The sequence below is a fragment of the Onychomys torridus genome, chromosome 10 (assembly GCF_903995425.1).
Source record: "Onychomys torridus chromosome 10, mOncTor1.1, whole genome shotgun sequence".
NCBI classification, from domain to species: Eukaryota; Metazoa; Chordata; class Mammalia; order Rodentia; family Cricetidae; genus Onychomys; species Onychomys torridus.
Window position 1 is genome coordinate 61,755,642 of NC_050452.1, and position 72,089 is coordinate 61,827,730.

Consider the following 72,089-nt stretch of genomic DNA (forward strand, 5'->3'; position numbering starts at 1 on the left):
TGATAGAAGATGGCCCAGCCCATTTTTGGTAGTACTGTCCCTCGGCTGGTGTTTCTGGGTTCTATAAAAAAGAAGATTGAGCAAACCATGAGAAGCAATCCAATAAGCAGCATCCCTCCATGACCTCTGCATCAGCTCCTTCCCCTGGGTTACATCCCTGCATGAGTTCCTGTCCTGACTTTCTTTAATGATGGACTGCAATGTTGAATTGTAAAACAAATAAACCATTTCCTCCTGGCTTGCTTTTGGTCATGGTATTTCATCACAGCAATAGAAACCCTAACTAGGACAGGAGCCAACACGAAAAGACTACCCATCTTGCTGAACAGAGGACTGCTGATAGCTCTGAATAACTATTTTAGTTAGGGTTTTATTGCTGTGAGGGGACACCATGATCATGGCAACTCTTACCAAGAAAAAGATTTAATTGGGAATAGCTTACATTTTCAGAGGTTTAGTCCATAAATTTCATGGCAAGAAGCATGACAACATGCAGACAGACATGGTGATGGATAAGGAGCTGAATTATACACCCTGATGCAGGCAGCATAAGAAACTCTGATTCACAGTGGGTGTAGATTGAGCATATAAGACTCAAAGCCCAGCTCCACAGTGGCATACTTTCTCCAACAAGGCCACACCTCCTAATAGTACAACTCTCTGTGGACCTAACATTTAAAGACATGACTCTATGGGGAGAATCTCTACACCACTCACCACACTAAGTCATTGTCTGAAATGCCCAATAAAAGATGGATTGTCATTCAGGGATTATAGAGTAGATGTATCCTTTGAGAAAAACTTTTCCAACACTGTAGATCAGTGGTTTTCAACTTGTGTATCATAGTCCCTTTGGCAAACCACTGTCTCCAAAACATTTACATTATACATCATAACAGTAGCAAAATTACAGTTATGAATTAGTCTTAAAAAATTATGATTAGGTGTCACCACAACATGAGGAACTGTTTTAAAAGGTCACAACATTAAGAAGGTTGGGAACCACTGTTCTAGATTATAATATAGCACCATTCATTCATCATGTGCCTTTTAAGAGATAAGAATTGAAGACTACTGTTTAATATAGTAAAGTGAGAATATGTATTCACATATGTCAATCCCATATACCCTAAGTAGCAGTGAAAAGAAGGACCTTGTTGAATAAAGGTATCCCTTGCCAGTTTCTTACTTCATTATATTTTTTACATAGTGAAACATACCAGGTCTCTTTTTTTGCTATGTGGTTGATAGTACAGTATTATATAATTTATTAACTAGTAGTTATTTTTATTTTTAGAGGCAATAATTGGCATTTGTCAAATTATATATGTACACATGTACATTAGGTATTTGATTGTAATCTTTCCTATTACTCCAATTGTTCTTTCAGTATTTACACCTTTGTTTTTTATATAAAAGGCTTTACTTTTTCTTATTTACTATTGACTATTTAATCCTCTCTTTTTCATATTTCCATTGGTTAGTAGCATGAATAGAGTATTCTACATTAATTCAAATTATTTTTGTCCAACTTCAGGAAAAAATAAGTAGCTGAAAATTCTCACTGAATTATAGCATGTAAATTTAATCCAGAATGAACTTTTAGTATTTTGTATTCTTTTACTTTTCATTAATATATTTCTTGTTAGTTTATTAAATATCACTATCTTACTTGTTTCTGATACTTTTTAAAATTTATTTTTAATTATGCATATGCATGCATGGCTGTGCACAGGTATGTGCATGCCAGTGCAGGTATCTGGGGAAGCCAGTGAAGACCATAGGATCGATCCACTGAAGCTACTCTCTGCAGCCAAGAACCAACTTTTCTTTTTCTTTCTTTCCTTTTTTGCTTTTTATTTAAATTTTTCTTATGCAATACACCCCAATTATAGTCTTTCTCCTCCAGCAACTCTACAAAGATTGCACTCACCTCTTTAACCATCCAACTTCAAGCTCACCCTCTATCTTTCCCTTATAAGAGCCCCACCCAAAAAATTCCAAACCAGAAGGATCTAATCTTTTAAACACAACCTGAAATTGAAATGGCAAAAGTCTATTCATGCAGGAGTATAGACACACTGCCTTCCGTGGCCTGGTATGTTGTCTTCATGCATGATTGTCCCTTCCTTCTGATTGTATCTGTCAGACATATGGAAAACTTCCTTCAGTTCCATGCACTTTATAAAAGTCTATCATGGCATATCTCCTTGAACAGTAAGAGGCAATGGAATGATAGTTTCTTCAGGGTGATGAGACATTCTGAAGAAAATCCCTTTCACTGTTCATTGTGTTAAGATTTCTATTACATTTCAGCTGTGCTCAAACTAGGTAACTGGACCCACTTATTCTGCTTTGCAGGATCACTGCATGGAATTTTACCTTAACATTATGAGATAATCATACTGTTTAGTTTTTGTTTATATTGTAGGGCTTTATATTAAGAACAAATGATGCTCAGATATACATTGTTCTATTTGTAATGACAGCGATGAATGCCATGTTCAGATGTTGCTCTCTGGCCCTAATACCCACAATATCTAAATCCTCACGTATTGTTAGCTGAGTTATTGTATAGTAGGTTATTGAATTTATTACTTATCATTTATTGTTGTCATTGTGTAGTTCAATTTTCCTTGACAAAACTAGTGATCTTTCTTCTAGCATTTGGAAAGAAAATTATGCACATAAATCAGAAACTTTGTTATTTTGTTTTATTTGTCTAAATCATCTTTTCCTGAATGCTTGGGTTTTCTTATTCCCTTTTTATCTTCATTATCCAAAAAAGGAGAATGTTTTTAGCTATCTGTGTCAATGCTTAAACATAAAAGTTTATCAATAAATCCTTCTTTTACATGCTGTTCAACTTTAAAGGATATTGTTCCCCTTATCTTTCACTACCCTCTGTACATATATTAAACTAATAATTCCCATAAACTCACTGAGACAGTAAGTATTGAGCTTTAACTGAAGATTTCTTATTCCAGAACATAACATTTAAATATGAATGGCTTACTTGGATGTGACTTCAATCCTTTTCTCATGCCTTATATCACCCCAAGTAGCTTCATGATTTCATGAAAATTTTAATAGATTAAAATGTAAACAGCACCACTTAAAGAAATCAAAACCAGGTTCTAAAACTGCAAGGTTCCTTTTCAAAGGAAAACAAATGTAGTTGGGATAAATATAACTTCTGAATGTCTTAAAGATTGTCTGATAAGCCACATATAAGGCATGAGCTAATCTTCTCTGAAAGCTCTTTGAGCAAAATGTTGTTAACACTCAGGTCTGACAGTTTAATGTTATTACACCACCAAATGTATATCCTTTTCCAAAATAAGCGTGTTTTAGAATAGCAATACAGATGTCATCAAGGGGCAAGATTATCAAGAGATAATTATACCCCAGAGAGCATAAAGGCTCTTGGCTCACGAGAGCAGTTTTGCAAGCTTGTCTTATTAAATAACTGCTAAGAAAGTCAAAGTCCACTATAAACACTCACATTTCTCTGTAATTACTTTTAAAAGTATAAACTAGAGGTGGATACCAATGTTCTGAAATAATAGAGTCTCTCTATTACCCCAAAATGTCTAAATATATCTTAAAAATCAACTTTCAAAGTGAATCTCAAATAAGAATGTAGAAAGAAAGCCGCTTTGTACAGTTTACCGCCTGCTCTGGGTCTGGAGCCATGTGTAGCATCAACTATCAGAAGCAGTTTTATTAAAGCAGCGTATAGTCCAGAAACTTTTCTTTTTAAACTAGCAAAGGCTAAATCCACCATGTAGCAGAGTAAAGTGTCGCTTTTAGATTTTTCATTCCCGTCACACTGTAGGTTAGATGCACATGCCAGGAACCTGCCATAGTAGTTCAAACCAGCAGGCTGCTGTTAATTTGAGAGAGACAAGTAGAAAGCTGTTTTTAGCTCCGTTTTAGAATATTTTTTTTTTTTTTTTTTAGGTTTTAGGTGGAAACTCTTAGCCCCACGTTGGGCACCATTTGTAGTTGGAGAGCTTCTCTCCAGGTTCCACCAAGCCCCCGCGGTCCCACAACCCACATATAAAATAATCATACAGACACTTATATTATTTAAACTGCTTGGCCATTAGCTCAGGCCTACCATTGTCTAGCTCTTACTCTTATATTTAGCCCATTTCTGTTAGTCTATACTTTGCCACATGGCTTGTGGCTTACCAGTATCTTTACATGTTGCTTCTCATGGCAGCAGCTGGCAGTGTCCCTCTCAGCCTTCCTGTTTCCAGCCTTTTTCTCTTCCTTGTCCTGCCTACCCTATCCTTTCTGCCTGGCTACTAGCCAATCAGCACTTTATTTATACAGAGTGATATCCACAACACTGCCTGTTTTCCTTCTTCGCTAACATTTTTAGGTTAGATGCTTTTAAGTTGGCTAAATGAATTCCCGAGTTCCAATTAAGAATTAGTTGACCAATTTTCATGAAAATATAAAAGTCTAACTGTGGCCGGGTAGTGGTTGCCCACACCTTTAATCCCAGCACTTGGAAGGCACAGCCAGGTGGATCTCTGTGAGTTCAAGGCCACCCTGGTCAACCAAGTGAGTTCCAGGAAAGACACAAAGCTACACAGAGAGACCCTGTCTCGAAAAAACCAACAACAACAACAAAAAAAGTCTAACTGCATGAAGTTTCCAGTGTATGGCATGTTTGTATATCCACTCACCCTAAAAGGTCTTCTCATTTTTTTTTTTTTTTAGCTATTTGCTACCTAACTATGACACCACCTCTAGACATGTTTACAGTAATCTCCAACAAAAGCTGTATCATACCTGCTGTGAAGTCTTCTACAGTCATCCTTAACCTCCTTATCTCCTCAATCCAGACATAGAAATATTTCTCCTTAGGCATTCTAATAGAATCTTATGATTGCATGTTAGCCCTATACATGTTTTTTTTCCCATCAGACTCCAAACAAACCATGTGAATCTCCATGTTCTACTACTTTTCTCAGCACAGTATATTTTCTCAATGAACATCTATGGAATAAATGAATGAAGAGAGTAGGTAGACAGTATTGACTAGAGAAATGAACAGAATTCATCTCATCTTCTGACCAACCTTTGCTCACTGCTTCCCTCCTTAGCAGAATGAAACTATGCTTTTTGCCCAGAAGAAGTTATAAATGCAAATGGAAGCTTTGTTGGATTATTACAAGATGCTAGTTATGTTTAGAGAACTGTAAGACTTTCTTTCCCTTCTTTTATTGTGAAGAGGGGTCACTATGCATTTCTTGTGATGTTTTTATACATCTAGCCCTATTAGATTTTTAATACTTTTAAGTACTTATTATGGGACCAGGAAGAATCAAGCAATTTAATGAATTAGAAGTACCACTTTTGCTTGTGTGACCAACCCCTTACAAAGCAACCCTCTAGTCTTGTTTCATAGAGTTGATGGAGTTATGTGATCCTCTGTCTAGACTATGGCTCAACCTGCCTTGTTTTGACAAAGGTAGCATGATTATAAGATTCTAGACAAATGACTACGTTTCTTAAGGTATAGGACATCTTTGTGGAGTTTCTCCTCTATTTCTTCCCATATCCCTTTCCCTGTTTCTCCTTGAGTGTATCATCCCCACTCCCACACCCCCATACACTCTTTTTTTTTCTTTTTTGAGGAGGAATATGAACCTCATTCTAACAGATTTCCTTTGGCATAGAACTGTATGTAGGTGGCTCCCAGGAGAGTAGCGTTGTCCCTGAAATGCTCAATTTTACAGCAGACAGAAGCTAAATTTTGTAAAGCACCTCATGCAACAGAAAAGAAAATCTTTCATTCTTCAGAAAAGAGGACTGATCAGCCTCTTGCTTGGCAGCCTTGTTTGTCTCTCTGCAGAAGATCCAGCTAAAGCCTGTCCAGACTCTCAATGTGTGGTGGTTGTATGCAGGAACTGAAAAAGCTAGTAAGGTGGAAAATTCAAATGCACAGAATTAACTGAACAAAACTTCAGCTATTGGTGGATCAGAATTTGATCTGAGAATATAACTAGAGCAAAGTCTCACCTCCAATCAATGAGTCAGCCCTATCTTCTTTACATGAGATTAGAAGCTCCCAGATGTATCTGAGCTTCACATTTAAGAGAAACAACAAAGCAAAAAAGCTACAGAGTTCTAGTAAAGACAGGTATTCCCATGTTTGTCTTGCCAATCACTGTAATTTAAAGGCAAATTGCTAAACTCAATCACACTTGTTTTATTCTCTGAAAAGTAAACATTCCAAGATCAATTTTAGAATTCTTTTGAAAATAAAATGATAAACCATATTTCCACAATCTATTACCATATAGACAGGAAATAATTATATGCTCCCATCTACTAAATTTTCCTATCAGAAAAAATTCTCTAAATGAGAAATTCTAAATTCTCTATATGATTAATAGAGCAATATTTAAATAATTTTTCAGAATTTATTATTTTCCTGGGAAAGCCAGCAATTCCTTTTTTAATGTGATACTAGCTTATCATTTTATAAATTATAGGTGGAAGTGCTATTTTTGTTCCTACAAACTTTTCATTGCCAGGCATGGTGGTGGCCCATGCATATAATCCTAGTACTTGGGCAGTAGAAGCAAGAAGATAAGGAGTTCAAGGTCATCCTTAGCTACACAGCAAGTTCCAAGCAAGTTGAACTACATGAGGCCAGGTGTTGAAAGATACATTGAATCTTTAGGACCAAGGAAGACTTGTGGCTTGGCTTGCTGTGGAACGACTCAGAAAACTGGCAAGAATGAAAGACTTCAAGACTACTGCTGGTGAACTCCCTTAAGTGCCTGTTAGCAGCCATGCAGAAGTAGCAGTGGGGTGGCTGAGAGGTAGAGGCTAAGGTTAAACAAGGAGCCTGTCCCTAGCCCAGATCTTTTCTAAAGACAAGAAAGGAGGGTGAAGACCATTGTGAAGAGTCTTTTATGCAGAGTCCATCACAGAGCTATGAGGAAAACACATACCACCACCACTCAACGTATTACCCCACAAGCTAAGCCTAGACAAATAAGAGCATTTCCAATTTGTTTTGAAAAGTCTCCAAGGAGTGAGGACTTCTTGTAATTGTAAAATAAGACAGTGTCTGAATGCAGCATGAAGAAAATACTCTTGCCTTTTATTGAATCATGTTGAACAGAGGCTACTGGTGGCAAGCAAATCCCTGATGATGGATGGCATATAAGCAAAAGGATTTGGTGTTTGGCTGCAGAATATTTTAAAACCTGGGATGAAAAACAGGAAACACTACTCTATTAAGAGAAGAGAATGAATACAAGTGGATCTCAAGGAAGAAGTTAACTATTTCCAGCAGGCACAAATATACACTAGACTGGGTAATGTGCCCAATACAATGTCTAAATCCTGCTGCTGAAACACAGAATAGTCTGATTTTTATCCATCCACAGAATTCTCAGCAACACTGGAAAGGCCAAGTTGGAGGAAGACAAACACTGTGCAGCAAAACAAAAACAAAAACAAAACAAAACAAAAAAATAACACATGGGTAGGACCACAAAAATAAATAAATAAACTAAATTAATTTTATTGACAAAGCCTCACAGCAAAGTTCTAAATTTTTCAGTTTTGAATTATCTCTTTCAGTTAGATATTGAATTGGTGATATTAAAGTCAAAATGTGTATTGAGTAGCCTCTTTAAATATTCAAGTGGATCATTACAATAGGACAGTCAAAGAGAAATGGATAAGATCTACATGAACAACCTGGAGGACAGTGGGAGTAATGAAGGGCAAGGTTTGAGGGAAAGAAAGCTTAGGGGAGCAGGAGATCCGAGCTGGATCAAGAACAGAAAGGGAGAATGAGGAATAATAGACCATGATAAATGAAGACCACATGAGAACAGGAATAGGCAGAGTGCTAGAGAGGTCCCTAGAAATCCACAATGATACATCCTCTGTAGACTGCTGGCTATGTTTGAGAAAAAAACTGATCTGACCTAGGCTGGTGATCAGTTGGCCAAACACCCTGGCGGTCGAGCTGGAACTCTCATCCAATGGCTGATGGAAGTGGATGCAGAGATCCTCTGCCAGGCCCCAGGTGGAGCTTGAGAAAGAGGAGGGACTGTAAGAATGTGAATTGTTGAGACCAAGATTGAAAAAAGCACAGAGACAAATATCCAAATTAATGGAAGCACATGATTTATGAACCAAAGGCTATGGAGCCCCCAGCTGGATCAGGCCCTCTGGATAAGTGAGACCATAGAATAGCTTGAACTGTTTGGGAGGCATACAGGTTGTGGGACCGGGACCTGTCCTTAGTGCATGAGCTGGCTGTTTGGAACCTTGGGCTTACACATGGACACTTTGCTCAGCCTGGAAGGAGGGGACTGGATCTGCCTGTACTGAATCCACCAGGTTTAAATGAATCCCCAGGGGAATCTTGGCCCTGGAGGAGATGGGAATGGAGGGGAGGGGATGGGGGGGATGTGGAGGTGGGGGCAAGTGGGTCGAGGACAGGGGAGCCCATGGCTGATGTGTAAAATTAAAACACAAATATAATAATAAAAAAATAGGACAGTAGAATGAAATACCCAAATGCAAATTGAAATAGTGTATTGATACAAATGTCAGACTATTGCTATGTCTTTTTAATGAATTTTAAAATAATGATGGAATATCAAAAGAAACATTTCTGGTTTTTATTTTATTTGTTTTTTCCCCTTTGGTTTTGCTTTTATTTGTTTCCCCATTAATTTTGCTTTCACAATATAATAAAAATCTGGTCACTTCTCATAGCCTCAAATGCACACATACAATCATGTGCCTACCATTTCTCTCCAAGACTATCCTGCTAGCAACATAACTATCTTGAAGCTCAGTCCTAATATATAGTGTAACTCATGTGGCTACTCTTTTTCAGAAGGCCAACTGGGGCTCAGAATTTCATTGCATATAAAGATCCCAACCCTTTGTATATTTTATGAAATTGCTATTAACAGAGCCTGTCCATATCTCTGAATGCATCACCTGCTCCTGTCCCCCACCTCCCTTGGACATCTTATCACAATGTTTCCTCTGTTTATGCCATTTTAAAAGTAGTATACTACATTCTAAATAATATTTGTTCTTTTAAAATATTTCATGACTATCCATTCTAAAGGCTTATCTTGGGCTATATTACTTGGTTTGGGAAACCAAATTCATCTTATTTATGGATTTCTGATACCTCTGAAGTTCATCCCTCACAAATCAGCCTATGTAGTATGTAGCAAAAATCATGCTGGTTTCAAACCAGTATGCCAGTAATTAATGAGTTGTGAATCTATACTAAGGACAAATATATTTAAATAATTATATGCTGTTTTATTTCCAAGTTTTCCTGTCAAATGTAAAAATAATGAAAGATTATAAATTGTAACTCTAGCTGCATGGCAGACTTACCCAGTGAAGTGTTAATCAGTCCATCCCACCCTACACCCCGCCTGTGGTGAGAGCTATCTTTCATCAGCAACTACAATTTCTTTCCAGTTTAAGGTCACTTGATACTGATTCCAAAGGGGCCAATGGCCTGACATTCTTCCACCTACAAAATCCTAGAACTATTTTGAAACTCATCTTGCTGTGGGCTCATCCTATACTGCTGATAAGTCAAGGTTTAAGCACTAAAGTTCACTGATGGTCTCATTAGGACTGATTCATCTAGTTTATGGATTTCTTCTCCTCTATTCAGTAAATTACTGGCGTAAGCTTTCTTCTAATCTCCTTTCCAGTTCAAATCTTTCTTTTCCTTTTGCTGAGTGTGATGAGTATTCTCTTATCTTTATGTATTTAATGCATTCAGTTTCTTAATTCTATTTGCATACCTTAACATTCTATATTGTGATTCACGCTTTAATTACCTACCTCTTTGTTTAGATAAATCTTCATGTTTTTGATATTTGAGGGTCTTAATTCATTGTCTCACTAATCTTTCCTCTTTTTTTCATACACCAGTGCAATTCTGGGGGGGAAAAAGGTTAACATGTATTTCTTTTCCTCCTGTCACCTATTCTGTATAATGTGTCTTTTTCTCTGTAGAGGTCTTATTTATCTACAGAGGATTTACCTGAATTGTAAGACACCTACCTGAAGAATACTCTATATTTGGATTCCGCTACTGTTCCTCTTATTTATATTTCCTTTGTGGTTTAGCTATTTTCTTTTACATCTTTGCCTTCTATTTCTAGCTTCTAAAACATCAAATACTTATGCCTGGGGTGTCATTGCTTTATTTGGTCTTAATCTCTACTCAACCTCAACTTATGTCATATCTTACTACAATTTGCTGATGTAGATAGATGATGATGGACTCTTGGTGAAAAGCTCTGGCTATTCCTCTCAATGTTATATTATTTATACAAGTGTTGGGTTATTCTCTTTACTTGAGTTTCTAATTAAGCATCTCAATTTGAGCTTACCTTAAACACTTGAATATTGAAATTTATTCCTATCTTGGCAATTAGTAATGTAAAAATATTACATCTGCATTCATATGGTTTCAAGATGCCAGACATGAACATAAATCCTGATTGTATTTTTTCTCAGAATTTGTACTCATCCTTTGGAAACCTCTTTGAGATAATCTTCAACTGATAAGTAAGCTCTAGGTTATATTGATCACTGATGTATTTTCAGTGTGTAGACAACTAATATTGTTTTCTCACTTTTTGTTTGTTTATTTGCTTGTTTTTCTCAACAAGGTTTCTGGGTGTAGCCCCAAATGTTCTGGAACGCACTCTGTAGTAGATCATGCTGACCTCAAACTCAGAGATCCACCTATCTTTGCCTCCCAAATGCTGATTAAAGTCTTATGCAACCCCTGCCTAGCTCTTACTTCCTAATTCAATCATTTTATCTTTTTTACTCTATTTGGAATAAAAGTTTAAATTCAATTAGCATATTTAATTTGTTTAAGATGTCAAACTAATAATTTTCCTTACTTTATGATGGCATTTTATATTAATTTCTAAAAATGTATTTTCTTTATGTGATATTTTTCAGTTTGTATATTTGATCATCAGAAATATATTATTGTAATATAAGTAATAAAATAATCTATTTTATTGTCCGTTTTCTAGTAATGGATTTGTTGAAGTTGTTCAAAACTTCAATCAATTTGTATTTTTATGTATTGACTTTTGGTAAATATATAGATACAATAAATGAAAAATACCATTTAAAAGTTATCTTTGAAGATGTTCATAAAAGCCCCCATGGAACAGAATCAGAGCAGATATACAAACATTTGTGGGATCCAAGAACACACTTTATGGGCTCTGCAATCATAAGCAAATATGTAATGCTCACTGTGCCCCAGTGAACAGAAAGCCAGGAATAGTTTGTTGGTGAAAGCTAGAGACTATATTAAGTCTCATGAGCTGCTGCTGAATAACACATTTGCACCCCTTGCTTATCACTCTTGGAATTCTGAACTTGCAAAAAGCAAAGGAAAATTGTATATCACCTATAGCTTGATATCTCCACTGTCACTTTGTTATTATTATTATTATTATTATTATTATTATTATTATTAATGTTTTTAATTATAATACAATTACAAAATTTCCTTATCCTTTTCTTCCTTCTACATAATCCCATATGTGTAGTGGATAGCCATCCCAGCATTGGCCTGGAAGTTCCAACCCCCATTGAGGCTTCGGGAATAGTCACGCCCACAAGGCAGGGCGGAGGAGGAAGCGGAAGACCAAGGATCGGGAAGAGGTCTCTGACTTGGTTCCCAGACTCAGGACGCTGGAGGTAGACCGAGCAGAGTTCTCCAGAGAACATGGCCGGACTGCACTATACCCTTGCCAGACCCTGCAACCTACCCCTTCATTTGTAAGTACCCCACAAAATAAACCTCCCTTTTAACTACGTGGAGTGGCCTTAATAATTTCACCAACATCTGGCGCCCAATGTGGGGCACGAACCCACGACACTGAGATTAAGAGTCTCATGCTCTACCTACTGAGCTAGCCAGGCCTGGTGCCCAACGTGGAACTGCCCTTGCCTCAACTTCTGACAGTACAAATGCTGTCCTTTCTGGACAAGTGGGACACAAGGAAAGCGACCACTATACTTTGCCAAGACAGGGTAAGATGGTCTTTCAGAATTCCTGCTTCTGAAAATGGTCTGTCATATACTCTAGGCCTGTAGCCAATTTGAATGCACCAATGATGCTGAGAAACATTAGGTGACTGTCCAGGCTGCTAGCTGTCTCTGTCTACTCTTGCAAGACTCCCGAAAGTTGCTTGTGTCCTTCTCCCATTTCTCAGGTATTATTATATTCCTTCTCAGGTCTTTGATGAGGTTGGAGATTAGCAGGTATAGTTACAACTTAGTATATATACATATATAATATCTTAGATAGGATATATTAAGTATTAGACTCAGGTTCTTTAGGATAGGACACCTTTTGGAATGATCTTTGTAACACGCCACCTACCCGTGCCCTAGACTTCCCTCGATTTTACTATGTGTTTTTTACTTAATATTGTTGGCACTTATTGTAATTCCATCTTATCTAGGTCATTATCCCTCATTACTCCTGGACAATATTTGATAACCATCTCTTTGTATATAGTCTTGTATTAGGTTAGAACCTTCTTATTTAGACAAAAGGGGGAGATGTAGTGGATAGCCATCCCAGCATTGGCCTGGAAGTTCCAACCCCCATTGAGGCTTAGGGAATGGTCACGCCCACAAGGCAGGGCAGAGGAGGAAGCGGAAGACCAAGGATCGGGAAGAGGTCTCTGACTTGGTTCCCAGACTCGGGACGCTGGAGGTAGACCGAGCAGAGTTCTCCAGAGAACATGGCCGGACTGCACTATACCCTTGCCAGACCCTGTAACCTACCCCTTCATTTGTAAGTACCCCACAAAATAAACCTCCCTTTTAACTACGTGGAGTGGCCTTAATAATTTCACCAATACATATGCCCCTTCCCATACTCGTTCATGTTATTGACATTTTTTCTCCACTAATTTTTAATTACATGCATACAAGTATTTTCATAAATATATGTATTCCTAAATATAAAATGTTGGGTCCATATGTTACATTTATGTATGTTCCCAAGGATGAATATTTGGCACTTGACAACCAATTGGTGTACTCTTTCTTGGGGAAGACCATCTCTCTTAGTCCCAGCTTTAATCAGTTGCCTACAGTTCTTTATGTATGGTTGAGGTCCCATGGGCTCAGTTTGTCATGTTCAGTGATGTCATCCTTGTTCAGCTTACATGTTGTTGGTCATGTTAGTGAAACCTTATGGGTATGTCTTCTGATGTTACTAGGAGACACAATCTCACTCAATCTCAATATAATGCTACTTTTAAATAAGGAAATTTTGACCCAACACTACAGAACCTTTGAGGCCTGTAGAAGAACATTGTAACTAGTGTCTACGTGGTCTCTACTCTCTGACTCTTGTTATCCATGTTTTGTTTTACTCTTTCCACACATTAATTGGGGTGGAATTCTGCAACAGTGACTGCAGCGATGGGATAATGTTTCCAGAGCCTAGGTCCTGTGACTTGTATGCTTGCCATTTTACTCTTACATTACTGTCTCTGGGAAAAAAAAAACAAAAAACACAAAACAAAAAAACACACTTACTTATTAGGCATATCCCAACAGCTCTTAAGAGTACTCCCTACTTATAAATGAGGCCTTCTGCCAATACTTTTAGAATGAAATATTAAGAACATTAAAATATTACAATACATTCATAATATGCCTATAAACCTATAGGAAGAAAACTTTAAACAAGAATTACTAAACTGTGCTACTCCAGAATTTTTTGGCTAGAGACTATAAATTATAGCTCTCCTAGAATACTGACACAAGTCACAACTCTAATCTATTTATAATTATTTTATGATATGAGAACTAAATAAAAGTATAAAAATGTTAGTATATGTAACTTGATAATTACTTCATTATTTCCTCACTAGTGATAAATTAGCAGAGTTATGTTCCTCCATACAATAGAAATGAATACATTGCAATTGGTCTTTCTGATATTGTTTGCAGTTTTTCATTAGTGGCTTACTTTATTTTAATTGCAGTCCCAAACTTTGACTTTATCTGACATTGGCAATGACTGCGATATCTTATTTACTTATTTAGAAACTGTACCATTTTAACAAATGATGAAGTCCATGGCCAAATGACTATAATCACTCAGCCTGAGATAATAATAGATGACATTAAAAAACATCAATAGTCAAGCAGAAAATTATTTTGACTAGTGTAGTTGAGTATTTATTGAGAACTATCTTTCCATATTTCAATATGATGTTTCTACAAAGTTAATTTCTTTTTTCCAGCATAACAAGAGGGGGAGAAAAATACAAGCGCACATTGACTGTCAATTATTTCTCTAAGTGAATAGACTTTCACATAAAACATAAAAGCGTTTAGTCTGCTGTTGAGAATTCCTGTTTATATTCATAAATGAAATAAGAACAAGCCACTGGAACATGAAAGTAAGTTGTAATTTCAGATGTGATTGAGCATTGATCAAAGAAAAGGAATCATAAATTTCAAGAGAACACATCCTCACTGAATATGATCTATAGATAAGCAAATCCTCTGGCTTTCATGTTGAAATAGTATGCATTTCTTGATAGTGAATAATCTTAAAGAGAATTTTATTTTGCAAACCCAAGAACCTCTGTAACTGTGGAAAGGGATGCTAGCTAAACAAGCATTTGGAAATTTTAAAAGCAACAGTAGCCATGATAATGAACAGGTACATCATAATGAATGATCTACACATAGACTGAGTGACAGCGTGAGCTAAGTGTGGAATGTGGTGCTTTGACAGTGAAGATGATAACGATTCTTAAAATAGAGACATACACTTAAATTCATTGTTTAATTGCTAGTGGAGATTAAAGGGGTATTAGTTTCTCATTTCTTAATTATTCCAAAGTTAATTTAAAGATCAAAGTAGTAATTCTCTTCCTTAAGTTGCTTAAACATGTTAAAAAAAAGTCACTGAAAATATTACTAATGGGAAAGAGTTGCTGAGTTCAAAATGATATGATGGACAATTGATTATTGAGGAAGAAGGATGATGTCATACATAGGGTGCCTTGACATGTTGTCCAATTCTAATAACATCTATATAGTAAATTTGTTAAGTCAAAATGAAGCTAAAGTCCAATATAAAAATCCTAGATAGGGAAATCATTCAACCAATATCTTAAAGTCATGTACCAAAATATATAATTCAATCATATGATATGATTTCCACTAAATCTTTAAAATTTACTGAATATATTTATTATTAAATACTAACTAGGGTATTTTCTACATACTAACTTTGATTTCTAGCTGTGGTATGAAAGCCAATTTTTTTTATCATGATGTCTTTCTGAATAGTATTATAAGTTAAATTTATTTTTAATTTTTTCATACTTTTTTTAAAAATTAAAACTGCTTGGCCATTTTCTCCAGTCTACCACTTACTAGCTCTTACACTTAAACTCAGCCCATTTCTGTTAATCTATATGTTGCCACATTTTCTGTGGCTTTATCTGTATGCCATTACCTGCTGCTCCCTGGACATCAGGCTGGTGTCTCCTGACTCAGCCTTCCTCTTCCCAGATTTCTCCCTGTCTGCTTGTCCTGTCTATACTTCCTATCTGGCTACTGGCCAATCAGCATTTTATTTATCAACCAATCAGAGCAACACTTATTTACAGCATACAAAACATCCCACAGCATTACCACCCTCTAAGGAATGGATGGAAGTTATGATGGAGGAAGAGAAGAGAGGAGGGAGAAGGGACTGGGGTTGGTATGTAAAATTAAAAAAAAATTAATTAAAAATTTATATAGAAGCATCACTATATCTGCATTAGCTGCCAATGTCACAATGGTTTCTTTGAGTTTGTTACTGAATAGGTGTTTACTACTGTTTATAACATGCTCAGTAACTATATTAGATTCCTTTCCTGTTGCTGTGAAAAAATACCTTGACAAAAGCAACTGAAGGTGGTTTATTTAACCCACAATCCCAGGATTTACAGTCTGTCATATGGGAGTCAAGGTGGGAGGAACTGGAAGTAGCTGTCACATGATACAGTCATAGACAGAGAGCAGTGAATTAGTGCATCATATATTCTAATGCTCAGCTTGTTTTCTCTCCTCATAACCCTGCCCAGGGAATGGTACTGCCCAAACTGGGTAAGTTCCCCCAACTCCATTAAGATAACCAATATAATCCTCCTTAGATATGCCCACAGGCCAGTCTAATCTAACACCTTCATTCAGATCCCTTTCCAGATGATTCTAGATTGTGTCAATTTGACAATTAGAATTAACCATCACAGGGCTGGAGAAATGTCTTGGTGGTTAAGAACACTTGGTGCTCTTGCAGAGGGCTATGATTTGGTTTCTAGCACCCACATGGTAGGTTACAACTATATCTCCAGTTCCAAGGGAACCAACAGTCCTTCCAAGACTCCATAGACATGTGTCAAAACACTCAAATACATAAAAATAAATCTTTTGGGGGGGAGGGGGCAGGAAACAATTTTATTTGAATATTAGGAATGATTCTAGCATGGTGGTAATGAAACACACCTTTTTTTTCTTCTTTATGCTCATTTTTTAATTATATTTGTGTTTTAATTTTACATATCAGCCATGGGTTCCCCTGTCCTCCCCCTTCCCACCCCCACACCCACCTTCCCCCCAGGCCCTGCCCTCCATTTCCATCTCCTCCAGGGCCAAGACTCCCCTGGGGATTCATTTAAACCTGGTGGATTCAGTACAGGCAGGTCCAGCCAACTCCTTCCAGGTTGAGCAAAGTGTCCCTGTGTAAGCCCAAGGTTCCAATCAGCCAGCTCATGCACTAAGGACAGGTCTGGGTCCCACTGCATGGGTGCCTCCCAAACAGAAAGGGAGAACAAGGAATAACTGACCATGATAAACGAAGACCACATGAGAACAGGAAGAAGCAAAGTGCTAGAGAGGTCCCCAGAAATCCACAATGATACATCCACTGTAGACTACTGGCAATGGTCGAGAGAAAGCCTGATCTGACCTAGTCTGGCGATCAGATGGCCAAATACCCTAACTGTTGTGCTGGAACTCTCATCCAATAACTGATGGAAGTGGATGCATAGATCCTCGGCCGGGCCCCAGGTGGAGCTCCAGGAGTCCAATTGTCGAGAAAGAGGAGGACTGTAAGAGTGTGAATCATTGAGAAAAAGATTGGAAAAGCACAGGAACAAATAGCCAAACTAATGGAAACACATGAATTATGAACCAAAAGCTGAGGAGCCCCCAACTGGATCAAGCCCTCTGGATAAGTGAGACAATTGAAAAATAAATCTTAAAAATGAAACAAAGCAAAACCTGTCACAGTATCTTTAAAATAAATGTGATATTACCTTCAAGGGCTCCAATGCCCTATCTATAGAGCTGACTTGTCTGGTCTCACATATCAGTGTGTTTCATAGCCAAGACTGGTAGCTCTTGCCACTAGTCTGGCCTTAAGTAAGTAGCCACCAGTAGCTAAAGCTGCTCCTCTCCTTCCCACTGTCCTGGTGCCCAGGTTACATTGAAATGTGAGACTGAGAGGTTCTGCCTGATCAAAGGATGAGGATGTTTTCCAGAAAGCCTTTAATGACCATTCTCCCCGAGCTGTTTCCTGGTAAAAGTATAGTATTTTTAGGTATTTCCTGCCATGTAGCACTGTTATAGCCCTTCCTGGACCAATACAGTTTGAAAAGGGTCTTTGATTCTTATTTTGATAATAGTAAGAATTTTTAATGAATTAAATGAAAATGTAAAAATAAGATTAATTGTAATCTAAAGATTCTGTTTTTGGAGGTATTGAACACTATCATCACTATCATACAAAATAGACATTGTCCTGGTGGGGCTTTGAGTTTAATAACTCAAGTGACAACTATCCCTGGGTACATTTTTTTTGTTTGTTTTGTTTTGTTTTGTTTTGTTTTCAGTTTCCATTTTTACTTTGATCTCCTAAAACCACTCTAATGAAAAATATTGGTAAGCAGTGTACATTTTACTGGCAGAGTCCATTTATTTTTCTCCTTGGTTGTGGTGGCTTCTAAGATTCTTCTAGGATCTGACAGGACTGCTGTATCCACACCATTTCCTTTGAGAGTTGATAACTTTATAATATTTTCCATCTTCTAGTGGTAATAATTATACAAATAAAAACTTAGAAATTAGTGAAACTCTAGAAAAGGAACTTGGTTTGACCATTTCTACTTACATCTACATAAGGTACTTAGAATAAAAGAATCTGGAATAATATAAACAACATAAGAATGTCTTCTTATCTAAGAAAAAAGTTGAGACTACATTTAGATTATTTCGAATTACAAATTAGTTGAATCAGCAGTTTCTCCTCTGAGGAAGTTCTGGCCGGCCTGTAAGGTAGCGACTTCTGTAAGGTTGTATTGCCTAGCTTCTAGATACATGAGACTGAGTGAATTGAGATATGCTGGGAGCTGAAAGTGCACATTGGACTTTCAAGATGTAGAGACGCTATTTCCTTTTTTAAGTTTAGGTTTATCCTTTTTTTTTCTGTTTGAGTATTTTGCCTCCATATATGTACTGTACCACATGCTTGCTTGGTGCCTGCTGAGGTCAGAAGAAAGTATCAGATCCCTTGGAAATGGAGTTACAGATGGTTGTGAACCACTGTGTGTTTGCACAGAATTGAACCTTGAAAGAGCATCAGGTTCCCTTAACTGTTCAGCCAACTCTCCAGCCCCAATAATGCTCACTTTTTTTCTTTTTTGGACTTTATGGTTAATTTTATTTTGAAGGTGACCAAGGTATTTTAATTTCAATTATCATCACGTAACATCCTCTAAATGTCTTATTTTTCTTTTTTTTTTTTTAATTTTATTTCAAATCTTATTTTTTATACAGATATTTGGGTTCTAATTTTACATATCAGCCATGGGATCTCCTGTCCTCCCCCCTCCCACTCCCACCCCCACCTTTCCACACAGCCCCTTCCCTCCATTCCCATCTCCTCCAGGGCAAAGACTCCCCTGGGGATTCAGCTCAACCTGGTAGATTCAGTACAGACAAGTCCAGACCCCTACTTCCAGGCTGAGGAAAGTGTCCCCACATGAGCCCCAGGTTCCAGAGATCCAGCTCATGTACGAAAGACAGGCCCAGGTCCCACTGCCTGGGTGAATCCCAAACAGTTAAAGCTATTCAATTTTCTCACTTATCCAGAAGGCCTGATCCAGTTGGGGACTCCACAGCTTTTGGTTCATAATTTATTTTTCCATTAGTTTGGCTATTTGTCCCTGTGCTTTTTTCAATCTTGCTCTCTAGCACTTTGCTTCTTCCTATTCTCATGTGGTCATCATTTACCATGGTCTGTTATTCCTTGTTCTCCCTCTCTGTTCTTGATCCAGCTGGGATCTCCTGCTCCCCTAAGTTCTCTTTCCCTTGAAACTTCCCCTTCATTAACCCTACTCACTTCCAGGTTGTTCATGTAGATTTCATCCATTTCTCTGTCATTGGGTGATCACTGTATCTTTCTTAGGGTCCTGTTTTCTAGTTAGCATCCCTGGAGTTGTGAGTAGCAGTCTAGTCATCATTGTTTTACATCTAATATCCTACTATGAGTGAATACATATCATGTTTGTCTTTCTGAGTCTGGGTTACCTCACTCAGGATGATTTTTTTCTAGATCCATCCCTTTGCCTGCAAGCCTCATGATGTCATTGTTTTTCTCTGCTGAGTAGTACTCTATTGTGTATATGTACCACATTTTCTTCATCCATTCTTCAGTTGAAGGGCATCTATGTTGTCTCCAGTTTCTGGCTATTACAAACAATGCTGCTATGAACATAGCTGAGCAATTGCCCTTGTGGTATGATTGAGCATTCCTTGGGTATATGCCCAAGAGTGGTATAGCTGGGTCTTGGGGGAGATGGATTCCCAATTTTCTAAGGAAATGCCATATTGATTTCCAAAGTGGCTGTACAAGCTCGCATTCCCACCAGCAGTGGAGGAAAGTTCCCCTTGCTCCACATCCTCTACAACATAAGCTGTCTTCAGTGTTTTTGATATTAGCCATTCTGACAGGTGTAAGGTGGTATCTCAGAGTCATTTTGATTTGTATTTCCCGGATAATTAGGGATGTTGAGCAATCCCTTAAATTTCTTTCAGCCATTTGAGCTTCCTCTGTTGAGAATTCTCTGTTTAGTTCTATAGCCCATTTCTTAATTGAATTATTTGGAATTTTGATGTCCAATTTCTTGAGTTCTTTATATATTCTGGATATCAGCCCTCTGTCAGATGTGGGGTTGGTGAAGACCTTTTCCCATTCTGTAGGCTGTCACTTTGTCTTGTTGACCATGTCCTGTGCTCTACAACAGCTTCTCAGTTTCAACAGGTCCCATTGATTGATTATTTCTCTCAGTGTCTGTGCTGCTGTTGTTATATTTAGGAAGTAATTTCCTATGCCAATGCATTCAAGACTACTTCCTACTTTCTCTTCTATCGGGTTCAGAGTAACTGGATTTATGTTCAGGTCTTTGATCCACTTGGACTTAAGTTTTGTGCATGGTGACAGATATGGATCTATTTGCAGCCTTCTACACATTGACATCCAGTTATGCCAGCACCATTTCTTTTCCTGTTGTACATTTTTGGCTTCTTTGTCAAAAATTGTATGTTCATAGGTGTGTGGATTAATGTCAGGGTCTTCAATTTGATTCCATTGGTCCACATGTCGGTTTTAATGCCAGTACCAAGCTGTTTTTATTATGGTAGCTCTAGAGTAGAGCTTGAGGTTGGTGATTGTAATGCCTCCAGAAGTTGTTTTATTGTACAGGATTCTTTTGGCTATCCTGGGTTTTTTGTTTTTCCATATGAAGTTGAGTATAATTTTTTCAGGTCTGTGAAAAATTGTGTTGGTAATTTGATGGGGATTGCATTGAATCTGTAGATTGCTCTTGGTAAGATTGCCATTTTTACTATGTTAATCCTGCCTATCCATGAGCATGAGAGATCTTTCCATTTTCTGACATCTTTTTCAAGGACTTAAAGTTCTTGTCATATAGGTCCTTCACATGCTTAGTTAGAGTAACCCCAAGGTATTTTATATCATTTGTGGCTATTGTAAAGGGTGACGTATCTCTTATTTCTTTCTCAGCCTGTTTGTCTATTGTATATAGGAGGGCTACTGATTTTTTTGAGTTGATCTTATATCATACCACAAGGGCATTTGCTCAGCTATATTCATATCAGCATTGTTTGTAATAGCCAGAACCTGGAAAGAGCCTAGATGCCCTTCAACTGAAAAATGGATAAAGAAAATATGGTATATATACACAATGGGGTACTACTCTGCAGAGAAAAACAATGACATCATGAGGTTTGCGGGCAAATGGATGGATCTAGAAAAAAATCATCTTGAGTGAGGTAACCCAGACTTAGAAAGACAAACATAGTATGTACTCACTCATAGTATATTGGTGAAATAATTAAGGCCACTCCAAGTAGTTAAAAGGGAGGTTTATTTTGTGGGGTAACTTACAAAAGAAGGGATAGGTTGTAGGGTCTGGCAAAGGTATCACACAGTCAGGCGGTGTTCTCTGGAAAACTCTGCTTGGTCTACCTCCTGCATCCCGTGTCGCGTCCCAGAACCAAGAGAGACCTCCTCTCCATCCTGGGTCTTCCACTTCCTCCTCTGCCCTGCCTTGTGGGTATGACCATTACCGAATCCTCAATGGGGGTTGGAACTTCCAGGCCAATGCTGGGATGGCTATCCACTACAATAGTAGGATACTAGATGTAAAACAAAGATGACTAGACTGCTACACAACTCCAGGGAGGCTACCTAGAAAACGGGACTCTAGGAAAGACACAGGGATCACCCAATGACAGAGGAATGGATGAGATCTACATGAACAACCTGGAGGACAGTGGGAGTAATGAAGGGCAAGGTTTGAGGGAAAGAAAGCTTAGGGGAGCAGGAGATCCCAGCTGGATCAAGAACAGAAAGGGAGAATGAGGAATAATAGACCATGATAAATGAAGACCACATGAGAACAGGAATAGGCAGAGTGCTGGAGAGGTCCCCAGAAATCCAAAATGATATATCCTCTGTAGACTGCTGGCAATGGTCAAGAGAAAGCCTGATCTGACCTAGTCTGATGATCAGACGGCCAAACACCCTAACGGTCATGCTGGAACTCTCATCTAATAACTAATGGAAGTAGATGCATAGATCCTCAGCCAGGCCCCATGTGGAACTCCAGGAGTCCAATAGTGGAGAAAGAGGAGGGACTGTAAGAGCGTGAATTGTTGAGACCAAGATTGGAAAATCACAGGGACAAATATCCAAATGAATTGAAGCACATGATTTATGAACCAAAGGCTGTGGAGCCCCCGGCTGGATCAGGCCCTCTGGATAAGTGAGACAATTGAATAGCTTGATCTGTTTGGGAGGCACTCAGGCTGTGGGACCAGGACCTGTCCTTAGTGCATGAGCTGGCTGCTTGAAACCTTGGGCTTACACAGGGACACTTTGCTCAGCCTGGAAGGAGGGGACTGGATCTGGCTGTACTGAATCCACCATGTTTAAATGAATCAGCAGGGGTGCCTTGATCCTGGAGGAGATGGGAATGGAAGGGAGGGGTTGGGGGAAGGTGGGGGCAGGGGCAGGATGGGGGAGGACAGGGGAACCCATGGCTGATGTGTAAAATTAAACCCAAATATAATAAATAACAAAAAAAGAAAATATCTTAATAAAAAATAATAATTCTGAGGTGCAAAACCCAAAAGACAATCTAAAGTTTTAGAAAGGCACATAGTTTAGTGCAGAACTCTTACATGGAAAACATCCAAAGTGGCTCAATTATTACTCGCTGATGCGCTTTCCTTAGTAGGATTGGTTGGTGATCAAAGGTAATGATTAATATCTTGTACCCATTTTTGCTCCCATCCAATGATTAAAATATGGCCTGGTGGTGGTGGTGGTGTATGCCTTTAATCCCAGCATTTAGGAGGCAGAGGCAGGTGGATCTTTGTAAGTCCCAGGCCAGCCTGGTCTACAGAGAGAGGTCTAGGAAAGGTGCAAAGCTACACAGAGAAACCCTGTCTCAAAAAAACGAAACAAACAAACAAACAAACAAACAAAAAACAAACAAACAAACAAAACTATTGAAGAGTGGATAGGAACCCTAAAGTTTAAGTAGAGATGATTCCTTTTCATATATAAAAGTTTAGTTTTGTGATTCCTTTAAGATTCTTTAAGAGATTACCTTTCAAGATAATTAATAAAGTGATTTTGTCCTTTCTTTTTAACTGCAGAATGCAGCCTGCCAGTAAAAGATATCTTGCTTGCTTACACATTGTTAATCTATAACAAGTTGATTGTGTATGAATGTATGTTGGTTCTTCAGATAATTTATTTTTCGCTTGTAATATATAAATATTTAATCATATAAAGGATGTGAAAATTATGCAGCTTTTTTATTTTATTCATTGTTATCATTCACTTGAAAAACAAAATGTAATTTGTATATTGTCTGAAAGATTTTCCTGGGGTAAATAAGCTCTAAGGGAAAGAATAAAGATAACTAAAGTAAGTTAGAAGGCAAACATCAATAATGAGAGAAGGAATTTATCAGGAAAATAAAGAATAGAGAGTACAAAAGAAGAATAAAGAAAAGGTCTGAAGGAAAACTAAAAGAAATCACCTCACATTATAGGAACCACAATAGGCATTTTGAGGTCACATTAATTTTCCCCAAACTTTGTATCCAGATGGGAGAGAAGATTGAATTCAAATGTAGTTTCTAACCACAAATGTGGTGTTCCCTTTTGGAAACTTTTCATTCCAAGTATATCAAAAGACATAAAAGACTGCAATTGATCACAACTATGATCCCAGACTTCAGCCTGTGACACAAGTTCAAAGACAACATAGTCTGTGTACTGATATGTCATCACAAAACAAAAAGAAAACAACGCATAAAGGCACAGAACAAAAGTACCCTTTTGCCTTTGAAAATGCCATTCAATTTTTCTTCCTCTCTTGTCAATACTTTTAATATACAATGTTCCATACATACATCATGTTATACTCAAATGAAAAAGTGAGGATAGGAGCAAATCGGAATCTGATTCAGATTCAATTGCCTTTATATTAACTTAGAAGCTACAGTTTTTCAAAGTTCATATAGTCATATGTAGCAATTACAACAAAAACTCGATGGAAGAAAAAAATGCAAAGCAAACATTATATGATAACTGATGAGGGATTAATGTATATGGATGTTTGGTACAAACATTAATTTTTTTAGACCAGTTGAAGAATAAATCAGAGGTACTTTATTTAGTTCATTAACGTACCTTAGGAAACCAAATGAATTATTTGTCAGGAAGAATTATCTGGAAAGAAATTACTGAGCTCACTGTTGCATATCTTTGTGGATATTGCCATATCAGAATTAATTACATTTATTAATAACTGTTTTATCTAGGGATGCTTTCTCTATCACCCAGATAAGTCATTCTTTTTTTTAGGCTGCTTGGTGGTCTATCTATTCTTTCTTTGAAAACTTTGCATACTTTAAGAAGCCTGGAAATAAGAGCAATTCTGTAGACGATTTTCTAAACTGTCTTAATAAACGAAAACATGGAGCCAAATACAGGAGTGGAAGCCTTAGAGAAAGATCAGAGGAATAGGACAAACCATGAGCTAACCTCACCTCACCAACTCCACAGCTTCCAAAATGAGCTTCGTCCTGTATACTCACATATATATGACTTTTCTGTTTTGTTCTCTCATTGGCCTTCTTTTCCCAGCTCTATCACTTTCTCTTCCTACACAGCTCTGTCACTCTCTATCTGTCTGTACAGACCTCCTGAACTCTATGGTTGGTACTGGTATTAAAGGCCTGTGTCACCACACTTGGCTCTGTTTCCTTGTGTGCCCTTGAACACACAGAGACCCTGCCTACTAAATGATAGGATTAAGGGCATATGCTACTACTGCCTGACTTCTTTGTTTACTTAAAATGACTTTCTATTCCCTCTGATCTCCAGGCAAGATTCATTTATTAAAGCACAAATAAAAATATCACCACACAACAACGGATCATATATTTCAGAAAAGTGAAAGCACATTAGTATGCTATTCAAAAATTGGAATCTAATAAAAGTAACTAGATACATCATCAATTTAATCATGCAACTACTGTCCTTTGCCATAGGATATCATCTGAAAATATCACTTACCTAGAAACATCAATTCCTACTAATTCACAGTTATTAGTGAAAGTTTTTTGTTTATATCATAAACAAATAGCCATATTTAATGTGCATCTATCAAGCCAAATATTTTCTCAGATTCCACCAATGAAACAAGTTACTTATCTGTGTCCTTTTCCCATTTTTTGCTGATAGGCAAAAAGCAAGTGTTACACTTGATATTTTGAGTAAGTTCATCAGATAGAACATTATACAAAACCAATCCCTTTCTCAGAAGTGTGGGTAAATTGAGGGACTTGTGTTAGGACACACATCCAGAACATTGAGGGCCCCCTCTCATTTCCTGAAGACAGTTATTCAGATCATCTGTAGGTTGATGGTCTCAAGTGTTGCAGTAAAGGTTCTTTGTCTTCAAGTATCTATCAAGGAATGGCTTCAGAAGCAGAAAACTAGGAGCTTCCATTTTAAACATGCAACCACAAATTTTTTTGAATTATATCTTTCTAAACAGAGACACATCACAGTAATTCTATATATGCATCTTATCTCAGGCATATTCTTAGCAGTGATGCTACTAACAAAAGATTTCTTGACATTTTTGGAGATAATAGTAGCTACCATATTCTGATCAGTGTGTGTGTGTATGTGTGTGTGTGTGTTTGTGTGTGTGTGTGTGTGTGTGTGTGTGTGTGTAAAACTCTTAGCAGATGTGGAGTGGAGTGTTTTTAATTGACCAAGGTTTGGTTATGGCCTGTTATCTGAAGACAAAAGGCTACAGACACATCTGGCCTTTTTAAGTTGGCACAATGTTCTAGAAGATGCTGTCCATTATCTGTGGATAGAATTTGTCAGAGCTACTCACAAATTTGCTATTGTAAGGAAGAAGTCGACAGGGAATTTTTGAAGCAGGGATAATAATATAATAGTTCCCTTTTGTATCAATTCATGTTTAAAGAACTCATGGCACTCCAAGCCACCTTTGGCAAGACAGGGTATCCTGAGATGAGATCCTGAAGAACTGGCCAAAACCTGATGAGTGTTTGTGAGTACATGAGAAGTGTCTTCATTTTCTGTGGAGATGACAGAACAAGGAAGTTTGTGGAAGCTCTGGCCTATGTCTCATGCTGTTTAGGAGCATGTGATTACGGAGTTGGATGCTGTGTATCCAACTGTTAGTAGAAAGTAGAATCTGAGGAAGAGTGACCTTCTAGCTAATTTTATAGTGGTTTTGCATCTCTTTCTCTCTCTCTCTCTCCCTCCCTCCCTCCTTTTCAGTCTCTCTCACTAAATAATGTGAGCCAAGACATGAGCCTGAGCCATGGTCCAGGAGAATTGATATTATGTGATTACACAGTAGGATGGAAAATGCCACCATTTCCTATTTGCATATTCATTAAATTTACTTTAATACATTCATTGCATGTATCTCAGTCAGTCTGCACATAAATCCTTAGAAATAATGCCATTAATTCTTTTTCAGATTTAAAAAAGAAAAAATATTTGAAGATTTGGCAGTTCACTAAGGGGCTGAGATTAAACAATTCTTGTCTGGATCTAACATTTAGCCTTTAGTGCTCAGAATTTAGCCCTGTACACCAGGACTTTCAGCATTTGCAGCACTTTGCCTTCTGTGATCTATTCAGTAATATTTCTACGGGGTATGTGTCACTATTATGTACTCAAAGGGCTGTTAAGCATGAGGAAGGCAGTACGGTTTTTATTTGTGTTTATTGAAAGTCAATTTAGATTTATGTAGCCCACTTGTTACTGTATTTTTCTCAAAATAAAACTTGAAAGGTAGGAGGATTTGTATTAGCTTTACAACTGAGGGGCATCAGCCCATCTTGGCACGGCAGGAATGATGAAGACGGTTCCCTGGGGTAAAGTTGTGTAGCAGTTTTCTGTTACATGGCACTAGGAATTGATAGCTGGGAAAAAACAGGGATGGAGAAGTAATTCATAACCCCACCCATGGGGCCCTAAGTCTGCCAACAAGGCCTCATGTGCAAAAGATTTCATAGCCTTCTTAAGTAGAGCCACCAGCTAGAGATTAAACACAGGAATCTGTGGGGGATATTTCACACCCAAGCCTTAATGAATAGGCTGTGTGGCTTCTGCATATGCATATGGCAGCAATATTCCAGGTTGCTGTGTACATCCAGTGAGCTCATTATGCAAATACGCCTATCTGTGAAACACTTGTTCTGTCACTCTGCAGTGGCTCTCATTCTTCAAGTATTTAGGAGCAAGAGTGAACATAAACCTTAGTTTCAGATGAGAACACTGTCTAACGTGAGACTGCCAAAGCTGCCACTCCCTGTGCCTCTCTGACAGGAGTACACAACATGTGTTCAAAGACTGAGAAAGAGCCTTAAGACACTTGGTCCCTCCATCCTGATAGAAGCTGGCTAACTACCTTATTGTATCCTGTGCTTTGTAAAAGACAACTTTTGAATTATATGGACGCAAATAAAGAGAAATTAAATTTGTTTTGAAATGTGCAAGGAGTCATGGAGGTTTTACATGTTGTATCAGCTCTTCAAGTCACTAAGGATGGGTTTGTAAGCATTTAGAGTGTCTCTTCCATCTCTAGCTCTCATCTGTGAACTGGAGCAGACACCAGGTCAGCCTCCTTCAGAACCTCTGCTGAGTTTTTGTTGACCTCAGATGAGGTGCTGCATGAGAAAGGAATGTGTGAGCCATGACATGCTACACGAGTGTGATTATTCATTTGTTGCCACAGCAACTGCAGGGCATCTCTGTGGCAACAGAACAGCTACTGAAAAGCGGTGGGTTTTTTTTTAAGTATTGTTAGAAATGAAGTACATAATACTTTACCACCCTCAAAACCTCACATATCCTCTGCAATTTCTACCACCAAAGGTGTGTTGCATAGCCATCCATATCAGCAAATTTGAAAATACAGAAACACATAAAAATACTGCTGTTCTATGATGTGTCCTTTTAATTTTTGGTCATTATGAATTTATTATAAATAGAGACAGGACATCTATTTAGAAAACATACTCTTTATTTCCTTAAAATTGTTTTCTCATGAATGACATAAAAACATTTGTGCAGTTTATTGAATGGTTTTCTAAATATGATCTTAGTAATTGCTAAATGTACTAGCCCAGAAGAATGTAATATATTTTTATTATATTTGTGTTTTAATTTTACACATCAGCCATGGGTTCCCCTGTCCTCCCCCCTACCGCCCCCACCCTCACCTTCCTCCCATCTCCTCCCTTCCATTCCCATCTCCTCCAGGGCTAAGACTCCCCTGGGGATTCATTTAAACCTGGTGGATTCAGTACAGGCAGGTCCAGTCCCCTCCTTCCAGGCTGAGCAAAGTGTCCCTGTGTAAGCCCAAGGTTCCAAACAGCCAGCTCATGCACTAAGGACAGGTCCCAGTCCCACAGCCTGGATGCCTCCCAAACAGTTCAAGCTATTCAATTGTCTCACTTTTCCAGAGACCAGCCCCCAGCTCCCATCCGCCCCAGAACTCCCATCTGGACCAGAGGTGAGTGTCTGGCGTTATAGTCAGAGAAGCATGTAATAATTTTTAACAAAGTACCTGTATATTGCATTTGTTTACTATCAATATCATGTATCTGTCTGTCTGTCTGCTTGTCTGTATATGTGTCTATCTGTGTATTGGTTCTCTCTATTTTTCTGTCCTATTATTGACACAATCCCACAACAAACAAACTCCTTTTTAAAAATGTACCAAAAAAGCTCTCTTTCAAGTGGTGCTATTTCACCTGAGCCTGAATAATGGAAAAGACATTATGTTTGGACCAACCACTCAAAGCAGAACTTGGAGGTACAAGGCTGTTGTAAAAATTGCATTTGGCTAACAAGATACCAAATTCCTTCTACAGGGAGGATTTACGGATATCCTCTCACTCATGGTCTGAAGGGGGGTTTATGTGGCTTTTTGTCTTTGTTCCCCTCCAGGTTTGCACATTTCTGATGGCCTTGACACCCAGAGATCGTTTGCACTATATTTATAGGTAAAATTTTGAAAGTGGGATGGGTATTCATCTCACAGACCCATGAGATATATTAAAAATTCCATACATTATTTCAGGAAATATGTGCCAAATAAACTCAGAGGGGTGAAAATCCTGCAGAGTAATCTACTATAGTAGTAAGGTTATATGTTTTTAAAAAGTAGATCCTTACTACAAGTAGTCTATGAAAATAAGATATTTTATAAAATTGATAACTGATATTTGATACATTTATGGGAATGTGTCAAGAAGGCCAAGGGGAAAAATTCTAGATTAGTTGCTTCTTTCTAAATGTAAACTTCTGTTACCTAACACCTGACATTCTACAGTTATAGAATTAAGCCAAGTACATAGACACTTGAATAAGGAAGTAAGCAAGCGTATCTTAGTTATGGATAAAATGGTGAATGGTATGTTTCATGCGTTTTTATTGAAGCCTTCATAAAAATATAGTATGTCTAACTTTAAGATAATTGCACCCAGTGTGTATAATCTCATGACTCACTATTTCCCAGCTTCCCAGAAGGATGAACAGGAGTGATCAGAAGATATTTGGGGCCATACCATCATGATAATTGGTAGGAGAAGGCTACATAGCTTGAAGATATTTACTACATACACTTTCTATTTATTTTCCTGTTTAATGCTTATGTGCTCGATACTTATCTTCATGCCAGAAAATAAAGTCCTGCACAAAATCAAGTATATATATATATATATATATATATATATATATATATATATATATATATATATATATGTATGTATGTATGTATGTATATATATATATATGTATATATATATATATATATGTATATATATATATATTGGTTTTTCGAGACAGGGTTTCTATGTGTAGCTTTGTGCCTTTTCCTGGAACTCATTTGGTAGCCCAGGCTGGCCTTGAACTCACAGAGATCCACCTGGCTCTACCTCCCAAGTGCTGGGATTAAAGGCGTGTGCCACCACCGCCAGGCAAGTATATTCTTTATGCTAAGGCTTTAATCCAAATGTACTTTAGTACATTATTTTTAAAAAAAATAATCCTATAGAAAATTGTATGCCTTGTCTTTTGTGTACCATGTGATTTTAATGCAGATTATTCTCTGAATATCTGAGTCTATGAATCATAACTAGGTATGCTCATCAGTTTCCAAGTTGCATCTAAAAACTCTATTTCAAGTAAAATCAAGATGTTGAAAAGTCAAAAGATGTTGCTCTCAGTAAGGGCTGAATTTTACTCTCATAAGTCCTATGTTGAAGCACTAAATCCAAATGCAATGATATTTGGACCTCAGGCCTTTCAGATTAACTCATGTTACATTAGGCCTTAAGTATAAGAGCATCATAATGGGATTAGTGCCACTGTATAAAATGATTAATACACTGTCCTACAGGGAAACGTAAAAGGCGTAAAAAGAAACTGCTTTCTTGTAGATACCTTCCCAGGAGACTTGCACTACAGATTAACTAGAGAACTAGAGAGAATTTTGGACCACCTCATGCAACTCTCGAAAGGAAAGTGCAATCACTCTGTACATTTTAAAGATAGGGTCTTTAGAGAGGTAACCACGTGTAAATGAGGTCATTAAGAAGGATTCTAGCCCAATATGACTCCTGCACTTACAAAATGGGAAAGGGGAAGTAAGAGAACAAGACATTTTACTGCTCCATCAACTACTTCTTCAGTCCCAGAACCAAATTGATTAAGGCCCAACAAACCTATTCTACCGTGAGAGCAAGAAGCTTTCTCTACCATCAGGCTGAACTTCTTGATGGCCCTACATTTTACCCCAGGCAAATGGGACTAAAGTTTTCCTAAAAGAAATTTACAAAGGCAATACCCATAGAGATTTCATAGAATAGGCTGCCAGAAACTGCTGCCAGGCAGACCACCAGTGCTCCTGTGCAGAAAAGAGAAGGGGCGTGCTCTAAGCCCATCTGCTAAAGATTGCTTGAGGTCCTGCACAGTCACCAGCCATTCACCACCTTGGGGAAACTCGGCATCCCTGCTAGACAGCTCACAAATGAGTAATGGAAAGGTAAAATGAACACAGTACATCCTAGATTATGACCAGGGAGATGAAACAGCTGATACTCTAAAGAGAATACATTAATATTCAGTTCACTGACCTTGTTATACCTCTACCCAGCTTGCAACTCTTCTTCACAATTATTTTTTTTGTCTATATAGTATAGTAGAACATTATAGCATATTACACTGACACCTATTCCTTGTTACTTTTACTGTCCTTCCCACCTCTGTGGATGAGGTTGAATCACTCTTCTTTCCTTTTTTTAAACTTTATTTATGTTACATCCCAGCCAGTTTCCCCTTGCTGCTGTCTCCTGATCCTTCCCCCTACCTACCCCCTCAACTATTTCCCACAATCCACTCCTCCTCCAAAGGTCAGGACTTTCACAGTTGTTAACAAAACATGGCATATCAAGCTGCAATAATGGTAAACACCTCCCCTTGTATTAAGGCTGGGCAAAGTCACCCAGTATGAGGAATAGGGTCCCCTAAGCCAACAAGAGTCAGAGACAGCCCCTGCTCCCACTGTTAGGAATCCCACAAGAAGACCAAGGTACACAACTGTCACATATATGCAGAGAACTTGGTCAGTCCCATGCAGGCTCCCTGATTGTCAGTTCAGTGTCTGTGAGCTCCCATGACTCTAGGTTAGTTGATTGTGTGGTCAAAATAGCCACAAATAATATAAAATATGTTGATATAACTCTAACCAAACCATTGAAAGACCTATATTACAAGAACTTCAAGTCTTTGAAGAAAGAAATTGGAGAAGATATCAGAAAATGGAAAGATCTCCCATGATCATGGATTGGTAGGCTTAACATGGTAAAAATAGCCATCTTACCAAAAGTTATCTACAAATTCAATGCAATCCCTATCAAAATTCCTACACAATTCTTTGTGGACCTTGAAAGAGTAATATTCAACTTCATATGGAGTTCCCCTTGCTGCTGTCTCCTGATCCTTCCCTACTACCTACCCTCTACTATCTTCCACAATACTCAACTTCATATGGAAAAACGAAAACCCAGGATAGTTAAAACGGTACTGTACAATAAAAGAACTTCTGTAGGTTTCATCAACACTGATCTGAAGCTCTAATATAGAGCTATGGTAATAAAAGCCACATGATATTGGCATAAAAAGAGACAGGAGGATCAATGGAATTGAATTGATGATGCAGACATAAATCCAAACACCTATGAACCTGATTTTTGACAAAGAAGCCAAAATTATAAAATGGGGGGAAAAGCACCTTCATCAAATGGTGCTGATCTACCTGGATGCCTGCATGTAGAAAAACGCAATTTGGTCCTTATCTATCATTCTTCCCCAAACTCAAGTCCAAGTAGATCAAAAACCTCAACATAAACGCGGATACACTGAACTTGACAGAAAAGAAAGTGGGCAATAGCCTTGAATGCATTTGCATAGGAGACAGTTTCCTGACCAGGATACCAATAGTGCAGACACTAAGATCAACAATTAATAAATGGGACCTTATGAAATTGAAAGCTTCTGTAAGGCAAAGGACACTGTCAACAGGACAAAATGGCACCCTACAGAATGAGTCACTTTTCTTAAGTGTGTGACCCTTAGTATAGTGCCTGCCCTTCAGTGGGTAGCTCCACACTCAAGCATGAATTGGACTTGCTCATTATTAAAAAAAGAAAAAGAAAAGAGAAGAGAGGACAAGGAAGTAGGGAGTAGATCAAAGAGGAATTATGGTGAAGAGTGGTGATGAAGAGATTAAAATACATTGTATTAAATTCTCAACAATTAACAGAAATTTTGTATTTTTAAATTCAGGTAAGAAAAGTAAATGAACCAAGGAAAACAGTGGCCATCCACAAGCCACAGAGAGAATTCTAGAATATGCTTCTGATTCCTTAGCAATAAGTAACTGGACTGGCATCTCAAGTTTAGACATCTATACTTCAGAACGATGAGAAAATTGATTGATTACTGGTGTTTGGCCTTCTCCATCATCAGCACATTTTTTATGAAGTTCTAGAAAATGAGCACAGTGTAGGATATGATTGGCATGTTTTATTTCATTTTCTTTATTTTATTTTTAATTTGGTTTTTTTGAAACAGGGATTGTCTTGGAAATCTCTTTGTAGATCAAGCTTTGCCTCAGATTCAAAGAGAGCTACCTGCCTCTGCCTTCCAAGTGCTGGGATTAAAGGAGTATGCCACCACCACACAGCTAAATGCTTTATGTCTTACATGATCTGTGATGAAGCTTATAATGGGCCTTACCATTAACAATGCAATAAATGACTAAACCCTTATTCTTTGCCATGCCCTGTGTCAACAGTTGATTCAGACCATAAAGCAAATATTCCACACTTAAAGATTATAATTTCAGAGAATTTATCTTAAAGTAATTTAAAATGTTAGTTGTGAGAAATAATATTTTAATTAGATAAATCAGAAATGTGAATAAGAAAATCTGGTTGGGTATATTATTTCTTTTTTCTTTATTAAGAAACTTTTTATTCATTTTACATACCAACTACAGATCCCCCTCTCATTCCTCCTCCCTCTCCCCATATTCACTCCCTACCCCCTCCTCTGAAAAGGCAGGGCCTCCCATTGGGAGTCAGCAAAGCCTGGAACATTCAGTTGATGTAGGTCCAAGCCTCTCCCCTTGCATCAAGGCTGTGCAAGGTGACACACCATAGATAATGGGCTCCAAAAAGCCAACTCATTCACCAGGGATAGATCCTGATCCCACTGCCAAGGGCCCCTTAAATAGCCCAAACTACCCAACTCTCTCACTTATGCAGAGGGTCTAGTTTAGTCCTATACAGGCTCCACAGCTGTTCCTCTAAATTTCATGAGTTTCCACTACCTTGGATCAGTTGTCTCTATAGATTTCCCTATCATGATCTTGATGCCCCTAGGTCATAGAACCCTACTTCCCTCTCTTCGACTGGACTCTTGGAGATGGGCCTGGTGCTTGGCTGTGGATTTCAGCATATGCTTCCATCAGTTACTCAATGAAAGCTCTATGATGATGCTTAGAGTATTTACCAACCTGATTACCAGGGTAGGCCAACTCAGGCACCCTTTTCACTATTGCTAAAATTGAAAATCAATCTTATTGAAGACCAAATGATACCACTCTTAGGGATATACCCAAGGAATGCTCAATCATAACACTAGGACACTTGCTCAACTATGTTCATAGCAGCATTATTTGTAATACCTAGAACCTTGAAACAATCTAAATGCCCCTGAATCAAAGAATGGATCAAGAAAATATGGTATATACACAATGGAGTTCTACTCAGCAGTAAAAAAAAAAAAAAAAACAATGAAATCATGAAATTTGCAGGCAAATGAATGGAACTAGAAAATATCATCCTGAGTGAGGTAACCTAGACTCAGAAAGACAAACATGATATGTACTCACTCCTAAGTGGATACTAGGTGTAAAGTAAAGGATAACCAGACTACAACCTACAGTTCCAGAGAAGCTAGCTAACAAGGTAGATATATTTTGCTGTGTGATCCAACTGCTATGTTTTTTGACATTCACATTGTGAACTGTAAAGACATCATTAGTAAAGACACAAAATGAGGGAATGAATTAGCATGGTCAGACTAAGTACTAGTACTACCTGCTTAATCATTTAATGTTGATTGGAATATGCTTTTCAACATTAATGTATGTGTTAAATTTGTGCTTATTTCCTTTCCACTTCTTTATAAGTAGTACTACTTTACAATGTTTAGTTCCAAACTCTTTGATGTGTAATTTTTACATCTCTTATCTTGTGCAAATATAGTTTACATGTACTTTATTAAGTATTATTTGATCTTATTCATGAGACTAGATGATTACCATAATATTATCTGCTGCCATTTCAAAACAAATGATGCATTTAAAAATGAAACAATTTAAATATCTTGTAGTTGGTGTTGTTAACCTCTGAGACATTTGCCTAGCAAGCACAAGGCCCTGGGTTCAGTCCTCAGCTCTGGCAAAAACAAACAAACAAACAAAATAAATAAATAAATAAATATCTTGTAATATGCCATTGTATAAAACTTGAAACAAATTGTTGATAACTTCAGTTACTAATGATGACGATAATTAAAAAAAAACTCAGTCAATAGGAAAAATCTATTGGTTATATGCTGATTAACTAATAAATGTTAGAGTATACTAGAACAGAAACATAATGGTAATGAACAGCTTCCAAACCTTGAGGAAAATGTAACAGTAGTAATGAAAGTAGATGTAAAAATCCATTGGGGTGACGTCTAGACTGGAAAAATCTAGTGTACATCATCTAGACAAAACAATTAATGGTACCTTTTATTCAGTGAGATGATTTGGTTCCTATCTAGCTGTTGGGCATAGACAGAATTCAGTCATATAAGAAGATACAGATGTCTATTGACTAGATTATTTTGCTGGTTGCTTTTCATTGGTGAGAATATAGGAGCTCAAAATTGGAAGTCCTACATATGTATGACTACTGGTCACATGATATGTCCTTCTTATACAGGATGGTTTGACCTGTGTGTGAGGAATTGTGACATCATGCTAATTTTAGATGATCTATCTACTTAGGACAAAGTGACAAAAAAGGATAGATGCAGAGAAGGCAGGCTATATTTTTAGAGGAAAGAACAGTGTGTAAAATTGAATTCTTATGTTGGTTTGTGAATCAATACTGAGATTACTTCATGGATATATTTTACCTATTATTATGTCCTCTCATAAATATTGAATCTAGGCAAAATGGAAACACTCTGAGACCAAAATCGCATGCTTATTGGCAATAAGATTTTTCCAGATCCTAAGGTAACTTTACTGTGTTGTATTGACTGTGAGTATAGTTATCTGATATAAGCCAATATTAATAGAGACAATACATTATAATAACGTGTTTCCTTCTCTTCTCCTACTCATAGGAAAACAAATTAAGTAAAAAGATACAGAACATACAATGAAATTTCAATTTTAATATATAAAAAGTATCAGTAGACAAATGAAAATACATTGGCAATCCCCTCTTCTCTTTGAAGTATATCATTCTTCATCTAAGTCCTTCTGCACCATCTAAAATGCTACATTTCAAATGAGGTTTCAACATCCTCTATTAGGATCAGAGCTAACTGTGATAGTGACTTGTGGACTCAAGTCAGATAATGGACACATCCTTTGTGGAAAAAGCTTTACTTGGCATGTTAAAAAGTGAGAAGTCCCTTTTGAAAAATATCTTCTTCCATGTAGATCATAAATTGTATGCAGTTCCTAGGAAGACCATATCCAGCATCTCTACTCATCTGTTCTGCAAAATGAGAATTTACTGAAGTAGCCAAGGCAGAGAGAATTTTTCTCCATTTTTCAGATGGGCAATTTACTGGGATCTTCATGGTAATGGTGCCATTATTATATTAATTTGGATTATTCTGTTAGAGTTTTTCTTTCTGTTGATCTTATTTCTGCTCTGATATTCCTTAAATCTTTTTTTATGTATGATTTTATATTTTAAAATCCTCTTAACTCAGTGGCCTTTTCAACTATGAATACCTGGTCAATGTTAGTGTTGTTTGATTTACACAGAAGCAAAGACTCAAGAGGATTAACTAATTAACTTCCATCAAACAGACAGGTAAACTCTGCATTGGAATTCATAGTCAGAACTAAGTCTTGTAACTCAAATAGTATTTTACCATTGGGCCTCATTGTAGTTATAAAGTTTTTCACTTTTACAGGAATATAAAGCCAAAGATTTATATTCTGAAAATATACATTGAAAATAGAGAACATTTTATACTTTATACACTGAAAGTAGAGAGCATTTCTAATGCTTTATGTTGGAAATAATGCCAGATACATATATGATGAACAAACCCTTACATATCTATTGATATAAGTTTGAAAAGTATAGCATGAAGTGCATTTATGATGTGTTCTAGTTTTGTTCTATTGCTGTGACAAGCACTATGACCCAAAGTACCTTAGGGAAGGACAAGATTTATCTTAGCATACAGTTTATTTATAGTCCACTATAGAGGAAATGACAGGAACTCAAGCAGGAACTCGAAGTGGAACTTGTGGAAGAATGCTGCTTGCAGTTTCACATTTAGCTAGTGTTTTAGAGTGTCTATTTCTGTGAAGAGACACCATGACTATGACAACTCATATAAATGAAAACATTTCATTAAGATGGCCTATAGTTTAGAGATTTAGTCCATTATTGTCCTGGTGGAGAGAAAGGCAATATGCAGGCATACATGGTATTGGAGAAGGAGCTGCGAGTTCTTATACCTTAACCTATAGGCAACAGGAAGTGGTCTGAGATACTGTGCATGGTTTTGCCATATGAGACCTCATAGCCTGCCTCCACAGTGACATACTTCCTCCTACAAGGCTGTACCTATTCTAACAAAGCCACACATCCCAATAATGTCATTCCCTATGTGCTTAGGGGGGCAATTACATTCAAACTGCCACCGCTAGCTTTTCTATAGAGTCCAAGACCTAGTTAATGGTTCCTCCCTCAGTTGGTGGTACCCTCGTACATTAGATAATTACCAAGACAATCTCTTACAGATATGAGCACAGGCTAACCTAATGTGGCAATCATCAATTGAGGTTTTCTACTCAAATAACTCTAGACTCTGCCAAATTGACTGTTAGGTGAAGTAGGACACTGTGTTCATTTTCAAAGATGCACTCTTACCATAGAAAATCAAAACCCTGGCATGAGAAGATGTATATCCCATTATGAAAATATACTTCATTTTATCATAGCTAATACATAGTTGCCAGCAAAGGAAAACAAGTTAAAACCATGTGGCTTTATCAGATATCATATTTTCTCATTAAATGATGTACTTACCAAGAGAAATAATTATATAGGTTTGTTGTGGGATATTTGTTTTTTTTTTATTTTTTATATTTTTATTATTATATTTGTGTTTTAATTTTACACATCACCCATGGGTTCCCCTGTCCTCTCCCTTCCTGCCCCCACTGCCACCTTCTTTCCATCCCCTCCCCTCCATTCCCATATCCTCCAGGGCCAAGACTCCCCTGGGGATCCATCTAAACCTGGTGGATTCAGCACAGGCAGGTCCAGTCCCCTCCTTCCAGGCTGAGCAAAGCTTCCCCGTGCAAGCCCAAGGTTCCAAACAGCCAGCTCATGCACTAAGGACAGGTCCCGGTCCCACTGCCTGGGTGCCTCCCAAACAGACCAAGCCACTCAATTGTCTCACTTATCCAGAGGGCCCGATCCAGCCGGGGGCTCCACAGCCTTTGGTCCACAATTCATGTGCTTCCATTCATTTGGCCATTTGTCCCCATGCTTTTTCCAATCTCGGTCTCAACAACTCATGCTCCTACAGTCCCTCCCCCTTCTCGACAATTGGACAACTGGAGCTCCACCTGGGGCCTGGCTGAGGATCTCTGCATCCACTTCCATCAGCCATTGGATGAGAATTCCAGCACGACCATTAGGGTGTTTGGCCAACTGATCACCAGCCTAGGTCAGATCAGGCTTTCTCTCAACCATTGCCAGCAGTCTACAGAGGATGTATCATTGTGGATTTCTGGGGACCTCTCCAGCACTCTGCCTATTCCTATTCTCATGTGGTCTTCATTTATCATGGTCTATTACTCCTCATTCTCCCTTTCTGTTCTTGATCCAGCTGGGATCTCCTGCTCCCCTAAGCTTTTTTTCCCTCAAACCTTGACCTTCATTACTCCCCCTGTCGTCTAGGTTGTTCATGTAGATCTCATCCATTTCTCTGTCATTGGGTGATCCCTGTGTCTTTCCTAGGGACCCGTTTTCTAGGTAGCCTCTCTAGAGTTGTGTTCATTTTCAAAGATGCACTCTTATCATAGAAAATCAAAACACTGGGCATGAGAAGGTGTATATCCCATTTATCATAGCTAATGCATAGTTGCCAGCAACGGAAAACAAGTTAAAAGCATGTGGCTCTATCAGATATCATATTTTCTCATTAAATGATGTACTTACCAGAAGAAAGTATTATATAGGTTTGTTGTGGGATATTTGTACACTGTGTAGAAATATATTGCTGTGATTGGTATAATAAAAAGCTGAACAGCCAATACCTAGAAAGAGGATAGATGGGACTTCCAGTGACAGAGAGGATTTGGGTAGGAAGAAGGATAGAGTACCCAGCCAAATGCTGAAGAAGTAGCATGGAGAGATGAGGTAATGATCCATGCAAAAGAAGGAAGATTAACATAAATAGTTTAATTTAAGTTATAAGGACTAGTGGGATAAACCTATGCTAAGTCTTGATTAATAATAAGTTTCCATGTCAGTATTTGTGAACTGGTGGCCCAAAGAAATATCCGACTATGTAGCTCACCATCTTTATAAATCACAAGAGTATATTGCAATAAATAAAATGAGTCTTCCTAAATATCTTCAAGTAAAAGTGTCTTTTTGTATTATAGAGGAACAAAACCTGAATGCCTGCATGATTACATGATAATCAGGAAACAAAACAATAAATATGAAAGTCACATAGGTGATATCACAATTGTTCTGGCAGTGTTATAATAAAAATACTGTGAACTGGAAAACTGTGCTGAAGAGTTGTTCTGGGCCACAGGTGAGGGAGTCCTTGGTAGCATTTCTGAACTCCATGGTGCTTACTGGTTGAATTATTGTATATTACTTAAAATAATATCCTTTGTTATTACTTTATTGTCCCTCTTCTTTAGAACAGCAAAATAACATTTTTGTGCGACCAAGGAATCTCCTTGTGTATTTTACAGATTGGACTTACAAAAATCATGACATGACACAGATAAATGACTATGTTAATGAATAAGTGAGCAAATTAGTGAGGCTGAGCCTAGAGGTCTTAGGCTTTTCTGGTACTCAGAGCTTTGTTAGTGATATAGTAGTAAAAGGTTGTCTCAAAGAATCATGGCAATTATTAAGCATTAATTAAAGAAATCTCTCTGCTCACTGATAGCAATGGTAAGACAGTATATAAGTGGCAGCTATTTCTGAAGCTGAAGACCTCTGACTTCACAATGGATGCTACACATCTCTCTGCTGTAGAGTTCATCACTTTCTGTAGCCAGTGAAGTGAGGCATGTTAATGTTGACAGAGAAGCCTCACTTCCCCCACTCTTTCCTGCCATAAGGAAAGAATGTTTTGTTTTATTTTTGAAGAGCAGGATTATAGCATCAATTCTGAACCAAGAATAGACATGTAAAGCAGACCCAAATACAATGGCTACCATGAACCTGTGATGCAGATTTGGAACACAAATGATAACATGAAATAACTGCAAACTATTTGGTATGCAATGTTGTTTTACCTTATAAATACATGCCATAAGTGAAATTTCAGTTTTGTCCTTCTCCCCTAGCTAATTGAAGATTTAGTAACAAACCCTTTAAAGCAAGGAAGAAACACAGAGAAAGGAAGAAATGAAGAAAGGAAGGAAGGAAGGAGGGAAGGAGGAAGGAAGGAAGGAAGGAAGGAAGGAAGGAAGGAAGGAAGGAAGGAAGGAAGGAAAGGGAAAGTGGTAGAGAAGACAAATGATGTTGATCTTTGGTCGCCAGACTTGCATGAATTGACATATACTTCCCCTGTCAATACACACATGAATGCATGCATCACACACAATGACACACACACACACACACACACACACACACACACACACACACACACATGTACACAAACAAAAAGAAAAAAAGAAGTAAAGTGAAATTTATCTTATGATATTTCCAACTCTGGTGGGTTCATTTGGGTGTAATTCCATTATACCTCAAAAAGAGTTTCTAATTGTTGTTGAAAGACACTAAGACAGGGCTGTTAGGCAAGATAAGCTATTGACTATGAAATCATCATGGAATCCCAGAAAATGAGCTTTCCAAATTGAACTGAAATGAATTGGAAAAATTTCTTAATGAAAGCATGCTTGGTAGAGAAATAATGAGACTGAATTTTAGTGGACAAAAGAAGAGAAACGGTGCCTTCTTACCTCAAAGACAGGGGATGAGCATTGGCTGTCCTGTTCTTCAGCAGGTCACCATATTATATTGTCTGATTTTCTTGGGATTTACTTTCTGCCTATTCCTCCTCCACATAGTTCAGTCCATTAACCATGAATGCCATAGATTTACTTGCAATATTATCAGAAAAAAGCAAGAACATTATAGACAGTCAGACCCTGTTGCAGACAGAATTTTTAACTTAATTCTTCAAACTTTTTTTTTTCTGTTCCATGAAATATGCACACCCTGTTTACCTGATATATCTATCTTTTCTTTAAGAACATTGTTCTCCCAATTTTCATTAGGGAAATCCTCCTCAGTCTTAACCATCCACTTAAAGAGCTGTTCAGTTCACATTAATCATCATCACAGGAATGTTTTAGGATGAGGTCATTATTTAACTACCTTAATAATCTTCAGGGGTTAACAGAAGGCCTGAAATGCAATATATGTCAACTACGTACAAATGGAAGTTAGTTCAATTCAAAGGTCACCACAAAGATCCAAAACAATATGAAAGAAGAATTCCAGTAAAAATTTAGTTATTACTCAAAGTTATTTTTATTTTTACATTTTGATAAATTATCCCAAGTGAAAAACAGTCATTTGGAAGGATGCTTAAGCCTACAATGTGGCACACTTTCAACTTCAAGCATCAAAGCAGTCTGTCCTTCATCAGGCCATCAGTTAACATAGTTCTTTCTATGAACCAAAATTCCATCAAGCCCTGGACAGATTTAACAAATAGAGGAACAGTAGCAAAAACAATAAAATAAGAGAGTGCTGCTGATTTTCATAATTGCAAATAACAGATTGTGGTGGTGCATACGGGTAGGATTTGCTGAAGGAGGCAGAGGCAGGAGGATCATGACTTTGAGGCCAGCCTAGGCTATATTTTCCTTTATAGTTCTCATTGGGTTGGTGCTAGCCCCCAAGAAACTGTATCAGAAGTTGCTGAAATGGTCACCCTTCATTTTTTTTTATACTTTCTGCAGAGATGAGCACATCCAGGGAACAAAAATTTTCAGGAAAAAATGACCCAAGATCTAGCATGAATCTGTGATAGAATCAAGGCTGAATATCCTGACAACACCGACTTCCATCATGACTAAAAATAGTGGAAAAATATGTGAGGAACCAAATAGAAGCATTAAAATCATATTTTCAAAAGGAGAAAAAGAAATCATGGAAATGTGTGGGGAAAAATTACTCGTACTGTGCCCATAATGTTGAAGAGCATTTTATTGTAAAACATAATTTCATTGTTGCCTACATACAAATGCAGCATGTGAGGCTATGCTTACAGACTTCAGAAAACATATTAATCTTCCATTTGCTTTTTATGCCTCCTCAGTCAGATAAATACATTTTATATTAATGCCAACAAAAGCATGTTACAGAGCAGACCTTCTCAGCTACCACAAAGAAATGAAATGCTGAATAGCCCCATCAATAATTCACATGCTCTGTGAAGGAACAGATTGCTTGACACTATAAAATTATTTCTGTCCTGAATAATAACCACTAAATTCTCCTCATGAGTCTCTTTCTTACTTGGGGTTACTCTACTACTTACTTGGGCTCTCAATATGGAACGTGTCCTTTTTTCGGTCAAGAGCTATGCTGAATTATGTTAAGGATTGTCTTAACCATAGCTATTTTAATGGTCAATTTATATAATACAACAGAAAAATAAATTATGTAAATTCAATACCAATTATATCCATTTACCAATCACAGATATTTACAAGAAGGTAAGTCTTAAGCTGTAGCCCATGACAGCGGCATTGTGAAAATATTAAACTAATTGGACTGTGTATTCTTTCAGTTAGTCTTTCAACAGCTCTTTGTTCATACCTCAGTGGGCTTATGGTTAGAATGTAAGGATTTTCAGAGCATTTAAAGTGAAAGGGTATTTGCAATCTAAGAAGTGCTTTGGAAAAATGCCTCAAAGTAGGCCAGCCTCTAGCCTCAATGAACAGCCTTAACAAAATGAATGAAAGCTGGTTGTGTACCTTCCCTTCTCAAGAGAGACATGTTCTTAGAAATGTGTTATGATCACATGGCCAAATAAGCAGCTTGAGCCATGAAAAAGGAAATAAAGTATGGTCAATGATGGAAAGGCACCACACTGAAATCTTCCCAGGAATTAGGACTCAGCTATAATTGTGTGTATGAGATTATTCCACGGATGTGATTCTGGAAGCCTCTTGAGGAAGACATGGGATGATAAGAATAACACTGACACACACTGCATGTTCCCACTATATTTTATAAATTTGCATTAGAGGTTCAGAGTAACATAAATAATGCATGGTAAGTTCTATCAAAGAATTTCTGGCTGGGATGAGAGCACACAGGAAGCTTCTTGTAAAGACATATTTTAACAGGCCCCAGTAATGGTCTGGCTGGCCTCATTCACGCCTGTAGAAACTCTGGGGTTTGCAATTTGTCAAAGGTTAATGGAGAAGCAAGAAAAGTGGGTTTGATTTAAACTTAAAGCTGGTTTTCTATATGAACATGCAATGTACTAGCTCAGCATCATGCTTTATTCTATATCTCTTTATAAGGAATTAGCATAGCATATTACTGATGAACAATAAATATACAGCTATCACAGTCCTTCATCTTCTCATAAAGTGACAGGTGAGTGATGGATAAAAATATTTTGTCTCCATAACAGAGGGCTGCATAGGGACAATAACTTCTGAGAGTTTTTCTCTATGCTAGGGTACATGCTAAGACTTTGATACAGTATTTCATAATTTGGTTGTTATAGTTATGAGAAACTCCAACCTAGAGGTGTTTCATAAGATCTTCTGTATGTTGCACTGTGATTTATCATTTTCCATAGTGTTCCTCATCACACTATAGTGCTCAGAGGTGCCATGTATTTGGAGGTTTCCTCATTAGGAACAACTGTGTAGGAAACATCCTTCCTGAAAGAAGAGAGAGAAGGTCTTCTGAGCCCTCAGTAGTGATGATGTGGTGATAGAAGTATGAACATGGCCTATCCAGGTTCTTCCAGCCCATGCGGAAGAGTGTTTGAAAATGGCTTTAACAAAAGCAAGGCTCAACAGATGGCATGCTTGGTGAAAGGAGTTGGGTTATCTGGAAGAAACTGAAGCATTGGAGATAGCTTTTCCTACCAATTCCTCAATATTGTCTTGATGCTTCTCTTTGCAAACAGATACAATGAATCTTCACCCAATTACTGCTCTTCTTCTCTTCCTTCCCTCCTTTCAACATCCTTCTAGTGAGAACTTCTTTGTTTCTTGTTGGTCCATTCTATTCACTGATGTTGCTAGACCCATTCTTTATCTTTATGCGTTCTATATTGTTGCAGTGGAGGTGAAGGTGGTGGTGGTCCAAGAAGACCGCTCCATTCATGACATCTTTCTCTGCAGTCACAGTAAGTTTAGCCAATGATATCCAGCACCAGGAAATTATAGAGAGCCATTAGTACACTTTGTTTTTATACGTTCTTTTCTTTCTTACAATCTTTAAATCATGGCATCATCTCTCTGGGAGAAGTTGTTTTTCTGTAGTTATTGGGTTCATTATTAAAATTATCTCTGTGATGCTGTGTGCATGCATGCATGTGTGTGTGTGTGTGTGTGTGTGTGTGTGTGTGTGTGTGTGTGTGTATGTGTGTGTTTACCAACTTAATAAACTATGGCAAAAAATAAATACAGCCTAATGTTACAGTTTAAAAACTGAACTGTTACATCTATGCTCCAGGTATCCACATGATATCTACTCACTCATAAGTGTATACTAGATGTAAAGCAAAGGATAATCTGACTACAACCCACAGCTCCAGAGAAGCTAGAAAACAAGGAGGACCCTAAGAGGGACTCATGGATTGCCCTGGGAAGGGGAAACAGAGGGGATCTCCATAAGTAAACTGGAGAGAAGGGGGCAATAGAGAGAAGGGGATGAAGGATGAGAAAATGAGAGAACAGGATGGTCCCAGCTGGAGGAGAGACAGAGTTTGAGAACAATGAAAGATATATCTCAATAAAGGGAGAAATTATGGGGTAAGAAAAAAACTGAGTGCTAGGGAAATTCCCAGGAATCCACGAGGACAATCTCAGATTAGATTATTAGCAATAGTGAAGACAGTGCCTGAACGGGCCTATCTTGGTAATCAGATTGGTGAATACCCAAACTGTCACCATAGAGCCTTCATCCAGTAACTGATGGAAGCAGATACAGAGATCCACATCCAAGCACCAGGCCAAGCTCTAGGAGTCCAGTTGAAGAAAGAGAAGAGGGATTATATTAGCAAGAGGGGTCAAAATCATGATGGGGAAATCCACAGAGACAACTGAACCAAGCTCATAGGAAGCTCATGAACTTTAGACCAACAGCTGTGGAACCTGCATGGGACCTGACTAGGCCTTCTGCATATGGGAGACAATTGTGTAGCTTGGTCTGTTGAAGAGATCCCTGGCAGGGGGAGCAAGATCTACCACTGGTGCATAAGCTGGCTTTCTGGAACCCATTACCTATGGTCTAATGTCTTGCTCATTTTTGATGCAGAAAGGAGGGGCTTGCTCCTGCCCTCAACTGAATGTACCAGGCTTCGCTGTCCCACCATGTGAGTTCTTACCCTTTTGGAGGAAGGAATGGGGGGGGGGGGGGGGGGAAGGCAGTAGGGTATTGGGAGGAGGGATGAGAGAGGTATCTGTGGTTGATATGTAAAATGAACAAAGAAATTTTTTTTTCTTAAAATAAAAAAAAAAGAAAACCAAACAGCTTCAACAAAGCAAGTATGTGTTAGTGACAGAAAAGTTAAACCTAAAACATCAAAAAATAGGCAAAGCCAACTGCTTGTGTATTTAAGTGGAACTAGTTCTGCGTCTGGCTGAATTCCCGGTGTGTCTGAAAAATGCTTAATACAAATGCTGATTCATATTCAGCAAACATTTAATGAAGCAAGTGCATTAATAAAATCAATTCTGTTTGTGATGGAGGCTTAAATAAAACAAGGTCACTAATTATAGGTGTTGAGCTGCTTTCCCTAACATACTCAAACCTTTTGTGTTCTAAACAAGTATCATTTTAAAAATACCTCAAATACGGAAAGAAACAAATAGAGACCAGGCTGAGTGTAGGAGTGAAATGGGGTCTCCTTTAAACTTCTTTACTTATCTAAAGAGCAAGGCTGAGATAAATGATATGCATTGATTAGATAGACGAACAAAAGCTAATTCTATCTCCAAAGATAAATAATTGCCTTTTGTTTTCCATACCTTGAGGGAAATCTAAGGCCAAGAGTAATTTATAATCCTGCTTTTAGTTTATTTTTTCAGTATTTTAAGATTATTATATCTACATGTTCAATGAGCCTGAGCAAGCAATAGCAAATTTATCTCCCATTTAGTGAATTGTTAATTAAGGACTCAGATGTATTTTAAGGAGTAATGGAAGCTCAAATCAATGAATGTCTAACCCGAGGGTTAGGTGCAGGCATGGACAGACTGATCCAAATGTACTCCTAGGCTTTACTAACTAGAAATTAAGAAGATATAGGAAAATAGTGCTGTGGGCTAGACCTATGGGAAAAACAACAATTTAATTCCTTTGATGATTCCCATCAGACTCTGTTGCTGTTTTTGGAATCTAGGAGAAAAACGAGAAACCATAGTCAAGCTGTATGCTCTAGGAGGAAGGGTTGAACACTTCCTTGAGAGTACAGAGCATACACTCTCCCAGGTCTCTTATGCCTGCTCTAGATGTCACATCCCTTTCCCAAGTTTATATTTTGCTTACAGCTATTTTCTAGATTAATCCCAACCCATGGCGCAAGTAATGTTCATGCATTTAAAGACTATGGGACTTTTAAAGCTGAACTATGTTTCATATTTGTTTTATATTATGATATTAACAATGATAACTTGAAGATAAATAAGATAGAAAAGGTGATGATTGAAGAGTTATATATTTGTGTGTCAAGTTGATAAGGAGTTGATTGTGCCACATATGTTTAATGATGTTTGCACCTTCATTTGTCTACTAACTAGTAAGATTCATGAGCCGATAAGTGCTCTTTCCTCTTGCTCAAGTGAATTGAAGCAGAAGTTCTCAATCAGACACATTATCCTCCAAGCCCAAGGACTGAATTAATTTCTTGTTAGTCCACTGTGCATCTGATAACTGTGTGACATACTGTGACAGCAACATGAGGTAATAGTTAATGTCCAGCCATTTTGATCCAGAGATTATTCTATTTCTCTCTTCTTTTCTTTTGCTTTATCTCTCCTTAAATTTAACCTACACATATTAGAAGACCTTGTAATTAACTGGAAGAAGTAAGAGACAATTAATTTATAGCAGCTCAGAAATTCATACAAAAACCTCATTTATTAATATTGTAAAGATTCTAAGACCTAAAACAACTTCATAGTTACAATATTCAAGAAGTTTGAATGATTAGTAACTTAAAGACTTCTTTTCCTTCAGTTGCACAAGTTTTAATCCCATGGAGTCTCACTCACTTTTACTGTGTGAGTTTGTGCATATGAGTGAAGGTGCCAGTGGAACCCATGAAAGGATGGCAGATTCCCTAGGGCTGGAGTTTTAGGCAGGTGAGACACTGATATGGGTACTCGGAACCAAACTTGGGTTCTCTGAAACAGGAGTTTGCACCCCTAAACATTTAACCAGTCCCCAACGTGCTAGATATATATGTTGTTGTCTGCTTTTCCATATTGGTGTGTTGTTGTCTCTAAAGCTAAGTATTATTGGAGCAAGGTTATAAAACCTAAAGGTAAGTGAAATATACATCTTATGGCACCAACAAATTACTTTGCACTCAAGGCTGTTTCTATTTTCCTCAAGTACTGTGGAGGTAATTTGCACTACCAAACAGTGTTAGAAAGCTCCTTTGTGCCTTTTATTTTCCTCGGGTACACAGTTCTGCTTTCTGTTTCCATTGTCTTCCATATTATTCTCCTGCATGTCTCCCTGACTACAAATCCAAGCTTTTTCCTGTAACTTTACAATGTGTCTTGACTTGTACCAATGAATGCCCAAAGGTGGCTTTACATACAGCAGTTCTATCCATGAGAGGAGAAAAAAGAGTTTGGGTGGAGGGTAAGTAGGCTAAAGCAATGCTCTTTTTACTGATCAAGGTTAATGGAAAGTATGAAAATAACTAGCTTATCTTCTGTGTGGTGCATAAGTATTGTAGGGGATATTAGGAAATATATGTGGTCAGCTTAAGTACTGTTATTCCTGAATGGATCTCTTTTTATTTTCAATAATACACATTTTTCATATTATACAGTAGATATATGTTGCTTTTCCTAATCAGAAACCATAGTCTGGAGAAAATTAGTATTATAATGTAAAAAATTCTAAGAAAAGTAATATTGAAATTTTCATAATCATTCAAAGTTGTACCTGAAAAATGTGTCAATAATTCCTTACATTGATTCACTACTCTGGGTCCATATTTACCACTGCTTACTGCTATTACATCCAGCCAACTTGGACTTGTTGAATTTTGAAAACGACACACAAGGATCATAGCTACTTTCCTAGATGTTCTGTTCTCCAGGAAGGATGCATTTCAGACTATGGAACATTCTGCTTGTCATCTCTAAGCTGAAGATTTCCTATGATACAAAATATGTTGAAGAGGCTCAGTGGATCATCTACCAGACTGTTCATTGCCCAAGCTCTAGGTTCCCCATGCCTGCAAAGTCTCTGTGGAGACTTTACTTTTACAATGCCTACATAAATTGGAAGGAGTATTCTGATGTACTTTTTCCTTGGCAGGCAGCCTAACAAATGAAGACCGTGCTTGACTGATTGCAATTCAAAGAAGATATTTCCCCAGTACTTGTGAAGGTCAGCATGGTTAGGTGCACATTAGCCACTATCACAGAGCAAGAGAACATGAATAGGTGCCCAGGTTCTGACTCACCCATGTGTTTACTCATTAAGTTAATGTAGATTCTTCTGCGTCTGTGCTGATGAGATGATGAACAAGACTCACATACTGCACAGGAGGATGTCCTAGAATAATGGAACAGAAAAACCTGACAAATAATATCCACAATACTAGTATAATGGTGACAATGGAAACAGTAACATTTATAGAATTCCATTTACTGCTGGACAGGAAGTATTCCCATTTGCATGTAGCATAGCAACCCTCAAGAATTGGTAATGAGCTGCTATTGTTATATCTACTGTTATTGTTACCATTGTGTTTTATAGTCAGAGAATTGATGTCTACAAATTTCATGACTCAATCAAGGTCACAGTAATAAATTCAGGAAAACTTAAAAGTACCCAATTCTAATGCCAGTACTTCAGATAAAAGCAATTGACGAGAGTGTGAAGCAAAGGCTAATGGGAAGTAGAAGCTATGCCATATGCCTAATAACAACAGTTGGGATAGAAACCAATTCCACCAGGCTGCAAAAACAGTCTTTGCCATTTGGGCATTTAGGAAGAAGCTATATTCAAATCACAACACATTGATATAGAGTTGTGTCCTTTATTGAGTCTTTTTGTAGGGCCCCATGGCTAGGCAAAGCCAGGTTCATGATTATGAAAATCATAATGTTGTAATGCTTCTTTAGAAAGGAGGGTAAAAGTTCTGTTAGAAGTATTAGAACAAAATTTGTTTTAAAAACCATAAAAGAAAAACCATTTTTACAATTTATTTGTGGGTTTTTATATGTTATTTAATGTCATAAATAAACATTAAAATTGTAAGTTACTATCATAACTTTTCTAATAAACCTTATGTTTACATGCTAGTTTTAAGTAAAAAATAACCAACTTTCAGCTATATTTGAATTTGTCACAAGTATATATTATATATTTTATGGCTCACAGATAGATAAATAGGTGGATAGATGGATAGATGGATAGATAGATAGATAGATAGATAGATAGATAGATAGATAGATAGATAGATATACAAATATTGTAGGAACAGTAGAAAGGCTGGCCAAAGTGAATTAGGTGTTTTATTTCAGGTTTGATCCATGTTAATTCTGCAAATACCATCTTCATTAGCATACTGCTGGTAAGAAAGATGGGGAAGGATGAAGATAAACTTCTTATTTATTTTATCTTCTATGAAAACTCTCACTGTTAACTGCTCAGCTAATAAAAGGAAGTAATATCAATAAGAAAAAAGACTATAGGTCCAAATTTCTTTTCCTTTGTATTTCTCATGTTATTGTTTCTTTATAAACAGGACTATGCTGATTTAAACATAAAATATGGCCCCATAGGGCCTTGGATGCTGCAAGTTTTCAGTCAAGACATAGTATGCTTACCTTATACAAGCTTTGAGACTTACCCAGCATCCAGATCTCATGTGGACATGGATTCTGTGCTATCAGAAATATCAAACTATATATTCTTTCCAGATGAAATATCAAGTAGTAGCGATCATACATATTCATGCATATATTCTGTTGGTTTCATAAGTCTAAACCTGTCATACATGTTTTCAAAGATGAAATTATTAAAAATTTCAAAACTTCAATAGCAGATTGTTAAGACAATAAGGAAGTCCTAATTAACCTACCTTGTGTGGGGCTGTACTCATAAAGATCTCATAGAGTACTGATTCATAGCAAGAAGTACCATAAACCATTTTTATCAATATAATTTTCACTCAGTCATTATTTAATCAATATTTCCTAAACACCAACACTGTCTCCAGTATTGTTTTACATACTTGGGTTTCACTGATGATTAAAAGTGGATACTGAGACTTCACAGTGTCTATATTCTATATTTTTGAGCAGTCAAGTAGATAAGAACAAAAAGCAATTTTATTTTACTGAGAGAAATATTAACAAATATAGTGTAACTCAGAACAATCAGTAGAGTTGGGAAGTGGTTCAGATGAATGCTTGCTTAGTATGAATGAAACCCTGGACTTATACCCAGGATCAAAAATACTAAAGGTAAACAGAAATTTTAAAACAAAAACCAAAAATCTATGATTAAAAAAATACAAACTCATTAACTGAGTAAATTTTCTAAAGATTGTGCGCATTGGAATCCACTGCATGTGCACAATAGGCCACAGAGCTTTTGGTTGTTTTGAATGTTTTCCTAGTTCAGAATGCCAAAAGAGTTAATCAAATCATTTGGTTAAGGGATTTTTTTACTGCACTTATTTGTTTTATTTGTTTCTTTCTTGGCAATCTGTGGAAGCACAATCCTCTAATTGGATTTGTCTTAAATATCCTGAGTGTTTTAGCCAAATGGATGAAATGGGGCTCCTTACATCTGAATAGAGATGTACACGTGAAAAGGGCCCAAATTCACAACTAATGAAATCACTGCCATGCTTTAAACAGGTTGAGACATTAAGAAACTTTTGTTTGAACAAATAGCCCTTCATCTAACCAGGATATCCTCAGGACTGTTTTAAGCAGAGAGTGCCAGATCTCATCTGCACCTTCTGAGTCAAGAGGTCAAGATTTAGAGGCTAGAGAATTTGTGTACCAACAAGCATGTTAAAAAATGCTGAGGCTACTTGCCTATTATCAGTAGAGATACCTATTGGAACTTAGAAGAAAGAGCATTTCAACTTGTACAGGTTTGTTTGTTCACATTGTCATAGCTTGAGATAAAAATACTGAAAATACTGTTGCTGCAAACTGAGGAAGAGACTATGACAAAATGAAGCTCTCATTTCTAACTTTATTACTTTATTCATTTTGTAAATGTATGCATATGTTCATGTATATATTTGTGCTGTGTGTGTGTATATCTGAGAGAGAGAGAGACAGACAGAGAGACAGAGAGATACTAATTATGTTGTTGGTTATGATGATGATAATAATAATGATAGAAGGGACTTAGTGTAAGAGTATTGGTTGCTATGGCATAGGACCCAAGTTCCATTCCCAGCATCCACATGGTAGTTCACAGCCCTTTATAATGCCAATTCCATGGGATCCAATTTACTATTCTGACCTCTGTGGGTACTTCATACATATGGTGAACATATACACATGCAGGCAAAACACTCATACGCATAAAGCAAAAATAAATGATATTATGGTGATATTTCATTTGTACTGAAATGTAATTGTATTTGTATGTTAATAAATAAAGTTGCCTTGGGGTCAGAGCTAATAGCAAGCCATAGCAGAAGCCAGGCAGACGTGGTGCACACCTTTAATGCAGATCACATGACAGACAGATCTCTGTGTGTTCAAGGATACCAACCATAGAAGACCTGGAGGTCTGTACAGACAGGCAGTGATGAAGAGGTCATGTGGTTGGGTTTACACCCAATGAGAAAGGCAGAACAGAAAGTCAATAAAAAGACAGATACGTAGGAAGTAGCTCTCTTGCTGAGGGAAAGGACAGCTGTGGCAGCAGAGGGTAATAAAGGGTTTTTAGTATCAGCTCTTAGCTACTGCTCTGACCTCTTGGGCTTTTAACTCTGCATTTGGCTCTGTGTTTCTTATTTAATAAGACTATTTAGAATTACATCTACATAATATGAAGAAGAAGAAGGAAAAGAAGAAAAAGAAGAAAGAGGAGAGAGAGGATGAAGAGTAAGAGAAGGAAGGGGAGGAGGAGGAGGAGTGAGAGAGAGAGGGAGGAAGAGAAGGGAAAGAAAAGGAGGAGGAAGGAGAGGAAGAGGAAGAGGAAGAAGAAAACAGCTCCTGAGGAGAAACTTCATCAGCTTGAGAAACACTTGTGTGGAAAGTGAAACAAAAATCTGTCAAGATTAAATGTAGAAAAATTATCATAATAATCAGACTTAACATGTTCAAGTTAAAGAAACAAACTTTGTTCTCAGGACATTCTGTTGTGTGCTTTCAGTACAGAGATTCTAACTCTACCTCTAAGAAGACCTTTTAGCAACAATTAGCAATGAGTTCATTTAATCTCGAAGGCATAGGGAGCATCTTCGTACTCAGAGTCTGATAAAAGCTTAACTAGTACTTGAAATTAGAGAATCTTGGTTGGGTTTAACTAAGCTGGGAAAGTATTAAATAACTAAAAAGTTTAACTCCTATGTACATTTGCTTCTACTCATAATTCTTGCTGTGAATGAAGATGTTGCATGGCTGTGTTTTACAATGATTTATTCTCCTTAGCCCTTAGGTAACACTTTAACAGCAAGGTACCATAAAGTGAAAGGGAACAGAGCTGGACAATCTCTCCAGGGGCTGCTAAGTGAAGCATGCAGGTTGAAAGGGAGTCAAAGAATATTGTTCGGACCTGAGGAGGCCCCAGTTCACAGTTCACTCAGCATATTTCATTTGTTGCTTGTGATAAAACTTTATTGGATGATATCTCAGTCAACAAAACTTATTTCTGTGTAGTATGAAAAGGTTTATGTACTAAAAAAAGTAGAATTTAATTTTGCTTCTGACAATTCTAAGATATTGATAACAAATTAAGCTTACTTTTATGTGACTTCTTTCAAATGTGTCTTTATAAACTTCCCACTGATTAGGTAATACATGATGGTAATTTTACTTCTATTCCTTTTATATGTGGAATTATTGAAAAATTATACCATATATACCTGCCTTGTGTTCTGAGTTTCTTTTCTAAAATACCTCTGAATTTTAGAAAACATCTTAAAGATTCATCTTCCATGTATGGAAGATATTTTCTTAATTTTATGAATGTATTATAAATATTTAAACATATTTAAAAATACTTAAACAGACTATGAATGATACTATATATTCTTCTAATACAAGTATCATGAAATAAACACTGACTTTTTAAAAGTGAAAATGTTTTCAACAACTAGTGAGGTAGTTCAGTGCTTAATAGTGCCTTTGCCTAGTGCACATGCAAAGGACATGACTTTGGTGCCTAGTACCCAAGTCATGGTGCTCACAACACCTGTGATTTCATCTCTAAGGGAGTATACATTGTCCTCTGAACTGGGAGAGTTTGTATACTCAAGTGCACATACCTACACACAGACTCAAGTATATACATAATTTGAGAACTAAACATAAATCATACAAAAACAGTCTGGGGACTTGAGTTTATTTGATTTGATGTATGGAAGTGAGAGCATCTCCTTCATTGCCTGGAGGCACTGCTGAGAGAAGAGATGATCCACCAAGTAGTTATGAAACAGGCAATGCCCATTCTTCATAGTCCCTTTAAGAACTTGGGGAGGGCTTTTATATAACGAAATCAGTCAAGCACAGTCATGGATGCCAAATTTTATGTTATATTTCCAAAATAAAACCAATTACACAAAATTCATATACTATTAAAGTTTAAATCCTTTTTTAGGAGGGAAAAAATTTTTAAAAATATTTATTCATTTATTTTACATCTTTATTGCAATTTTCCATTCCTCTTCTTTTCCTAGTCATTCCTGGCCACCTCCCCCTTTGCTCCCTATCCACTCCTCTTCCATTTCTATTCAGAAAAAAAGCAGGTTTTTTTTTTTTTTTGGATGGATGAACATGGTATATCAAGTTATGTTAAGACTAAGCACCTCACCTTGTATTAAGGCCAAGCAAGGCAACCCATTACAATGAATAGGGCCCCAAAAGCAAGCAAAATATTGAGAGACAGGCCCTACTCCCACTGTGAGGAGTCCCACAAGACCAAGATACATAACTCTCACATGTATTCCGAGGGCCTAGGTCCATCCTGCCCAGGCTTTCTAGTTGTCAGTTCAGTCTCCATTAGTTCCTATGAGCCCAGATTAGATGAATCTATGGGATTTCTTGTGATGTCCTTCACCTCTCAGGTTCCTACAATTCTTCTCTCTCTTCAGCAGAATTCCTTGAGCTTGACCTAATATTTGACTGTGAATCTCTGCATCTGCTTCTACTGGTTGCTGGATGAAGCCTCTCTGATGGCTAATGGGCTAGGTACCAATCTATGAGTATAGCAGAATGTCATTAGACATCATTACATTGACATTTTTTTCTCCATTTGTGTTTGGTTCTATCCTAGGTCTCTGGGTCATCCAGCCTCTGAGTCCTAGTGCTCCAGGCAGTGTCATGGGTGTGCTGACTCTCATGGCATAGGTATCAGGCTGAACCAGGCATTTCTTGGCCACTCCCAAAATTTATGTTGCCTAGGGAAGAAAAATCTTAAACCATAGTTTAATGCTATTTTTTCTAATGCTAAATAAATTATGTATATGGTTGATGTATACAAAATACTGGGTACTATTTTTGTAGCAAATGCTACTGAGGTTTAGTTATGGAAAAGATGTAAAGGGAATACACTGATAGTTTTCTAGACCCTGGAATTTCTGAGGCAATTGAAGTGTAACATTTGATAGACACGTTCGTGAATTTCTTAAGGAAAGACTTAGCAAGAGAGACAGAAATATCGCCAACCCTCTGCCTCTCTGTGTTCAGTTTCATTCTCCCAGATTGCCCTAGTTCTGAGTCCTGATTTCTCTCCTCCTCTCCTGAACCTATTTCATTTTGATCAAAGTCATCTCAATGGTTTTTCTTTTAATTTACCTGATAGATTTAAAGCATGAATTATATTACATGCATCTCTTTCAGGAAAATATTTGCTGACTCTAAAATCCACATTCTCTGAGAATTTGCTATCTACAAGTCTTAGAATTTCACATCTACTGAATATTAATTTTTGTAGCTATATACTGTGAATGAGAAAAGACATCAACATAGCAAAATGCTGAAAACACTCTGTAGATAATTGTTAATAATGCATACTAAATTCATGTTGCATATTTTTTAGAAATTATGCAAATCATTCAGAGTAAATTGCTTTATGAAATGAGGTGTTTTGATAAAAACAATTAACACTCTTTTGTTACAAGATATAACTGATGCTTAGGATAAGCACATTCAAATCTATGAGCTTCCTGGTAATTTATGAATACTGGCTATTTAGTAACCATGTATACTCTACTGGCAACATCAAAGCCTTGAGACCCAATTCCTTTTTACTATGTTATTGAATCCACAAAACTAATAATGCATTATGTTATATACTCTGGAAGTTATTGCATTTTTCTTATCAGAATGAGATTTAAGCAGATTTCAAAGAAGAGACATTCCTACTAATGATTCCTTTATCTGGAGTCAGTTCTTAGCATTAGGTAGATAAAGGAGTATATTCACCAAATATCAGTGGAGGCAGAGAAGTAATTAAACTCTGAGTTTGAGAGCTCTAAAGTTTTCAGGAGGCAAAAGGGCACACATCCTGCAGGCCAAAATCAGATCTAGATCCAGTCAGCACTCAGAAGAACACGATGAAAGGACAGGATTCTTCCGGATTTATCTGGTGATATTGTTACAGGAGTGTTGTTATATGAACTGAAAATTGAATTATGGAGTCATCTTGAAGACTGATGGTAAATGGGGAGAGTTTACTACAGGACAGGATGTGATCACACACGTGAGAGAATAGTTACTCTCATTTAAAAGGCAAGCATATAAGCTACATGAGGAGATACAGTGAAATAAATCTGCACATAAATATTAATGGCAATTGTAATGATGGTGAATGTCAATCTTAAGAATGGAAAAGATGAAGTCAACCAGGAATCACATGATCATGGGTTTCAGCCCTGGTGTTAAAATGTTCATAGTTTATTACTGAACATTTCATATAAACCAGGGAAGTAATGGGTGATTCAGCTATATTTGGCATACCAACTTGGGGCTCTTGAATTTCCATAAGGCCTAAAAGATTTTAAACACACAATAACAGAATGAAAAACAGCTTTCTATTTCATGTTGAGATATAGAGACATCAAGGTACAGAGACACCATGGGATACAGACTTGAGCTACAGTATGGTGGGTTTGCAGAGTACAGGCTGAAACATAGCATGGCAAATTCCTGCCACAGTACACAAAGGCATCTCCAAGCTGTGCAGTATGATGCTGCCTGGTGGATTTATCTTTTGCTAATACAAAAGAAAAAGAAGAAGAAGAAGAAGAAGAAGAAGAAGAAGAAGAAGAAGAAGAAGAAGAAGAGGTTCCTGGTCTAATGTTGCTGGATGGAGGCATGGACCCACTGCCTTCCAGAGCCAGCAGAGAGCATGGCATCCTGGACTGCCTGCAAATATACCGTTGCCATATTGGGAAGCTGAGGTGGGTAGAGTCAGAAGCCAAGGATGTTGTGTTGGTCATAGTCAAGCAGTTCAGCAGTTTAAAATCTCACCTGGACAGAGAAGGATTATAGATTCACAATAAAACATATTCAGATGAAATAAAACCCTAAACAGTTTACAATGTGTGTAAAAATGTACATAGGTTTAGAAGAAAAAGGAAAAGGAAGGTAGACAGTTATATAAATAAATGTAGTGTATAGCCATCTCAGCATTGGTCTGGAAGTTCCAACCCCGATTGAGGCTTCAGTAATGGTCACGCCCACAAGGCAGGGTGGAGGAGGAAGCAGAAGACCAAGGATCAAGAGGAGGTCTCTCTCTTGATTCTGGGACCCTGGATGCTGGAGCTAGACCGAGCAGAGTTCTCCAGGGAACACCACCGGACTGTGCTATACCTTTGCCAGACCCTGCAAACTACCCCTTCATTTGTAAGTTACCCCACAAAATAAACCTCCTTTTAACTACTTGGAGTGGCCTTAATAATTTCACCAACATCTGGCGCCCAACGTGGGGCAAATTCTAAAGGCCTAGGCGGCTCCCTCCTGAAAGGTCTCCAATGACACAATGGCCCAGATGATCTGACATCCAAAATGGTTTCAAGGCAACTGGCTAAGAGGTTTACCCTCATGGACTACTCCATAATCCTAAAACTTTCTTTGTGTCCCCATAAGATACAGCGCCCCCATCCAGCAGGAAGTAGTAAGAGAAACTACACCCAAATTCCCAGCTGGCTTTGGAGATGGAATTGGCTCACTCCTTCTCTAAGCCCATGAACTGTGGACTGGTGGCTGTGGAGCCCCCATGGTACTACTGGACTAGGCCCTCTGGATAAGGAAGATGGTTGTTTGGCTCGAACTGTTTGGGGGGCACCCAGGCAGAGTGATCAGGATCTGTCCCTGGTCTATGAGCAGACTTCTGGAATCCAGTGCTTGTGGTGTGATACCTTGTACAGCCTTGGTGCAGTGGAAAGGGGCTTGGATCTGCCTAGGCTCTGTGTGATAATCTCTGCTGACTCCCCATAGGAGACGTCGATTTGGAGGATGTGGGGATGCAGGGTGGCTTGGGAAAGAGGGCTGGGGGGGGACAAAGGAGCATTTGGAGTGAGTAGAAAATTTCTTAATAAAGAAAAATGAAACAAAGTCTTTTAAGAGACAGTAAAAGTAATATAAAAAATAAGCCATGTAAAGATGGATGTCACAGAGTGTCTGGATTATATTGTCTTTGTGATTTTTAACTGCAGAGAGACATTTGATTGTAAAAGCTGTTGAGTTAAATCAATATGTATGTTTTAAAGTATCTTGATTTCAAAATTTATGTCTAAGGATACGTTGCTTTGGAAAAGAGGTTCTACTTTTGTTTCCACAGAAGATGGGAACCTGTGGATTACTTCCAGGCTAATATTGTTTGATTAAGGAAGACGCCCTGAAAGGTCTCCAGATGTTCCAATATCCAGATCAGCTCTAAGGCAACTGGCTCAGAGAATACAACATCACAGACTATTCCAGTCAGGACTTGACCATAATTCTTAATTTTCTCAGGATCCCCATAAGACTACCAGTTCCTCCTGTTAACAGGAAGTAGCCTAGAAAACTATGCCAACATTCCCAAAAAGTGAATTATGGACATATGTCTTTGTTAGAGATTAGTTACAAATTGTTATTGGTCATAGTCATTATCTTTCTAAAAGAAAAAATGGGAGATATAATATAGATATGCTAGGATGAAAGGGTAGATTATTGAATCTAATTTTAAAGAGCAACTTTAACTTGTTTTAAATTGCTATAGATTTTAGTTTACTGATACAAATTTAAAGTTAATTTTGTTATACTGTATGTATATTTCTACTCTTATTTAAATTATTTTGATTTTGCAACTCATTTAATATTGTAGTGTATAGTTGATCAATACAGATTAATAATTAGTAATCTATGATAATTAAATGTATAGTCAGTTAAATTTTCTAGGTATACATAGATATATTTCAGTTAGGTAGGTAATCTTCAAACACTTTGAAGACCTGTAGAATATGGCATTTAAAATGTTTTAAATACTTATACTTTACTGTACAGTGAGACATGTCTGCTTCTGATGCACGAGTTACTTCAAGGAGAATGATGGGCATTGAATAAACTCATTATGGAGTTTGCTTTCTTTGTGGCAAACGTTAGCCACTGGGGGAAAAAATGCCCTTGTGTCAATTGATTTACAGTATGTTATATAAACTGTACATACAGGACCTGTAGGAATGTGACAGCTGAACTTTGCAAGGCAAGATGGTCCTTCAGTTTCCTGCTTCTCATAAGAAATTGCCAGACATTCTACAGGGTAGGTAGACAGAAGAGACTAAGGCCTATAGGTTGAAGAAGGATGCCCCAAGGTTGCACAGAAACTTCAGGTGACTATGCAGGCAGCCAGCTGTCTTTGTCATTCTAGATTTTTGGAAGTTGCTTACAATTTTCTTCCTGTTTACTTAGGTAATATTATATCCTTCTGGGGTCTTTGATGTAGTTGACGACTAGATAGTTATCATTTTCCTTGGTTATTATAAAAGATAAATTAGATGTAAAACTTTAGACTCACAAATATAAAATAGACTATTTTCTTTAATTTTCCAGATACAAATAAACTAGATATTGTAACTGTAATTCTTGCTTGATAATTGTTACATATTATGTAATTTTACTATGTTGAAGTTAAAAACCTTCATTTTGAATAGAAAGAAAAGGGGAAATGATGGGTGATTATCGTTCTGTATGCTGTAAATATTTGTTGCTCTGATTGGTTGACAAATAAAGCTGTTTCTCCAATAGTGAGGCAGAATAAAGTTAGGCAGGACATTCTAACTAGAGAGAGAGGAAGGATAAAGACAGAGCAGAGGAGATGCTGCCAGCTGCCACCAGGAAAAACAAGATGTAAAGTATCGGTAAGCCACAGGCCACGTGGAAAAGCATAGATTTATAGATATGGGTTAATTTAAGATGTAAGAGCTAGCTAGCAAGAAGCCTGAGCCATTAGGCCATATAATTTAAAAACAATATAATCCTCAGTGTGTTTATTTGGGTCTGAGCAGCTGCAGACCAGGTGGGACACAGGAAAACTTCTGTCTACAGGGAAGTAAATAATTACTCCCTTTTTCCAGGTGAAGCTGCAAAATTTTTCCAGAAGTTCCATCTAGTGGAGAAGAGGCTTAAGCATCAGGTTGAAAAATTGGTCTTAAAGTCTTGTGATCACAGAGATTCACAAAAAATGCTAATTCCAGGAGTCAGTGTAACATTCCTCCACATGATAGGATCATATAAACATTGATTTCACTAGGAAACATCAGTTCTCAATGTGTCTTTTGAACCAGGTACATTCTTTCCTCTTAGGCTAAAATAAAGAAAAAAAATCAGAAATTGCTCTTACTTCATGGATTTTACAGTTCTTAAGGATATTCAGTTATTTGTATTTTTTTAATGTCTTTCAAGCATGTATGTTCACTATGTGTATGCAATGCTCATAGGAGCCATAAAAACATGTCAGAACCCCTGGAATGGGAGTCACTGACAATTATAAGCTAGCATGTGGATGTTAGGAACCATGTCCTTGGCTGGAGCAGCAAGTATTCTTAATTACTGAGTCTTCTATATATTCCCAAAAGCCAGATTTTTAAAATGCATATATATTTTTAACACAATTCATTCTACTGAATCTATGAACTGTTGGAGCATGTGAAGGGGAGAAACCTATATGTCCAAAATAATAGAACATTTATGGCACAGGACAACAACAAGTTATCAAGAGGAGACCCAGTGAGAGTCTGTTATTGGTGGTACAGCAGAAACCAGAGTCGTCTAGCCAGGCCAATGACTCCTGGCAACGAACACTTGCAAGTAAAGATGAATGAATGAAAGGGTATCAGTGTGACTGTCTCAATAGGCCACACTAGAGCTTTGAGGACAAGATTCTTCATCTTCTTTTTTTTTTTTTTCTTGTTTTGATTTTTGTTTGTCTCTTTGTTTTGTTGGTGTTAGGAGTTTTCTTTTAAATTTGGTTCTGTTTGTGCAGAAAGGTGCTAAGGTGCAAAGGGCAAATACGAGGAGATAAATGCTGTGGATATCGCTCTGTATAAATAAAACACTGATTGGTCAGTAGCCAGGCAGGAAGTATAGGTGGGACTAAGAGAGAGGAGAGCTGGGAGAAGGGGAAGGCAGGGGAGAGACACTGGCAATGACCACCGCCATGACAAGAGAGATATAAGGTACAGGTAAGCCACAAGCCACGTGGCAAAGTATAGATTAATAGAAATGGGCTAAATATAAGAGTAAGAGCTAGATAATGGCAGCCCTGAGCTAATGGCCAAGCAGTTTAAATAATATAAGTGTCTGTGTGTTCATTTTATAAGTGGGCTACCTGACTGCTGCAGCTTAGTGGGACCTGGAGAAAAGCTCTCCAACTACAGACAAGGAGATAAGTGGAATCAGGATTTGTGATGTGACAACCACAAAGAATCAATAAAAGGAAAAAGAAGAAAATGCATTAAAAGTTGGTTGCATCATATGAATGATAGAATGACTTAAGGATTTGGAAGCTGGACATCTGGAGGATTTATTGACATCAAATGGAATTACTTTTAAGATTTAAAAATTATAGTAACAGTGTTTTTCCCCTTCACCTAAGTATAAGTAAGGACTCTAAATCTCAGATGAATCTAAAGACATTGTAGAGATATGCTTTCTAGGTATTATTGTTAATTCTATTGTTTTTTAAAAGTCCTAGTTGGATGATACATTTTTGGTTACAATGCTGAACACAGACACATGGTGCCAAGATCATACTCAAAGAAATACTAACTCTTGGTCTGTTAGGGGCAATCTACTGTCAGTCAGTAGCTGATAGCATATGCACAGTCACTTCTGGGAAAGGAACCATATATTTCAAACATTTCCTGGGATGCCCCTTACTGAATGGCTTACCATGAATTCAGAATAAAGTCAGTATGAAGTCAGAATAAAGTCAGTAGCTCGCTCTCTCTCTCTCTCTCTCTCTCTCTCTCTCTCTCTCTCTGTCTCTCTCTCTCTCTCTCTTTCTTCTTCTTCTTCTTCTTCTTCTTCTTCTTCTTCTTCTTCTTCTTCTTCTCTTCTTCTCTCTCTCTCTCTCTCTCTCTCTCTCTCTCTCTGTATCTCTTCGTTCTTGTTCTCCTACTTTTTGTTCTTGTTCTCCTCTTCCTCCTCCTTCACTCACCCTATTTCTTCCTCTCTTCTCTGTGTCTGTGTGTGTGCATGTGTGTAAGATGTGTGTGTACATGTTTGAATGTCTGGGTGGGGTGCATGTGTGCCACAGTGTGCATGTAGAGATCATCAGAGAAATACCTATGGTACTGGCCATCACCTATCTTGCTTTTGAGAAATTCTCTTGCTATTGTGCATGCCAGACTAGTGGGAGCTTTTGGAAATTTTGTTGTGTTTACCTCCCATTTTGTGGAAGGAGCATTGAGATTACAGATCTACTTTACCATGTCCTGTTTTATATAGGCCCTTAGGATCCAATCTCAGGTCCCCAAGCTAATCGGGCCAGCAATTTATCACCTCAGTTTCTCCCCAAAGGTGAGACAACTCTAATAAAAAATGATTTTACACACCTCTCCATAGTAACCCAACTGTGAGTTTTAGCCTGTTATGTTTATTTTTTTATTTTGCTTCAATACATTATAACAATCTTATCAGTGCAAAACAAAACAGTTATTTTTCAGGTCCTTCATGTAGATCTCACCCATTTCTCTGTCATTGAACGATCCCTGTGTCTTTCCTAGGGTCCCGTTTTCTAGGTAGCCTCCCTGGAGTTGTGTAGCAGTCTAGTCATCATTGTTTTACATCTAGTATTCTCCTATGAGTGAGTACATACCATGTTTGTCCTTCTGAGTCTGGGTTACCTCACTCATGATGATTTTTTTTCTAGATCCATCCATTTGCCTGCAAACCTCATGATGTCATTGTTTTTCTCTGCTGAGTAGTACTCCATTGTGTATATGTACCATATTTTCTTTATCCATTCTTCAGTTGAAGGGCATCTAGGTTGTTTCCAGGTTCTGGCTGTTACAAACAATGCTGATATGAACATAGCTGAGCAAATGCCCTGGGAGTAATGGAAGGCAAGTAATGGAAGGGAAAGAGAGCTTAGGGGAGCAGTAGATCCCAGCTGGATCAAGAACAGAAAGGGAGAACAAGGAATAACAGACCATGATAAATGAAGACCATATGAGAAGCAAAGTGCTAGAGAAGTCCCCAGAAATCCACAATGATACATCCACTGTAGACTACTGGCAATGGTTGAGAGAAAGCCTGATCTGACCTAGTCTGGTGCTCAGATGGCCAAACACCCTAACTGTTGTGCAGAACTCTCATCCAATAACTGATGGAAGTGGATGCAGAGATAGATCCTTGGCCAGGCCCCAGGTGGAGCTCCAGGAGTCCAATTGTTGAGAAAGAAGAGGGACTGTAAGAGTGTGAATTGTTGAGACCAAGATTGGAAAAGCACAGGGACAAATAGCCAAACTAATGGAAACACATGAATTATGAAACAAAAGTTGTGGAGCCCACAACTGTATCAGGCCCTCTGGATAAGTGAGACAATTGAATAGCTTCAACTGTTTGGGAGGCTCCCAGGCAGTGGGACCCAGACCTATCCTTAGTACATGAGGTGGCAGTTTGGAACCTTGGGCTTACATAGGGACACTTTGCTCAGTCTGGAAGGAGGGGACTGGACCTGCCTGTACTGAATCCACCAGGTTGAATTGAATCACCAGTGGGGTCTTTGCCCTGGATGAGATGGGAATGGAGGGGAGGGGCTAGGGAGAAGGTGGAGGTGGGGCGGGAGGGGGGAGGACAGGGGAACCCATTGCTGATGTGTAAAATTAAAACACAAATATAATAAATAAAAAAGGAGAAAAAAGTTATTTTCTAATTCTTTTCTACAATAGAAATCTGAAATATGTAGCAAGCAAGTGAAATCAAGGTGTTTGTGGGATTTGTTCTTTCCTGATGTGTGCAGGATCCATTTACATGTTTCTCAAGCATTAGTGGTCAACATATTCTTTAGCTCGTAGCCCCTTCTGTCATCGTCAAAGTCTGCCCTATCTGACTACTTCTCACTTTGCCTCACTTTACATTCATCTTTGACAACTCTTCTCTACAGTGCTTGATTGGAGATATTTGTGAATATGTCTTGTTGACATGAATGATTCAGGAAGCTCTCCCTATGTTAAAGTTAGCTGACTAGAAAACTTCTATTCACAAACTGGTTCTCAAGTAGTATGCAATTTAACCAATGTCTCAAGGAGTAGGATACAGATGAATTAAGGGAATCCATGTTTTGCCTATTGTCACCTTTCTCTGGTCTAATCCTGTTGGCTCCCTGATGTTCCAGGTGCAAATCTTGACAGGCACTAAACTGTGTGTGCACGGTATACTAAACATTGTGTCAAATTCTATGTCATGAAGACCTAAAGATAATTCTCCTAATAATAGTTAACAACCATGCATGGAAAGTAATGGATACCTGCCTGTCTTCGTTTAGTTGATTGCAGAAACATTCCTCTTTTGTTTTATTTATTTAATTTTGTATTAGAATATTTTTGACAAAATAAATGTCTAATAAGATAAAGCAAAAAACACCACACTGAGGCTGGACAAAGCAACACAACAGAAGGAAAAAAAAAAAAACCCAAGAACAGGCAAAAGAACAGGGACCCACTTATTCACACACTCAGGAGTCCCATAAAAATATTATGTTGAAAGCTACGAAATATATGCAGAAGTCCTGATGGCAACCCATTCAGGCCCTGTGTTTGCTGCTTCAGTCTCTATGAACTCATGAGTCTTGTTTTAGTTGATTCAGAAGGCCTTGTTCTCCTGGTGTCTTCCATCCCATTTGGCTCTTACTCTTGCTTTGTCCTCTTCATCAGGGTTCCCTGAGCTCTGAAAGAAGGCAATTGATGGAGACATCCCATTTAGAGCTGCAGGTTCCAAGGACTGACTGTAGGTCTCTGCATCTATTCCTGTATGTGGAAGGAGAACACTTCTCTGATGATAACCAAACAAGGCACTGATAACAGAATATCAGTAGTCATTTCATTAAAGCAAAGCATCCTTTTATCTATTTATTTATCATTTTTCTATATGCTATTTTTTTCACATCAAAAACATACCCAAAGACTGCTCTTCTGATATAAGCTTCCTCCCACGTGGTCATGCAATTTATTTTCCTTTTTCATGACTATATTTGGTTTGTGTTGCTCTTACACTTTCTTCATCTCTGAGTTACTCTCGATACACTATTCATAAAGTGCTTTCCAATGTCAACGATGATCTTTTTGCAAGGCTGATCTTGCTCAGCTTTATCAGTTTTTAATGGTGAAAGAGCTTTTATCACTCCTATGTTGTGAGTCTGTATGCTATTTAGGGGGTGTTTATTCTTTTCTCTTCATTTTATTTTGCAGTTTGTTTCTTATCTGCACATATTTCTTCATATGTATCATCAAAAGTATCATCAAACTCATACTGCAGACTTTGCAATGTGGTCCAAAGCATGGTATGTTCTTGTTTTTCTTATCTATCACTTACAATATTGTATATTTATTTGCATGTGTTGTTTGCATATGTTTATTTGTATTTATGTGTATGTGTATTGTGTGTGCATGCACGAAGGCTGGTGGAGGAATTAATTTGCTCTATACCATTGATTTCTACTTCACTCTCTTTAAACAAGGTTTCCCATGGAACCTGGAACTCCCTGAGTTTTTTCTTCCTACACTGTTTTCCAGTAACTCTAAGAAAATATCATTTCTCTGCCCTCCTGACCCAATATAGGGGTTATACTTTCAGATCTCCACTCTTGGCTGTTTACATAATTTCCACAGTTCAAAACTTAAGTATTCATGCTTGTATAGCAAGCACTTTTACCCATCGAGGCATCTCTGTAGCCCTGATACTGCATATTAGTCTCCTATTTGGTTATTTACTATCTCTAAGATGGCTGAATTTATATTTCTTACCTTTAATTTAATATTATCTTACTTTTAGTCATGTCAATGCACACTTATAGAAGTGTTTGTCAGATCAATAATTAATTAATGTGTTCAGTTTGGCAACTAAAACTTTCACAATATATTTCACCCAGAAGTTCTGCCACCGCTCCAAATCTAAAACATCCAGAATGAATTGGTCTTCCTCTACATGATACTTCTTTTCTTACATGTATTATTTTATTCAATATTTCACCATCATCATAATGATCAAAAGTTCTGTGGCAAAAATCTGTGCCATTAACTTTGATATTTGTTTTTGTTTTTTTAACTCTTTTCTTTAGGCCCAGCTATAGCATATATGGTGAGTTAGAGCACACAGACTCTATCTGGGGCATTTACTGTGCCTTTTTATATTGTTCTTTCTCATCTCATGGATCTCTTTCCCACTTTTCTGAGTTAAACTAATACTTTCTTATTAAATAGCCTTGCTCCATCCTAATTTACTTGTCGCTATAAATATTACTTGTCTGTACATTTAAAAATATATATCTCCTTTTACTATAAGTGCTTAAATAAGAATTCTTGTAGTGTCTTATTGTATTATTCAAAGCCTTACTTAGGATTTGCAAACTGAAAAAAAAATTGACATTGGCTACAAATATCATAAATAGAAAAGTTCCGTGATCACATTAGTTTGGGGACTAGCTAATAATACTAACTAATGGATTACAAGTATGGATGTGACCTCTTTCACTCATTGTGTGCACTTTACAACTAAAATTTCTGTGCTGTCTGTCTATGCTTCTCTCCATGCTATTTGGATTGAACCTTGTGAATTATCTTCATCAATACAATGGGAGAGAAGAAGTGGTGTGTGATGAATATCCTGGGTTTTAAGAAATCTTGTATCTCCATTATTGTGGTTTAAGAATATCTCTGCTATCTATGAAGAGGTTCATGTGTCTTTATTACTGTTTCTATTGCTATGATAAAGCACCATGATAAAAAAGCAAGCTAGAAAAGAAAGGATTTATTTCACCTTACAATTCTTAGGTCACTCTCTAACACTGAGTTGAGTCAGGACATGGACTCAAGGCAGGAACCTAGAGGCAGGAAGTAAACCAATAGCCACAGAGGAAAGTTGCTTACTGGATTGCTCTTCATAGCTTGTTCAACATCTTTCTTATACCACCCAGCATCACCTGATCGAATGTGATACTGCCCACAGTAGATTGGTCCCTCTCACATCAGTAATTAATCAAGAAAACATCCCAAAGGTTTATCTACAGACTAATCTGTTTGCAGTTTTGTTTTTGTTTTTGTTTTTCTCAATTAAGAGTCCCTCATTAGACTTGATGCTAGCTACTGGTAAATGAATTAAAACAAATAAATAAAAACCAAAGATATTAAGATATAAAACATATTAAATATTAAATAATCAATTACAAAACATAATAGTAAGGGTTAGAGAGATGGTTCAGTGGTTAAGAGCACTGTCTGCTCTTCCAGAGGATCCAGGTTCAATTCCCAGTACTCACATGGCAGCTCACAAGTGTTTACAACCCCAGTCACACAGGATGCAATACATTCACACAGATATACAGGCCAAACATCAATGCACAAATAAAAGTAAGTTAATAAAGAAAAGAAAAAATACAATAATAATCATAATGAAACTAAAAACAAAATCATAAACCCTATAAGAGAAGGGATACTCAATTAACCAGATGACCTTAGTTAGATTCTAGTCAGAAGAGGCATCAAAGAACCCAGATTGCTCAGCCAGGCCTCAGAATCCTCAGAGATAAGACGGCATTATTTAAAGCCCCTGTTCTTAAAGCTGGTTACAGAGTATGAGGTAACTAATACAGACCCTGCTTTGAAATGTTGCATGTACATTGGCCTAGTGAAACAAAGACACTGCACTAAAAAAGGCTTCTTTCACTCTATCCAATCAAGTTAAGTTTATTTTACTAAAGAGACATTTCCTGTTGCTGATTAAGAACTTTTTCCAGATTTTTACTATTGGAATTTGGATTTCTAAATCCAAATTCTAATCACCTCTAATTCTATTTTAGCTAACAAAATTTCATATTCAGTCTACTTGTTCAATTTTGTTTATATTCAATTATTTGATATCTCCCACTGCATATTAATACAAAAAATAAAAAAACAAAAAAATAATATAAAAGTATATGATATAGGCTTTGCATATTAATTTGAAATAGTATTCACTCTGGCATTTTGCTAAGCATCTCTTTTCTAAGTCATCGCATTTTTAGAAGATTTGCAAAAATCAACTAAACCAAGTTTCCAATTACTTTGTGGATGTCCTGTGGTCCAGAGACAGTTCAGTTGTGCTGAGGAGTTAGATTCAGTACTGAGGTCAAGATTCCCAACCTGAATTTTGCTTTTTATATTTTCCCACTTTGGTTGTTCCATGGGGTAAAAAGAGTTTATTAAGGACTTTATTTTTTTCCACCTTAAATTTTTCTTTAATTCTTAACAACTATGTGTAGAAGTCTGTGAGTACATAATGACAATGAAGCTAATTAGAGCTTAATATTCATTACATAAGCAATTGCATATTATGAAGTGCTTCAGCGTGTTGTAATTTCTTGAAACCAGTCCTTACTGCATACCACAAGAGAAAGAACCTGAGGCAGAGAGTGAAGAACCCTTCTCTCCATGAGTTCAAGTGATTGTTCACAGAAACTTGCACCCTAGATAAAAATGTAGCTAATGAACTTTTTTTATGAGCTTCAAGTGCCTGCCTTCAGTGTTATCATTAGAAGTCCTTATGACAGTGAGGAATTTTAATAAAACTAGAATAAACATTCACTTAAATGGAATGGCTTAAAACAATACAAATGTATGATCTTAAAGTAATACTTTGACAGGAGTCTCACCAGGGTAAAGTCAGGGTCACAGTAAGGCTGCATCCCTGGGAAGCTTTAGGGGAGTTTTTGTTTTGTTTTTTCTCTCTCTCTTTTCAAACTTCAAAGGACCACTCTTCTTTTTTCTTCCACACCAGCTAGGTAAAATCTCTTGGGCTTTTCTTCTGTTGTCACACCTCTGTCCAACCATAGTCTTCCCTTGAAACAAAACCAAATAATAACAAACATCCTGTTTTCTCAGGAACACTTGTATTTAAATAGAGTTCATACAGATAACTCAAAGTACTCCCTGTTACTATTCTCCTTAGATTAGATGCATTTGCGAAAGCTGAATAATCACAGGATCTGTGGATTAATGTCTGTGTTTCCTAGGCTATCACTCTACCTCCCACCAGTGGGAAATTGATTTGAAAATTTGTTTTCATGTAAAAGTCTTACAAACCCTATGTGGATATTATTTCTGGCTTATAGAAGAAGAAGCTGGAGCAGAATCATCACCTTTCCTGGAACCATGTGATTATGTTGTATTTGGAACGTATGACTTCTTGGCTATACTTATCAAAGGTATCATTGAGTTAAAACAGAAAGTAAAAGAAAAGGGTTTTCTTATTTTATTTTATTTTTATTAGTGTGGTGGTTTTAATTAGAATGCCTTCTATAGGATCAGGTATCAGAAAACTTGCTTTCCAGTTGGTAGTGAGGCCTCCCTGGAGGAAGTATGTCATTGAGTGTGGATTTGAGATTTTATAGCCTTGCCTCACTTCGAGTTTATTCTATGCTTTCTGTTTGTGGTTGAAGATGTAATCTCAACTCCTTGCTTCTGTTCTCATGCCTGCAGCCTACTACTGTGCCTTGATGTAACAGTGTACTTAGCTTTTTTGCATCATAAGCACAAATAAACTATTTATCCCACAAGTTGTATTTGGTCTTGATATTTTATCACAACAGAAAATTAGCTAATATTATCAGTATACATTGATTGTGCATAACAATGGATATCATTTTGACACTTTCATTCATATATATATATATATATATATATATATATATATATATATATATGATTATAATCACATTATTCCCCTGTTGCTTTCCTTTGTCTTCTTTCTGTTTGTGCTTATTACTTTCTTCCTCCCAGTTATGCCCTGGTGTGCTTTCATGTCTTTAAAATAAAGCATAATGAGTTTTCTTTGAATTGCTGAGAGATGAACAGATGGGGGATTATTTACTGGAATATAAGACTTATCAGTATCTACACCATTTAAGAATGTCCCTCTTTCCCCTAGCAACCAACAACCTCCTCAAGAGAGAGGTGGAGCCTCATGAAACAGACACTTCTCTCTCCATAACAGAATGTTAATGGGTCCCAACATTATAAAGGTTTTATGTAGATAAGGGTAATGAAAGTTTCAGAGTACAGTGGCCATGCCATACCTGGAAGAGAGAGTTCCATGAAACATGAAGAAAAGCAATAGTAAGAAAGAGCCAATTTCTACCCTGGACCTGTCCTTAGTGCATGAGCTGGCTGTTTGGAATCTTGGGCTTACACAGGGACACTTTGCCCAGCCTGGAAGGAGGGGACTGGACCTGCCTGTACTGAATCCACCAGGTTTAAATGAATCCCCAGGGGAGTCTTGGCCCTGGAGGAGATGGGAATAGAGGTGAGGGGATGGGGAGAAGGGGAGGGTGGGGGCGGGAGGGAGGAGGACAGGGGAACCCATGGCTGATGTATATAAAATTAAAACACAAATATAATAATAAAAAAATGAAAAAAAGCCAAAAAAATAGCATAATAAAATGTCCAGAATCCAATAATAATAACAAAAAAAAGAAAGAGCCAATTTTACAGTTGTAATCAGATAGAGAAAACATATATGTGAATTCAAACTGTAAACTCTTAGTGTTACACACGTGCGTACGTGTGTGTGTGTGTGTGTGTGTGTGTGTGTGTGTGTGTGTGTGCGTGTGTGTGTGTTGGTGTGTTGGTATGTACACTTGCATACAAGTGCCAGTTGAGATCAGAAGAAAGTGTTGGCTCTTCTGGAGGTTGTGGGCCACTCAATATGGTTGCTGGGAAGCGAACGAGTTCTTTGTAACAGCAGTTTGGACTCTCTGGTCTCCTCTAAGTTTAGTCTTTGAAATCAGACTTGGAGCTTACCAATATGGAGAGGTGAGCTGGCTACCAATCCCTAGAGAGCCACTTGTCTCTGTCTCCCAAGCACTAGGATTACAGGTGAATGTTATAGTGCCTGGCTTTTCATTTTATTTTATTTTTAATATGAGGTCTAGGAGCTCAAATTCAGGTCCTTATGCTTGCACATAAAGTACATTATAGAATGAAGAATCTTCCTAACTCTGTTTTGTATTTCCCAGGCAGACTTTATACATAAACAATACAGACAGTAATAGCAATATTACTGCTTTGTTGCTTCCAGATTCAGAACGCTGTCCACCTGACACATACCTGCTAGTTATTACTTTGATAAAGAAAGTAAATAAGAAATAAATAATGAAAGGACTTGTAGGAAACATCACAGAGAATTGGTGTGTTGGAGAGTTCCATGTGGAAGAACAGTAGAGGAAGTTTTCAAAGAGAGGTGATGTGTTCTTAGTGATTTCATTTTGAAAAGAAGTAGAAGAGAGGAGGAAATGTGCTGTAGTTACAGAAGTCATTGTAGTAGATGCTACTGACAGATTGAATAAAATGAGAGGCCTTTTTAGTAAAGTTCCTGCTCCCAGGAATCTTGCACATGTCACTCCAAACCA